At 41.2% G+C, this 52,544-nt stretch overlaps 2 protein-coding genes across 2 annotated transcripts; both read left to right on the forward strand.

The window, feature by feature from the left end:
- On the forward strand, positions 574 to 2,075 carry LOC102175359 (synaptojanin-2-binding protein-like). The gene is made up of 2 exons (XM_013975099.2): positions 574 to 1,069; positions 1,989 to 2,075. The coding sequence occupies exons 1-2, from the start codon at positions 746 to 748 to the stop codon at positions 2,073 to 2,075; spliced, it is 411 nt and encodes a 136-aa protein (XP_013830553.2). The 5' UTR covers positions 574 to 745.
- On the forward strand, positions 3,204 to 32,831 carry LOC102180722 (cytochrome P450 2C23). The gene is given in 9 exon segments (XM_013975181.2): positions 3,204 to 3,522; positions 5,466 to 5,628; positions 20,964 to 21,113; positions 21,937 to 22,097; positions 22,593 to 22,769; positions 25,626 to 25,767; positions 27,618 to 27,805; positions 30,016 to 30,157; positions 32,594 to 32,831. Coding segments are annotated over 9 exon segments (1,488 nt in total). The 5' UTR covers positions 3,204 to 3,339; the 3' UTR covers positions 32,776 to 32,831.

Genomic DNA, 52,544 nt, shown 5'->3' on the forward strand with positions numbered 1-52,544 from the left:
AAAGTTGAAACAATTTAATGAATTTTAGTGCTAACTTGGCTCCCACTTCTTTTCCTCAGGTTTTCCTACATCAGTGCAAAGGTGATACTTTCCTCTTCCACCTGCTTGTTGAGGGCAGATTGCATTTCCTAGAACGAACCACAACCATATCTTTCACCCCTCATTCTCTTCTGTAGTGTGTCCACCACCACTTCCCCATCAAGAAAGGAAACCTAATTCCTATCTGTTTGGACTGGGGTTGGCTTTTGGGAATTACTTGCAATAAATAAAATGGTTCTAATGTTTTCTATAATATATAGTAGGAAACAGTAGATTTCTTTAGATTTTGAAAAAGATTTATTATTACAAATTTGCCATAAAATAATGTCTAGATTCTGAGACATTGCTATTAATAGTAAGATTTATCTCAAAGAATAAATCAGCAAAGCATTAATTGTCTTAAATACAAATACAAATGAGAACAGTTATCAAATACCAACTAGGTAATCATTTTATTATGGTTAAATATACATAAAGTATATCATTTTAACATTTTAAAACGTACGGGTCAGTGGCATTAAGCACAATCACAACTTTGTACAACCATCACCATTATCCATTTCTGGAACTTTAAAAAAAATTCGCTATATTAACAAAAATTTTCTCACAAGGCCCTTTACTGGTTCGTGGGCTGATGAAACCAAAAGTGCGGTGTTGTGGCTCCTGCCAGGAGTGATTCTAGCCTTCACCTGTGCCAGTCCTCGCTATGAACAGAAGAGCAGATTACTTGGTTACTGAGGAAGAGATCAGTCTTACTAGAGGACCATCAGGCCTGGGCTTCAACATCATCGGTAGGACAGATCAGCAGTATGTCTCCAATGACAGTAGCATCTTCATCAGCCACATCAAAGAGAACAGGGCTGTGGCCCTGGATGGGTGGCTCCAGGAGGGTGATAAGATCTGCTCCGTCAATGGCCGCGACCTAAAGAATCTGCTGCACCAGGATGCCATAGACCTTTTCCGTAATGCAGGCTATGCTGTGTCCATGAGAGTGCAGCACAGGTTACAGGTGCAGAATGGGACCAGTTTAGTTCAGTCGCTCAGTCGTGTCCGACTCTTTGTGACCCCATGAATTGCAGCACGCCAGGCTTCCCTGTTCATCACCAACTCCCGGAGTTCACCCAGACTCATGTGCATCAAGTCAGTGGTGCCATCCAGCCATCTCATCCTCTGTCATCCCCTTCTCCTGCCCCCAATCCCTCCCAGCATCAGGGTCTTTTCCAGTGAGTCAACTCTTCACATGAGGTGGCCAAAGTACTGGAGTTTCAGCTTCAGCATTAATCCTTCCAAAGAACACCCAGGACTGATCTCCTTCAGAATGGACTGGTTGGATCTCCTTGCAGTCCAAGGGACTCTCAAGAGTCTTCTCCAACACCACAGTCCAAAAGCATCAATTCTTCAGCACTCAGCTTTCTTCACAGTCCAACTCACATCCATACGTGACCACTGGAAAAACCATAGCCTTGGCTAGACGGACCTTAGTTGGCAAAGTAATGTCTCTGCTTTTGAATATGCTATCTAGGTTGGTCATAACTTTCCTTCCAAGGAGTAAGCGTCTTTCAATTTCATGGCTGCAGTCACCATCTGCAGTGATCCTGGAGCCCCAAAAAATAAAGTCTGACACTGTTTTCACTGTTTCCCCATCTATTTCCCATGAAGTGATGAGACCAGATGCCATAATCTTTGTTTTCTGAATGTTGAGCTTTAAGCCAACTTTTTCACTCTCCTCTTTCACTTTCATCAAGAGGCTTTTTAGTTCCTCTTCACTTTCTGCCATAAGGGTAGCATCATCTGTATATCTGAGGTTACTGATATTTCTCCTGGCAATCTTGATTCCGGCTTGTGCTTCTTCCAGCCCAGCGTTTCTCATGATGTGCTCTTCATATAAGTTAAATAAGCAGGGTGACAATATACAGCCTTGACGTCCTCCTTTTCCTATTTGGAACCAGAATGGGCCCATAGGACCTCAAGGTGAAGGGGAGCCAAGTGGTATTACCATAACTGTGGTGCTGGTGCCTTTGCCCTCACCATGGTAGCAACCTGGGCCTTCACGAGATACCAGCAATATCTTTGAAAAACTTGCTTTCTTCCAGTGTTCCCAGAGAAGACACATTTCTCTCTTTCTCTCACCCTCCTCTCCTGCCAGTCTTCCATAACTTTCCCTCTACATAGCCAGCTCATGATTTAAAGAGACTGCTACCCAACGAGAATCTTCCTATTCAAAATCTCTGAATCCTCATATTCTTATGGGAGAGTAAAGGCATTGTTTGAAGGAAACCTGAAAGAAGGACTTGCCTAGAAAAGAGTTATATATTTTACTAGGACCGCCAATAAAAGTTCAGCTTTCAAAAATGGGAAAGGTCCAGTCTTCCCATCACCCTGCAGTATTCCTTTTTTTATTATCTGGTGTGCGTCAAACGCCAGCTGTAATAAGAGGAAAAAAGGATTTTTCTCTTAAATTTCCCACAAGGAAAGCACCAGATTGTTTCACTGTAGTATTTTATCAAACTTTTTAGGAAAAATAACATGAATCATTTAATTAAAACTTTAAAAACTCATTTATTGAAAAGAAAAACATGGAATATTTGCCAAATTACTTTATCTGGCTATCAAAAATCTGATGTTAAAACCAGACAAACACATTACAGAGAACAGAATTGCAAACCAATAGTCTACATGTACATAAGTACAGAAATCCATAACAAAGTAATGGCCGATCAAATTCAGAAAATAAAAATGTTTTACTATATCATGAGAAAGAAGAGCTGTCCATCCTAGGAATATAAGGTTAGTTTAACACTTTAAAAACAATCATTATAGATTGCAATTTAAAAATTTGGTTAGCTTTTTAAAAATTATTGAAGTATAGTTGCTATACAATGTTATACATTACAGGCATACAATATAGTGGTTTGCAAATTTCAAGGGTTATGCTTTTTATAGTTATAAAATATTGGCTATATTCTCCATGTTGTACCATACGTCTTTGTAGTTTATTTTATACCTAATAGTTTGTACCTCTAAATCCCCCAGCTTTATAGTTAATGTATCGTTAGTGCTGAAAGGAAATAGTACATGTAATGAAGAGGCTTTAAAAATCAAAAATTGCAGATTTTGTGAATGAGAGGTAGGAAAGATATGAATCCATCCCAATATCAAGCTTCAGGAAGGTAAATATGGCCAAAAGCAGTTCCAGGTTGTTTGTTTCCTAAGTCCAAGAACTCAGACCAGCCTTTGACTTATAAATCATAACCCGGGTATGTAAGCAACCCAAACAGTTACTAACACTGAGTAACCAAGATGGAACAACTGGAAATCACTACTCTTGCTCTTGTGATTTGTGTCACTTGCCTGGTTTTTCTTTTTGTGTGGAAGAAAAGTCACAAAGGTTTGGGAAAGCTCCCTCCTGGTCCAACTCCACTTCCCATCATTGGGAATCTGATGCAACTAAACCTCAAGGACATCCCTGCATCTCTTTCCAAGGTAAGGGGGTTTTATTAGGGGCTGGTCATCTCCAGATAAAGGGGAGTCAGCTTCAGATTATCTTTGCGTCATCTTTAACTTTTCTTATTAATAGTTGTACTCACTGCTAAGTCACCTTGGTGTATCTATTTGTGTATTACAAGACAGATGTTCTCCCCCACCCCCCTTATTTTTTTCTGAATTGGATCACTTCAGAGGTGATAGTCAAGTATGTTAACCTGACCTGAGAATTGAATTCCAGTGAATGGGAAAATTCTGAAGTCAGAACATATTTTAACCAAAAGTCTTCTAATCCTCTCTGCATATAACACAAACCAAAAGACAAGCAAATGTAAAAAAAAAAAAGTAAATAATGTCTTTGTATATTATTATTACTATTTCAGACTAATCTATGGGATAATTTGTGATCCTCCTTTTGAAGAGTGATCCTCATGTCTTGCTCTGACACAACTCAGCTCTGCTCCCTGACTGACATTCACTCCTTTGAGTTCACTGTGCAAGTATACGTTCTCCAAAAATTCCCTAATTACTGTCCTCTGACCAATGAATAAAGAAAGTACGATGTGCACGCGCACACACACACAGGAATATTATTTCCCCTTAATGAAGGAGGAAATCCTGTCACTGACAACAACATGGATGAACCTGGAGGATATCCTAAATTATAGAAGCCAGACACAGAAGGACAAATACTGTATGAACTCACTCACATGGGGACTCTAAAAGAGTCATAGAAGTAGGGAGTAGAATGGTGGTTGCCAGGGACTGGGGGAGGAAGAGAAATAGGGTGATGTTCAACATTGCTGTAAAAAAGGAAAGTCAAGTTGCCATAGCTAAAAGGGAATGGAATCCAGGGCATAAGCTGGAGAATTGGGCCTTTTTATATTAACAGAAAACTATGTGTATGGGTACAGATTCAAGTGAACAAGAAGCTATGGTAGAAGCACACGGACATTCTCTTCTATTACTTCTATTATCTCTGTGAAATAGGGAGCAACACCATCAGCTGAGGGTGAGGTTGGAAGAGAAGGGCCTGATATTTTGTGCCCCAGAATACAGAGAGACACTCCATCAGAGGAACCAAGAAAATAGTTTCATTTTCCTTGGACAGAGAAAATAAAGTGGCAAAATTCTCTACCATTTAAGTGTAAGTTTTTAAAAGTGTAGGAATGGCAGAAAGAAAAGAGGTGGCAATTTCAGTAAGTTTTGCCATTTAAGAATTTTACTTTAAAAAATGGAAGATTGTTATATGCATATGGATCTTTAAATGTAATTTTGTTTTCAACTATTTAGAACCTGAACACGTTTCCGTACCATCATACATCTTCACATAAGTACTTTCAAATGGCTACTTTAAATTCACATGCATGGAGGTAAAATACATTTGAAAACGAATCCCTAGCTGGCAGCTGTTTTAGTACTCTATTTTTCCCCTTGACACAATGTTATCATAAATATATAGATTTCATTCTTTTTAATACCTACTAAGTAAGCTCTCTTTCTCTTATCATGTCTGCTTCTTTCTCATCTTTAGTTTTATCTTAAACATCACCTCCTCATAGAATTTTCATCTATTTTATTGTTTTCCCATTATCATCTAGCATAAGTACATTCTTTACCACTTTCATAGAATCATGTGCAGCTTGTATTGCAAATGTAGCTTGTTTTATGCCTGTTACTTCCACTAGACTGTAAGTTCCATGAGGGTTCCCGGCACAATGTCTGACAGAATATAATTGCTTAGTGAATATTTATATTGCTCAATGGTTGCATGTATAGATGAAGGAAAGAATGAATCCATGACTGTAGCCCAGGTTAAATTATTGAAAGGAACTTAATGGAGCAAAGTCTAAGCTACGTGTGAATCATTAGTTAATTCTCACCAAAGCCTCCAATGGAGAGATTTCACAATAGCCCTTATAGTTGTTTGCATCTCTTTACAGTTGGCCAAACAATATGGCCCTGTTTACACTCTGTACCTTGGATCCCAGACCACGGTGGTCTTACATGGATATGAGGCGGTGAAGGAAGCTCTAATTGACCAAGGTGATGAATTCCTTGGCAGAGCACGTATTCCTATTATTGACGATACCCAGAGAGGATACGGTATGTTTCAAAATACAAGTTAATTCTTTTTAGCAAAAAAGTGTGATTAACCTAATGAGTATCTGTTTTGCAACAAGCGATAAATTAGATGCTGCAGTACTGCACTGAAATTCAGATACTAACTACTCGGAGTTAGTCCATACTCCATATGTTAAGTATGTGTGTGTCTCTGTGTGTGTGCGTGTGCACGCGCATACTAAGTCGCTTCAGTCATGTCCCGTTTTTTGTGACCCTATGGACTGTGGCCTGCTAGACTTCTCTGTTCAAGGAATTCCCCAGCCAAGAATACTGGAGTGGGTTGCCATGCCCTTCTCCAGGGGATCTTGCCGACACAGGAATCAAACCCAGGTCTCTTATGTCTCCTACAATGGCAGGCAGTTTCTCTACCACTAGTGACCACCTGGTAAGCCTTACGTTAAGGGCATCATTCTCCAAAAGGCTACCCTCGCTTCTGATGTCAGCCATAAGTCCAGGGGTCTCCAGATTACCCACACTTATAACCAGCTGGCTAAAAATGCAGGGTTTCCATGACCCGCTAGGTTCAATAATTCACTGGAATGACTCACAGAACTCAGGAAGATGCCATACGTACAACCACAATTCTGTTACATATGAAAGCTACAAATGGAGAGACAGGTTGGACAAGGTTTAGGAGTGCCCCAAATGCAGAGCTTCTATACTCTCTTGCAAGGAATCAGAATGCGTCACTCATTCAATGTGTTGGTATATTCACCAAGCCAGAATCTCATCAGAGCTTTGGTGTCTGGAGGTTTTCACTGGAACTTCATTACTTGAGCACAGTTGATTGATTGATTGGCCATCTGATAGAACTCAGTCTCTAGCTTCTTCCATTCCTTGAAAGCCCTAAGGTCTGGCCGATATCACTTGGGTGAAAGCTTCAGTTCTCTAAATACCAAGTTCATCTTTCTGGCATGGCCAACTCCATCTTGACACTGTTTAGGAATCTACCATGAGTCACGTCTTTATCATAAACTCAAGTGTGATCCCAGAGGCTCAGCATGAATAACAAACTTCTGTGTTAGAAGTGGGAAAATCCAAGGATTTAGAAGCTGTGTCCCATGAATGGGGACAAAAAACAGATTTTTTTTTTTTTGGTACAACAGATACTCTGATAATTCTATTGAGATAAACATCAAAAACAGACTCCAAGTTCCCTTTAAGGTAAATCTGCAAATATGATTGTGATTTTAAAAAAAGCAGTCTGGGAACATTTTGAAAATAACAGTTGTTACCCAAAGGTCTTAGGATTTAGAGAGCCATGCTTAGGGTGTCATTTCACAGGGTACAAAGATTGCAGTGGCATAGTGGCAGCAACAACAAACAGATGACTAGGTACAGAAATTACTGTGTTTTCAATGTCAGCTCCTGGTTTGGGGCTGGTGGAGGGGTAGAGAGGTGGGAGTGAGGGGATGGAGAGAGGGTGGTAAGATCAGAGCAGTAAGAGCTACAATGGTACTTAGTTAAGCTCAAGTTCTTCAGTGGGACAACAGGCTCACAGATAATTATTTTCTCACTATGTTTCAAAACTTAGACATATGAAGTATTACACAATAAAAAAAAAACCTAGGACAGCCTGAAAACCTCCTCTAATCCATTTTAAATTGTAAAATTGCAAGCCCCAAAGAAATAGAAACTTAATTCTTTGCAAAGCATATTTATGAATAATTAATTAAATATTATGCAGTGTACTAAGTGATGAAAAAGAAACAATTTTTAATCTCTCTTACGTTAGATATACATGCTTACCTAAAGAAACAACCAAACCTTCCCTCTATTTCTTCCCTTTTTTTAAAAAACAAGTTGATGACGTTGGCTGTGTGTGAGCTTTGGAATTAATTTTTTATTTATTTATATTTGTATCTGCAGAGTCTTCACTGCTGTACAGGCTTTTCCCTAGTTGCAGCAAGTGGGGCTACTCCTAGTTGTGGTGTGTGGGCTTCGCATAGCAGTGGCTTCTCTTATTGGGGAGCATGGGCTCTGGGGCACGCAGGCTTCTGTAGTTGCACCATGTGGGCTCAGTAGTTGCAGGTCCTGGTCTCTAGGGCACAGGCTCAATACTTGTGGTACATGGGATTTTTTGCTCTGTGGCATGTGGGATATATCCCAGCTAGGGATTGAACCCATGTCTTCAGCATTGGCAGGCAGACTCTTTACCACTACCACCAGGGAAACCCTGAAATTAATTTTTAACTGGAGCAGAAGATATTGGGCTGGATTGAGCTCAGTTCAGTTCAGTTCAGTTCATTTGCTCAGTCATGTCCAACTCTTTGGAGACCCCATGAACTGCAGCATGCCAGGCCTCCCTGTCCATCACCAACTCCCAAAGTTCACTCAAACTCATGTTCATTGAGTTGGTGATGCCATTCAGCCATCTCATCCTCTGTCGTCCCCTTCTCCTTCTGCCCCCAATCCCTCCCAGCATCAGAGTCTTTTCCAAAGAGATAACTCTTCGCATGAGGTGGCCAAAGTACTGGAGTTTCAGCTTCAGCATCAGTTCTCCCAATGAACATCCAGGACTGATCTCCTTTAGGATGGATTGGTTGGATCTCCTTGCAGTCCAAGGGACTCTCAAGAGTCTTCTCCAACACCACAGTTCAAAAGCATCAATTCTTCGGCGCTCAGCTTTCTTTAGAGTTCAACTCTCACACCCATACGTGACTACTGGAAAAACCATAGCCTTGACTGGACGGACCTTTGTTGACAAACTAATGTCTCTGCTTTTTAATATGCTGTCTAGACTTATCATAACTTTCCTTTCAAGGAGTAAGTGTCTTTTAATTTCATGGCTGCCATCACCATCTGCAGTGATTTTGGAGCCCAAAAAAATAAAGTCAGCCACTATTTCCACTGTTTCCCCATCTATTTGCCATGAAGTGATGGAACCGGGTGCCATGATCTTAGTTTTCTGAATGTTGAGCTTCAAGCCAACTTTTTCACTCTCCTCTTTCACTTTCATCAAGAGGCTTTTTAGTTCCTCTTCACTTTCTGCCATAAGGGTGGAGTCATCTGCATATCTGAGGTTATTGATATTTCTCCCGGCAATCTTGATTTCAGCTTGTGTTTCTTCCAGTCCAGTGTTTCTCATGATGTATATAAGCTTCCGCATATAAGTTAAAGAAGCAGGGTGACAATATACAGCCTTGACATACTCCTTTTCCTATTTGGAACCAGTCTGTTGTTCCATGTTCAGTTCTAACTGTTGCTTCCTGATCTGCATACAGGTTTCTCAAGAGGCAGGTCAGGTGGTCTGGTATTCCCATCTCTTTCAGAATTTTCCACAGTTTGTTGCGATACACACTGTCAAAAGCTTTGGCATAGTCAATAAAGCAGAAATAGATGTTTTTTGGAATTCTCTTGCTTTTTTGATGATCTGGCAATTTGATGTTGGCAATTTGATCTCTGGTTCCTGTGCCTTTTCTAAAACCAGCTTGAATATCTGGAAGTTCATGGCTCATGTATTGTTGAAGCCTGGCTTGGAGAATTTTGAGCATTACTTTCCTAGCATGTGAGATGAGTGCAGTTGTGTGACTGAGCTCAAGAGGGGGAAAAAATTGCTGTTTTCACAACTCTGAGAATATTGGTTTTTCAACCTTCCTATAAAATTATTGTTACAGGCTTCTCACTTGCCTGTAATGGGAACTGGTGATTGGTTGGTTTAGTCACTAACTTTTGTCCAACTCTTGTGACCCCATGTGCTGGGAGCCAGTGTGAGGAACTCCACCCGTGGCAAAGGTCATGAGGAAGGAGGCTTGGCATACGCAAAGGCGGGATCGAGCCTCAGGAGACCCCCTGTTCCCGAGCATCTACCCAGAGTCTGCCTACTTTACTGCTTCATGCTCTCACCTACACCTCTGACTTTACGAGGGGCTGTCCCCCACCACCTCTCTCTGAGAAGGAGTTAACTTAGAGCTCCAGTTAATAAATTCCTGGGCGTGACAAGAGTGTTTCAACTTACAAACTCCTCTGAAAGTTCTGTAGCTTGCCTGACAGGTTCGTCCAGCCACATGTGATTGTTCACAGCTCCCCAACCGTGAGAGGCACAAGATGCTTTAAACTTTCTAAATACAGACTCTTTTGAGAAGTTAGAAAATTATTAGTATAGTATTAGTGGTGAAGGATTTTCATTTGTTGGGCCAATATTTGCTGCCAAGTCTCCATATTCCCTGCCCTTATACACATAAATGAATATAACTAGCATATAGGAGAAATAGGTATTAACCTTTGATATTAATCATGTTAAACTTTAGGCTAACTAAATTCCTTTCTTAATTGTAACCCACTGCACCTTCACCCTATAGGAATGCAACTTTATCTGGTGCCTGGTATAAGAAAAATCACCCCTGGAAAATAGGTTTTCTGGTTGACTGACCGTTATCAGAAAGAAAGGGCCATAAAATGTAAGCAGGCCTCATGGCCATAAGATGATGTAAAGCCACCTAAGACCTTTTGTATACATTTATATGAAGCACCTAATTTTGATAAAGGTCAGGTCTACTGACCCCGTGTGACTTTGTATTCTATCTCTATGTATAACAAAAAGTATATAAGCAAACCTGGAAAATAAAGAAAACGGATCAGTTCCTGGAAAGACTGATTCCCCCGTGTTGTTCTTTCTTGTTCACCATTTTTCTGGCTGAATTCCCATCTGGAGCGTGGATGCCCACCAAGACTGCTAATTATGCCTGGTCTTCTAAGATCTGACCGGGGAGGCCTTAGTGTCTCCTCTCCTTCGGGAGAACAGAAAGATGCCTGTGGCCTACGTAGGTGGTGCAAACCTCTTGTCTCGAGGTTTTATTGGTATTCCACATAAACCAAGTTATTCAGCCCCTTGTCTCCACTGATTTTTCCCACTGAGCTATCCTTATTAAGTCTCTCTTTATATCTTTAATTAATACTTAATTAAGCTATTGTTTTCCTGATCGCCGACACCGTCTCCCCTTAGAATTCCCTGGATCCCCTGGGGCTGGACCCCAGCACCCATGGACTGTGGCTTGCCAGGCTCCTAGCCTATGGGATTCTCTAGGCAAGAATACTGGAGTGGGTTGCCATTAATTCAGCTTTTCTTTTCCTAAAACTTTCTATCCTGGAAAATAACAAAGAGAAAAACCATTCACTGGTATTTTAGTTTTCCTTCTGCATTAGTTTCCTGGGGCTGTCATAATAAAGTACTAAAAATTGGGTACAAACCGTAGGATGGCAGAATTTTATTGTCTTACAGTTTTGGAGCCTAGAAATCTGAGATCAAGACGTTGGTGAAGTTGGTTCCTTCTAAGAGCTGTGAGGAAGAAAAGGTTTCATGCTTCTCTCCTAGCTTCTGGTGCTTTTCTGGTAAACTTTTTTGTTCCTTGACTCATAGAGGTATCACCTTAATCTCTGATTCATGTTCACATGGTATTCTCTGTTGTTTGCATGTCTCTGTGTCCAAGTTTCCCCTTTCTAGAAGCGTACAGTCATGTTTGAACATTCTTTGGCATTGCCTTTCTTTGGGATTGGAATGAAAACTGACCTTTGCAAGTCCTGTGACCACTGCTGAGTTTCCAAGTTTGCTGGCATATTGAGTGCAGCACTGTAACAACATCATCTTTTAGGATCTGAAATAGCTCAACTGGAATTCCATCACCTCCGCTAGCTTTGTCTATAGAGATGCTTCCTGAGGCCCACTTGACTTCACATTCCAGGATGTCTGGCTCTAGATGAGTGATCACACCATTGTGGTTATCTGAGTCATGGAGATCTTTTTTGTATAGTTCTTCTGTGTATCCTTGCCACCTCTTCTTACTGTCTTCTGCTTCTGTTAGGTCCATACCATTTCTATCTTTTATTGTACCCATCTTTACATGAAATGTTCCCTTGGTATCTCTAGTTTTCTTGAAGAAATCTCTAGTCTTTCCCATCCTATTGTTTTCCTCTATTTCTTTGCATTGATCACCGAGGAAGGCTTTCTTATTCTCCCTGCTATTCTTTGGAACTCTAAATTCAAATGGGTATATCTTTCCTTTTCTCCTTTGCCTTTTGTGTCTTTTCTTTTCTCAGCTATTTGTCAGGCCTCCTCAGACAGCCATTTTGCCTTTTTGTGTTTTGGGGTGTTTTTTTTTTTTTTTTTTTTTTTGCCTTGGGGATGGTCTTGATCACTGCCTCCTGTACAATGTCATGAACCTTTGTCCATAGTTCTTCAGGCACTCTATCAGATCTAATCCCTTGAATCTATTTGTCACTTCCACTGTATAATCGTAAGGGATTTAATTTAGGTCATACCTGAATGGTCTAGTGGTTTTCCCTACTGTCTTCAACTTAAGTCTGAATTCGGCAATAAGGAGTTCATGATCTGAGCTACAGTCAGCTCCCAGTCTTGTTTTTGCTGTTTGTATAGAGCTTCTCCACCTTTGGCTGCAAAGAATATAATCAATCTGATTTGATATTGACCATCTGGTAATGTCCTTGTGTAGTCTTCTCTTGTGTTGTTAGAAGAGGGTGTTTGCTATGACCAGTGCTTTCTCTTGGTTTACTATGACCAGTAAGTGAACTGTGAACATTCAGATGTTCGAAATGGATTTAGAAAAGGCAGAGGAACCAGAGATCAAATTGCCAACATCCACTGCATCATCAAAAAAGCAAAAAAGAGAGTTCCAGAAAAAGATCTACTTCTGCTTCGTTGACGATGCCAAAGCCTTTGGCCGTGTGTATCGTAACAAACTGTGGAAAATTCTTAAAGAGATGGGAATACCAGACCACCTTACCTGCCCCCTGAGAAATCTGTATGAAGGTCAAGAAGCAATAGTTAGAACTGGACATGGAACAACAGACTGGTTCCAAATTGGGAAAGGAGTAAGTCAAGGCTGTATATTGTCACCCTGCTTATTTAACTTATATGCAGAGTACATAATGAGAAATGCTGGGCTGGTTGAAGCACAAACTAGAATCAAGACTGCTGGGAAAAATACCAATAACCTCAGATATGCAGATGACATCACCCTTACGGCAGAAAGTGAAGAGGAGCTGAAGAGCCTCTTGATGAAAGTGAAAGAGGAGAGTGAAAAAGTTGGCTTAAAGCTCAACATTCAGAAAACTAAGAGCATGGCATTTGGTTCCATCACTTCATGGCATAGATGGGGAAACAGTGGAAACAGTGACAGACTTTATTTTGGGGGGCTCCAAAATCACTGCAGATGGTGACTGCAGCCATGAAATTAAAAGACGCTTACTCCTTGGAAGGAAAGTTATGACCAACCTAGACAGCCTGTTAAAAAGCAGAGACATTACTTTGCCAACAAATGTCCGTCTAGTCAAAGCTGTGGTTTTTCCAGTAGTTGTGTATTGATGTGGGAGTTGGACCATAAAGAAAGCTGAGTGCTGTAGAATTGATGCTTTTGAACTGTGGTGTTGGAGAAGACTCTTGAGAGTGCCTTGGACAGCAAGGAGATCCAACCAGTCCATCCTAAAGGAGATCAGTCCTGGGTATTCATTGGAAGGACTGATGCTGAAGTTGAAACTCCAATACTTTGGCCACCTAATGTGAAGAACTGACTCATCTGAAAAGACCCTGATGCTGGAAAAGATTGAAGGCAGGAGGAGAAGGGGATGTCAGAGGATGAGAAGTTTGGATGGCATCACCCACTCTATGGATGTGAGTTTGAGCAAGCTCTGGGAGTTGGTGATGGACAGGGAAGCCTGGCGTGCTGCAGTCCATGGGTTGCAGAGTCAGACACAACTGAGCAACTGAACCTAATTGAACAGTCATATTGGATTGTACCCACCCTAATCTCATTTTGCTTCCCTCATAGCTCAGTTGATAAAGAATCTGGCTGCAATGCAGGAGACCCCAGTTCAATTCCTGATTTGGGAAGATCCGCTGGAGAACAAATAGGCTGCCCTCTCCAGTATTCTTGGGCTTCTCTTGTGGCTCAGCTGGTAAAGAATCTGCCTGCAATGCAGGAGACCTGGGTTTGATCCCTGTGTTGGGAAGATCCCCTGGAGAAGGGAAAGGCTACCCATTCCAGTATGCTGGCCTGGAGAATTCCATGGACTATATAGTCCATGGGGTCGCAAAGAGTCGGACACATAGACTGAGTGACTTTCACTTTCACTAATCTTGTTTTAACTTGATTATCCCTGCAAAGATCCTATTTCCAAATAAGGTCATTATATTGGCTGTAATGACCTTATTTAGAAATAAGGCTGTAATTCATAGATACCAGGACCAGGACATCAACAGTATTTTGAGGGGAAACAATTCAACCCATAACAGCTTTGTAAATGAAATATCTACTAAAATGATAGATAGCTTTCTGGCCTAGTGATCTTTGAACTCTGTAGTACAGCACTGCAGATTTTGTGTCTAACTAATCAAGTTGTTAAAATATTTCCTGTTAACCATCAACTTTCGGAAGGAATGATGCTAAAGCTGAAACTCCAGTACTTTGGCCACCTCATGTGAAGAGCTGACTCATTGGAAAAGAGACAGAGGATGACTCATCCTCACAGAGGATGAGATGGCTGGATGGCATAATTGACTCAATGGATGTGAATCTGAGCGAACTCCAGGAGTTGGTGATGGACAGGGAGGCCTGGTGTGCTGCGATTCATGGGGTCACAAAGAGTCAGACACGACTGAGCGACTGAACTGAACTGAACCATCAACTCACTATTTTACCCAGTATCTTAATCTTTAAACGTTTATCTCGTTGATGGATTGCAACAGCTCAAGTCCTTACTTTACCTTACTCATTGAATCTATACACCAGTTTTAGATGCCATTGTTCGCTCACTAAAATACAAAATTTAAAATAACTTAGTACTCTTAAAGGTATGGCTAAATAGCCATTCATTCTTTCCCTGCTGCTGCTGCTGCTGCTAAGTCGCTTCAGTTGTGTCTGACCCTGTGTGACCCCATAGACGGCAGCCCACCAGGCTCCCCCGTCCCTGGGATTTTCCAGGCAAGAACACTGGAGTGGGTTGCCATTTGCTTCTTCAATGCATGAAAGTGAAAAGTGAAAGTGAAGTCGCTCAGTCATGTCTGACTCTTAGCGACCTTGTGGACTGCAGCCTACCAGCCTTCTCTGCTCATGGGATTTTCCAGGCAAGAGTACTGGAGTGGGTTGCCATTGCCTTCTCCGCATTCTTTCCCTGGAGGAGTGCAGATGCTAGAACATTTTTGGAAAGTAATCTACTATATCTATGGACATATAAACTGTAGACACCTATTGAGGAACCTAGTTTACATAAATAGAAGTAAACAGCTATGTAATCATTCACTCATGTATATACTTGCCCCAAAACAGTGAGTGTGGAGAGGGTGTTGCTTCCTTGGAACACTACCCACTAGCAGGAATGCAGGTGTGATAAAGAAGTATATGTTTTAAAATATATTTACATTATAGGTATACATTCTGAACAAAGTGAGAAAAATAGGAAAGTATTCCAGTTATCCCTTGTGTAACAAACCACCCCAGATTTGGATGTAAAACAGTACCCTCCACCCCCCAGCCTTTTTAATGCTCAGGGACTCTGTGATCAGGAATTTGAATTAGGCATAGTGGAAGTGGCTCTTCTCTGATCCACAAGGCCTTGGGCCTTAGCAGATATCCTTTTGTTTTTCCCAAATAAAGCTGCTAAGGGTGATTCCATTCAAATAGCTGAGGGCTGAAATCACCTGGAGGCTTCTTCACTTACAAGTCTGGCTTTTGGGCAAGGATGACCCAAAAGTTGAGCTCAGCTGGGCCTGTCAACAGAGCATCTGCCAGTGGCCTGCCCACGTAGCTTGGGCTTCTCACTGGTACCTGGAGTCCAGGAGGGGGCATCCTGAGGATTTATGTGATCATTCCAAGCTGTGAAGCTTCTTCAGACCAAATCTCCGAACATAGAACCATTTTATTCATTGCAAATAATTCCCAAAAGTCAACCCTAATCCAAATGGACAGGAATTAGGTTTCCTTTCTTGATGGGGAAATGGTGGTGGGCACACTACAGAAGAGAAATGAAGGGTGAGAGATATGGTTGTGGTTCACTCTGGAAAAGCAGTCTGCCCTCAACAAACAGGTGGAAGAGGAAAGTGTCACCTTAACACTGATACAAGAAAACCTGACAAACAGAAGTCTAAGCGGGAGCCAAGTGTTCCTGCAGTGGAGGCTAGAATTAGAGAGACTTCAGCACTGAGTCACAGACAGTTCAGTTCAGTTCAGTTCAGTCACTCAGTCGTGTCCGACTCTTTGCGACCCCATGAATCGCAGCTCGTCAGGCCTCCCTGTCCATCACCAACTCCCAGAGTTCACTCAGACTCACATCCATCGAGTCCGTGATGCCATCCAGCCATCTCATCCTCGGTCGTCCCCTTCTCCTCCTGCCCCCAATCCCTCCCAGCATCAGAGTCTTTTCCAATGAGTCAACTCTTCGCATGAGGTGGCCAAAGTACTGGAGCTTCAGCTTTAGCATTATTCCTTCCAAAGAAATCTCAGGGCTGAGCTCCTTCAGAATGGACTGGTTGGATCTCCTTGCAGTCCAAGGGACTCTCAAGAGTCTTCTCCAACACCACAGTTCAAAAGCATCAATTCTTCGGTGCTCAGCCTTGTTCACAGTCCAACTCTCACATCCATTCATGACCACAGGAAAAACCATATCCTTGACTAGACGGACCTTAGTCGGCAAAGTAATGTCTCTGCTTTTGAATGTGCTATCTAGGTTGGTCATAACTTTTCTTCCAAGGAGTAAGCGTCTTTTAATTTCATGGCTGCAGTCACCATCTCCAGTGATTTTGGAGCCCCAAAGAATAAAGTCTGACACTGTTTCCACTGTTTCCCCATCTATTTCCCATGAAGTGATGGGACCGGATGCCATAATCTTCGTTTTCTGAATGTTGAGCTTTAAACCAACTTTTTCACTCTCCTCTTTCACTTTCATCAGGAGACTTTTGAGTTCCTCTTCACTTTCTGCCATAAGGGTGGTGTCATCTGCATATCTGAGGTTATTGATATTTCTCCCGGCAATCTTGATTCCAGCTTGGGTTTCTTCCAGCCCGGCGTTTCTCATGATGTACTCTGCATATAAGTTAAATAAGCAGGGTGACAATATTCAGCCTTGAGTCACAGACAACCCTGGACCAAAACTGAACTCCCTTCATAGAAAAGAAGAGACTGACTTCTGTGTGTGAGCTTCATATGTATAATCTCAGATCTCGACTCCACAAAAGCTTTTGAATTTGGAAATAGGGATATAGGTTCAGTCACTGATCAGAAAGATCCCCTGGAGAAGGAAATGGCATTTCCCAGGCAAGAATACTGGAGTGGGTTGCCATTTCACTGAGTTGGACACAACTTAATGATTATACAACAACAACAAGATGTCAGATTTCCCTCTGAAATAGATATTATCAAGAGCCTTGACCTTAAACTTTTAACTGACAGCATCAGTGAATCAAAGCAGCTTTCACATAGCTCACTTACTGTAATCAGTCCCTAGAAAATATTTTAGCACTCTCCCACCATCACCTTTACCTGGCATCTACTCCAGCCCTGAAAGAATTCAACCATCTTCTCTGTGTTTGTACTCAGAAGATAAACACAGCTAGAGAAATTCTCTCCATAATTACACTGACTTCCCTTTAAATTAATACCTTTAAACCTCAATTAGCCACTTACTACATGTTTCTCTGTCTGGCTCCTTTTTCTACTCTGTGAGACTCTTTATTCCTCGTATGCACACCCCCACTATGCATTTCCTCTCTTAGAACCATTGTATCATAACTCATTGTAACAACAGAAGCATCAGAAAGGAATTTTCTCAGTTTCTTAACATTTTTTATCTGTAGGTCTATCTGCCTCTGCACCCACAGTCTGCTTTTTTCCCTGTGTTACAATAGACAAAGTGTCCACATGTGCCCTAGATCCTATAGCATCTCACCTTCCCAAGGATCTTACTTCTTTGGTAATGCCTTCTCCATCCCAGATTATCCATCGCTCTCTTCTTGTCTTAAAAGCCACTTGCCTTTTTCCCTTATTTGCCCTGGTTCCCAGTGCTACAAATACTGCAGGCTGAAATTCCCACAGCTGGCTCTGGCTGAGATCAACCAAAGAGAGGAACTGGCAAGAGGCTGGGGAATGGAAGGAGAGCCGGAGGTCCCCTGTCTGTGCCTCAGATAACATCTCTTACAAGAGCTGCATGTCCCCCATAACTCCAGCTCCTTCAGAACAGGACCACTCTGGTTCCAATTCTGGCCAGGTAACCCCAGCCATTGAGCTCCTTTGTCCCTTCCATGGGAAGATGGCAGCAGTTTTCTTCTGTTGATAATTATCAGTTGTCTGGCTGTCCCTGGTTTAACCTCTCAGTGTTTCCATCACCCTAAAACAAATTCCCTGGATTAAATTTCCTTTGTTTTAAATACTTAGAGAGGCTTCTCTTTTCTTGGTTGGACTGTGACTGATAAACTCACTCTCCACTGGACCATTCCCAGGAGCATGTGAATATTCCATAGCACTCACCTCACAAGCCCCTTTAGTTACTGTCCCAGGTTTATTGCCCCTTAACAACCAAACTTCTCCAGAGAGACATTCACAATGATGGAGGAATTTGTTTGTAGAAACTATCTTGAGAGATAATACAAGATGTGGGAAAATATAAACATGAATATTCACAGTAGTAATATTTTTAGGATCTGCTATATGCATAGCAGGTGTCAACTAAACAAAAAGTGCACAACGTGAGAGCTGTGAGTTCACTTTTATTTGGGGACTTACTGAGGCCTAGAGCTCAGGAGACAGCCCCTCAGATAGCTCTGAAGAACTCTGAAGAACTAGACGCGGAGGTCAGTATATAAAAGGATTCGGTGAAGGGGGTACTTGCAATCAACACCCATCTCGGTAGAAGGCTGCTCCTAGTCACAAGGATCAGATGTCTCCTGAAGTGATTTTAGCGCTTTTCTAAGGATGAGAAAATGAATGAAATTGAGTTCATAAAATTTTCTCCTGAAAATATCTAACTATATGAAGGCCCATTCTGTCTGTTTCCCCAGAGCACAGGGTACCTCATCCCTGATCTCCACCCTGAATGCCTTTCAGTGACTGCAGTAGCTAATGATCTAACCCTTGTAGAGCGGGATGGTGAGCAAAATGCCTTTGTTGGCACAGGAGAGCAATGAAAATTTATTAAATAAAAGGAAGAATAAATGAAGCACAAAAGATATGGCAATATTCGAAAGTCTAATTAAGGATTAAACATATAATTTTGCCACATTTATGATTGCCTTTTGATTTAAAGATGATGTAAAATGCCTGAGATGAAAATATTCCTAAAGTTCAATAATAATGTTACTATCAATAATTATTATAAATGTTAGACATTATAATAATTGGATTACTATTGACTTGAATTATTATTGTAATAACTATAATTATATAATAGCTAATATTTATTAAATACTTCTTGTGTGCCAGATACCATGCTAGGGGTTTCACATGTATTACCAAATTCAGTTACCATGATGGCCCCATGAGGAGGATATTTTTTATTTCCATTCAACAGATGAAAAGTTGAGGCAACAGAAGTTAATTGCTCATCCAAATTAGAAACTTTTGGAGCAGACTTGAATTCAGTTTGCCTAACTCTAGAGCCCAGAACCAATAACCATAGTCTTAATACACTAATCTCTGTTTTAAATTTTTTTGGGGGGGGTTCAGAGTTAGAGCCAAGGGGGAGAATGATGGAAAGTTTTGAGGAGTTTAAAGGTATCATAATGGGACTGGGTGGGGAGGTAGGGGGTTGTTTTTGTTGTTCAGTCGCTAAGTCGTGTTCGACTCTGTGACCCTATGGACTGCAGCACACCAGGCTTCCCTGACCTTGATTATCTCCGAGTTTGCTCACTCTCATGCCCATTGAGTCAGTGATGCCATCCAACCATCTCATCCTCTGTCATCCCCTTCTCCTTTTGCCCTCAGTCTTTCCCAGCATTAGGGTCTTTCCAAATGAATCAGCTCTTTGCGTCAGGTGGCCAAAGTATTGGAGATTCAGCTTCAACATCAGTCTTCCCAATGAATATTCAGGACTGATTTCCTTTAAGATTGACTGGTTTGATTTCCTTGCTGTCCAAGGGACTCTCACGAGTCTTTTCCAACACCACAGTTCGAAAGCATCAATTCTCTGGCACTCAGCCTTCTTTATGGTGAGAGGTGGGTATAGGGAAATCCACTGAATGCTTTTTAGCACCAGAAAAATTGTCCTTGTGTTTGATTTTGAGGAACCTAGAAACTCTAAACCTAGGAAACTGGTTTGAAGATGATCATAACCTTAGAAGCGGAAGTGTGGTAGTGTAGTTTGAATTGACAAGAAGGGACAGATGAAAAAGACATTTTGAAGGTGGCATCGACAGAATTTACCAAATGCAGCTGTATAGGGCAAGAGGGATGTGAAAATGCCCTGAGGTTTGGGTTTGAGGTACTAGGAAACTGGTAGTACACTGAGAGAGATAGGAAATTCAGGACATATACAGAGGAAGAAATGAAAAAGCAATGGGTGTGAACATACTGAGTTCCTTTGTTCCTGAGTTCCTTCTAGTTCAGATTAGCTAACACCTGTAGTAAATTTGGAGGTGAATAGAATTGCATATTCCCTATTGCTCTGCTTTGCAGTTGCTTGTCCTCTAATAGGGGCTTCCTTAGTGGCTCAGACCTTAAAGAATCCGCCTGCAATGCAGGAGACCTAGGTTCATTACCCCAAGTTAGAAAGATCCCCTTGAGAAGGGAATGGCTACCCACTCTAGTAGCTCAGCTGGTAAAGAATCTGCCTGTAATGCTGGAGACCTGGATTCGATCCCTAGGTTGGGAAGATCCCCTGGAGAAGGAAACAGCTACCCACTCCAGTATTCTTGCCTGGAGAATTCCATGGACAGAGAAGCCTGGTGGGTTACAGTCCATGGGGTCACAAATCCTCTAGTAGAGGAAGTAATGGATAGAACTAAACCACAAGTCAGAGGGATATTAAGTGCAAAAACAGACACTCAGGAGAGGGGTTTGTGAGAACACATGCCAGTATTTACCATCTTTAACAAAACCAGACAGATGGCCCTTCCCACACTTGGGAATGTTCTCTAAGTGCCAATGATCCTGTCTCCGTCACCTCTGTCCTCTGTTGACCAGAACTTGGGTTTTATTTGCTTTGTGACAAATATTTTACCCAAACCAAAGAATACGTTGTGCTCTTCAAAGGCCAGTTGCTAAATTCCTGATAAGGGGCAGTGGGCACAGCGCAGGGTGGACACAAGAGATCAGCTTCTGGGGACATCTGATTCTATGATGCAAAACCACTTTTCTGCTCTTTGCTTCTTCTCCTAGGACTCTTTTTCAGCAATGGGGACGCGTGGAAGCAAATGCGGCCCTTCTCCCTTATGACCCTAAGGGACTTTGGGATGGGGAAGAGGAGCCTCGAGGAGAGGATCCAGGAGGAGGCCCAGTTTCTGGTGGAGGAGCTCAGGAAATCAGAGGGTGTGTTCCATGGACCATCTTTTGGGCCAAGGGGCTACTGCGCACACAGCCCTTCCCACCAAAGCTCCTCCTTCAGGAGATGCTCAGCAGTCCACAATCTGCTCTATTAACCAGGGCGTTGGCAAGGAAAAGCGGGGCAGGAGAAAAATGACTCAAAGCGGTTACTTAGGATCCTTGAATCCCTTTGCCTGGATTCATCTCCCAACTTCAGCACTTACTGGATGTGTAAATTTGGGCAAGTTATTTAATTTCTCTAAGGTGCAGTTTCCTCATCTGAAAAATGCGGCTAAAAATCAAACCTCAGATTGAGGGTTGGATAATACAGTTTGCAAAACATTTATACAGTATCCAGCATGTGGTAAATATTCTATAATATTACTTACTCCTCTTATGACTATTACCATATTCACTGAATAATATACACCCTGGCAGTTCGGATGTTAAAGCGTCTGCCTGCAATGTGGGAGACCCGGGTTCAATCCCTGGGTTGGGAAGATCCCCTGGAGAAGGAAATGGCAACCCACTCCAGTATTCTGGCCTGGAGAATTCCATGGAGGGAGGAGCCTGGTGGGCTACAGTCCATGGGGTTACAAAGAGTAGGACACGACTGAGTGACTTCTGAGAGAGAGAGAGTAGTAGCATAGTATAATACTATAGAGCATATAGTATTAATATTAGTAGAAGATGCTTACATCCTAATTTGAAGAAGTTTAGAGAAAATAAAATATAAGTATCATCTGAGGAGGAGGGAAGCCATCTTCTTGAAACCCTAATGCAGGCTGATGAAGATTCTAAAGTTAGAGTTGTTTTTTCTTCACGCCAGCTCAGCCCTTTAACCCTGCTCTCACCCTGTCCTGTGCTACCTGCAACGTGATCTGCTCCATCCTCTTCAATGAACGTTTCCACTACAACGATAAGACCCTTCACTCCCTGCTGGATTTGTTAAATAAAAATTTTAATTGAGGAAGCTCTCTCTGGAACCAGGTAAGGCCAGGTCCCCATTTACTCTGGCACTTGACCTCTTGGGCATACTGGGAGCCCACAAGCAGGATAAAGAGCTGCAAGCTGCCCACCTTGTCCCATGAGCATGCACCAAGGCAAGCAATGTCCCCATCCTTCCATGTGTGTCTTATGTCAAGTGGATTAGTACAGTGTCACTTAGACCAGCACCTATGAAGGCTGCCTTCTGCTCGCTTCTGTGAGGTGATTCCCTCAAAAGAAGACGTCATGTTCCCAGTTCCCTGCATTTCTTTTAAGGCTCCTGTGCACATTCTCCCCTTCTCTTACTCTGAGGTTGGCTGAGGATGGTTGAGCAGGAGATGAGAAGGGGCGACTCTCATGTATGTGATGGTCATCTTACCTTCTCTTTAGCTTGGAAGCTCCTTGGCCAGACCCTGCAGAGAGTTCGGTGCTCCACTCAGAAACCCTGGTGTCTCTTCACAAACTGAATTGCTTGTGTGTTTTTTGTTCTCATTTTAGCTTTACAATCTATGGCCAAAACTCATAAAGCCTCTCCCTGGAGAGCACAGAGCATTTTCAAAAAGGCTTAAGGGTGTTCACTACTTTGTCCTGAAAAAAGTGAAGAAGCATCAAAAGTCCCTGAATCATAATAACCCTCGAGACTACATTGACTGTTTCCTCAGCAGGATGGAGCAGGTATTGTACATGACATCTTTCCCTGATACTACATTTTATCAGTCCATGGGAATGCAGGAAAGCATAATCACACCATGTAGGTAATTCTTGATATTTTGATATCTTGTGGCAGTGAGGTATGCTATTAACAATAGTAGAAATTTTTCATAGTGCAGAAATTTTAAAAGAGGAAAAGCCCTCTTTTTCCTTTGTATTGCTTTTATTTTCTTTTTAAAATTTATTTATTTTAAATGAAACAAAGATATATATTTTAACAATAAAGGGTACAATTCAAAAAGAAGATAGACATCATAAACCTTTAGACAACAACAAAGAAACAAAAATACATAAAGCAAAAATCAGAAGAGACATAAGGGAAAAGAAAAAATATACAATCATAGTGAGAAATATTAACATTTCTCTGAGAATATTTTATCAAGTGCAGAAAAAAATCAGAATAGAAGCATCTTGAATGATGTCTTTAATAATATAAATGTAATAAATTTGTATTTAATTAATTTATATTAATCATATCCTATACAAATGTACTTAAAATTTTGTATTTCATGTGTTGTTATTAGATGTCCATAGGACATTTAGAAAAATTGGCAACAAGATAAACTTTACTAAATTTCAAAAAGTAGAATTCTTTTTTTGTGTGTGTGATTCAGTTATACATATACACATATATTATTTTTGAAGTTATTTCCCATTATAGGTTATTTCAAGATATTGACTATAGTTCCCTGTGCTATACATAAACCTTTGTGGCTTGTTGCATACCTATTTTTCTAAATTAGAAATCTAGTATTTTATTCATACTAAGTCAAACAAGTGGAATCAAAATGTCATAAATTTTTTAGTTGGGCAAAAACTCATAAGTTTTCTAAAAATATATATATTATACATATTATTTCCTTTTATTTCTATTTATTTCCTGTACTTGGACACTAGCATTTAATGAAATCTTCTCAGTATATATTTATGATGAGCTACATATATGTATATATATGCATGTTTCTGAGCATATATTTATCTTAATGTGGCTAAAAGACACACACATCTTCTTTACATACCCATAGTCTCCCATTGTTTGCCACAATGTTTCCCAGGGACTATGTCATACATTATAAAAACTGGATTGTGTTTTCCCATGGAACAATTTCATTATTTAAAACTAACGATGGATAAAAGATTCTAAAAAAACACATTATAATTAACCATCGGTGGTCTTAAACATATTGAATAGCAAGTATCACACAGCCACCAGCTCTTAGACCATTGCTGGCTAAGATACCAGCATCAGTGTCCATGAGAACATCAGCAGGAAAATAGTCAAAACTGTGACAAACAATAGACTGCAAAAGGATATTCAGTGCTCACTTTGGCAGCACATACACTGAAATTGGAATGATACAGAGAAGATTAGCATGGCCCCTGTGCAAGGATGACACACAAATTTGTGAAGTGTTCCATATTTTTGTTGTGTGCACAAAACTTTTAACCAATATAATTTCAATTTTTGTATTTCTGAAAAAAAGGATATTTCAATATATATACATATGTAACAACTTAAAATCTGAAAATAATTCTTTGAGCCCTGTAAAATTAACCTTGTTTATGCCAAAGTTCAGCTTCCCGAGTAAAGCATTATTTCAGATGGTAAAGAATCTGCCTGCAAAGCAGGCAAACCCAGGTTTGATCTCTGGGCTGGGAAGATCCCCTGGAGGAGGGAACAGCTGCTCACTCCAGTATTCTTGCCTGAAGAATTTCATGGACAGAGAAACATGGCAGGCTACAGTCCATAGGATTGCAAAGAGCTGGACACAACTGAGCAACTAATACTTTGACTTTCATGCCAAAATTCCCCAAATATACATAAATAAGCAAAAGAAAAACACTGTGCAATTGTATCATAAGTGTGCAAGTTATAGCAAACGGTTGATTACTAATAACCTGTTTAGTCTTCTTAATCTCTGGGGGGGCTGATTTAGAAAGCTTGACTTCCTTAGAAAACATGCTGAAGGAAGGCATGACGATGCTCTCTTTTCTTCTCAGAAATTTCCCTGGAGTTAGTAGAGACATTCAAGTTCACTCCACTTATCAACAATGTGCATTGAAATATCCTCTTCATTCTGATGGAAAAGTTTGTTGTTGGCCCTCAGAGGACTAGATGTTTGTCTGGGAAAGAGAAAACAAAAATAGCTAGGTTTTTAATTCAGTCATTTAAAAATTTTCCTTCATACCAACTCTCTATCAGTCCATGGTGGTTGGGAAAAGGAATACTACCCTGAAATTTCCTTTCATAGCACTCATCATAGTTTAACAAAATATTTAATTGACCTCTGTATTCTTCACTACAATACTCTAAAGGGCTAGGGTAGTATCAATTTCCCATGCTTTGTATCACTGGTCTGAAGGAAACAGACCAGTTCCAAACCAGTGATTTCTCTATACTGTGTTCACACTGAATTTATCATTTAGTCTTTTTCATTAAATATAATAAAAGAAGATTCATTAACTGAGTGTTTGTATATAAAAAGAATTGTTCCAAGGCCTTCCACTCAGTATCTCGTTTCATCTTTACAATAACCCTATGAGGTATATTCTGTTCTATATCCATTTCACAAATGATGAAGTTGAGTAAAGAGGTAAGGTAACTTGTCAAGGGCATATATCTGATAATTGACTAACCTGGGATTTGAAGCAGAAGTCTCAATTCCATGACTGATTTTTAAAAATCTACTACCCTACCATGCAGAAAATAAAGCCTATTACTAGTGATCATGGAGCTCTGATAAACCGTTGCCGCCTTTTTTTTTTTTTTTAATTTTACTTTATTTAACTCTGTCATCTTTTTAACTCTGCCATCTACAGGAGAAACAGAACCCAGAGTCTGAATTTCACTTGGAAACCTTAGCAACCTGTGGATCAAATCTGTTTTCAGCAGGAGTAGAGACAACCACTGCCACCCTGAGTTACGGGTTCCTGCTCCTAATGAAATACCCTGAGGTTCAAGGTACAGCAAACATCCTGAGTATTTATTTAGGATAAAATAGGAGCTCCTGGCACTCATGAAGGTGGGAAGGTACTACTGTCTGTGACAACTTACCTTTCTCTGGACAGCCTTGGCGAGCATCATGCCTAGGGCCACCCATGCGGTTTGGTTTTACAGATCAAAATTATATCAAATGATGGTGATAAGGAAGAGAGACCATTACGAATCAAAGACTTTACGTTTAAAAGCAGAGGAGCTTCTGACTCCCAGCTCTTCCATATATGATATAATGTTGACGAGTCAGCCCAATTTAGATGACGGATGCCTGGGTTCCCAATTTGCATTCTCATTCTCAGCCGCCAATACCTGACTGTGTGACCTCAAACAAGTGATTTCACTTCACAGGCCTTTGTTTTTCCATCTTGAAAATGGATCCATCTCCCCAAAGGGGATTTTTAGCTCCAATATAATTTAAAATTCAAAAATGAAATTATACTAGCTTGATTTTCTCAATCATGTTCTCAGAGCACAGATCTTAGAAACCCAGTGTTTATTTTGTTCAACAAAATGGTGTTTGCTGTTCCCACAAAATGTTAGGAGGCTGGATGATACTGATAGAGGAGATGCTCCCACTAGAGTTAGGATTGAACATTTCCCCTCTGCAGCTGCTTTACCAGGAATCTGGGATAAACCTTAATCCCTGCACAGAGGTCATCTCCTCACCTGTACAGGAGGACAAACTAGTTCAGGCAGGAGGCTGCATACTTAATGCAGCTTTTATGTTTCCTGAAGCGAAATCTCTGGTTTTTGCAGCATTATAAAAAATAGAAGTTCTAATAGAAGCTTCTGTCAGAAAGTCTACAAACAATAAATGCTGAGAGGATGCAGAGAAAAGGGAAACCTCTTACACTGTTGGTAGGAATGCAAACTTGTACAGCCACTACAGAGAACAGTGTGGAGATTCCTTAAAAACTGGAAATAGAACTGCCATATGACCCAGCAACCCAATGCTGGGCATACGCACTGAGGAAACCAGAATTGAAAGAGACACGTGTACCCCAATGTTCATCACAGCACTGTTTATAATAGCCAGAACATGGAAGCAACCTAGATGTCTATCAGCAGATGAATGGATAAGAAAGCTGTGGTACATATACACAATGGAGTATTACTCAGCCACTAAAAAGAACGCATTTGAATCAGTTCTAATGAGGTGGATGAAACTGGAGTCTATTATACAGAGTGAAGTAAGCCAGAAAGAAAAACACCAATACAGTATATTAATGCATATATATGGAATTTAGAAAGATGATACAATGACCCTATGTGCGAGATAGCAAAAGAGACACAGATGTACAGAACAGTCTTTTGGACTCTGTGGGAGAAGGCGAGGGTTGGATGATTTGAGAGAATAGCATTGAAATATATATATTACCATATGTGAAACAGATCACCAGTCCAGGTTTGATGCATGAAACAGGGTACTCAGGGCTGGTGCACTGGGATGACCCTGAGGGATGGGATTGGGAGGGAGGTGGGAGGGGGGTTCGGGATGGGGAACACATGTACACCCATGGCTGATTCATGTCAATGTATGGCAAAAACCACTACAATATTGTAAAGTAATTAGCCTCCAATTAAAATAAATTAATTAATTAAAAAAGAATATTCTGAGAATAAAGATTTTATACTAAAATTAAAAAAAAAAGAAAAAATAGAAATTCTGTGAAGAACAGAGCTGTGGGTTGTTTAGCAACATGTCTTTGACCTTGGGAGCCTTTTCCAGGCCATTTTCTTTACATATTGTAAGCATTTCCAAGTATCCAGGGAACACATCTCTTAAGTAGGATTCATGATTCATGTCTCTGCAGCCAAAGTTCATGAAGAAATTGACCGTGTGATTGGACTCACCCGAAGTCCCTGCATGAAGGACAAGATGAAGCTGCCCTATACAGAGGCTGTGTTGCATGAGATACAGAGATACATCACCCTCATTCCTTCTAACTTACCCCATACTGTGGTCCGGGACACGAAATTCAGACAATATGTCATCCCCAAGGTTAGAGGTGGCTGGGAAAGCTGGCTGAGATAGAAGGTGCACCATGGTACCACTCCACCCCAGGGTAGATGGGGCCTGTTAGAGGCATCGTAGCTGTTTCAGGAAGAGAGGCAGTTGAGAGACATGGGAAGAACACGAGGCCTGAGTTACATGGCCTGGGTTTAAAATCTGTCACTGCTATGCAGTGTACTCTCAGGCCATTGTTCACCTCTGTGGTTCTGCCTCTGCCTTCCTGGAATGGGGAAGCTAATCCAGGGCTTCCGAGGCTCCTCACACTCTCAGGTATGATAGGATATATTAAGGGAGAAGTGATTGGCATTAGTATGAATCTTGAGGGAACGGAAATCTGATTTTCCATGATAGATTTTAAAAAGGGGGGAGAGATGGACAGTGTATCTGCAGCTCTAAAGTAATCAAGTGTCAACTTTCTTTAACCCAAATTCTCTCCTCCCAAGATCTCATGTATCAGGACATTTGGGACATTGCTGCCCATAATAGTTAACAATGATCAAAACATTCACATGCACATTGGGGATGTAGTCAGCCTTCTGTAGTGATTAAGGGTTTGGGTTTTACATTTGAGAGTGTAGAAGAGGAAGAAAGGGTGTCAAACCTGACCAGACTACTGTAAAACTGAAACAGCCCCCAATCTTACTGCCAAATCCCAGTGCAAAAGTCTATTAACACATAAGTCTAGTATCACATTAAAAATGCTATACCACCAGCAAGTGAAGGTAATCAGGAACGCAGGAAGGTCTAACACCAGAAAATTTGGTTTAATAAAATTCAACATAGAAATAGAATTTAAAGAAAAACCACATTGTAATCTCATTTGTACAGAAAGTGCTTTTGATAATATTAAAGAGTTTCTGCTGTTAGTTGCTCAGTCATGTCCGACTCTTTGTGACTTCACCAGGCTCCTATGTCCACAGAATTTTCTAGGCAAGAATACTGGAGTAGGTTGCCATTTCCTTTACTAGGGGATCTTCCAGACCCAGGGATTGAACCTGGGTTTCCTGTACTGCAGGCAGATTCTTTATCATCTGAACCACCAGGGAAGCCCCACCTATAATAAAATAGGAATAAATTTCTGATAGCAGTGATTACATTAAGAAGGAAACCAAGGAACTTGAGTATAGGAAAAAGAAACTTATTTTCAATTTGACTTTTTTAAAAATACCATGTACATGTATTATCTACTCCAAAAATTGTGAAATAATGTTTCAGGAAATAAAAAATGAAGTAAAAATGGAAAGAGGAGGCTTTCACTTAAATAGGAGTGCTTTATGATCAGATAGAAGTTGGGTCAAATTCTAATCATGCCACTTGCAAATAACCACTTGCAAATTGTTTCTTTCTGAATCTCAATTTCTACATTCATACAATGAGCCAAAAAAACAAGATCCTAGTGAATACGGTTGAAGTGAGGATTAAATGACATTTATAAACAATTAAACACAGTGTCAGGTAAATGTGAAGCATCCTGTATCAATGGTCATTATCATTTTGTCATTTAAACCTCACAAGTTCTAATGCGGCAAAGAGGAAAGCGTATGGTGGCTCAGACAGTAAAGAATCTGCCTGCAATGCAGGAGACCCAGGTTTGATCCCTTGGTTGGGAAGATCCCCTGGAGAAAGGAATGGCCACCCCCTCCAGTATTCTTGCCTGAAAAATTCAATGGACAGAGGAACCAGGCTGGCTACAGTTCAGTTCATGGGGTCACAAAGAGCTGGACATGACTAAGCAACAAACATACACATATGCACACCATTTAGAAGTGAGGAGGTGGGCTTTGAGCCAATAGATTTTGTAGATTACAAGGTACTATATCTTATTTTCTTACATTCACACCTGAATTCAGAAAGAAAAAAATTGCGAAAAGTGAATTCTTCCCATTTGAGTGGCGGTTCCAGTAAAGTACACGTCTGAACAATATGAGCTGCCAATCTTAGGTTTTGAACAATCGTTTATCGCACATTGACTGTTAACAGTTGCTCTTCTCCCAGAGAACCATCTTATTATTCAATAAAAGGTATTGTATGATAGTGGGTGTGAAAAAACTCTCACAAAAGACAGTGAGAAAGCTCTCACACAAGCTTTAAGAGTGCTCGGTCCTGTTTAATCCACTATAATTAAAAGTGTTAGGCTTTTTATGAACCAAAGATAAGTATGATAACATGCCATTCTATTCTCTCTTTCTTGGTTCCAGGGTACTACTGTATTGCCGTTACTGTCTTCCATCTTGTACGACTGCACGGAGTTTCCTAACCCAGAGAAGTTTGACCCAGGCCATTGTTTGGATAAAAATGGCAACTTCAGGAAAACAAAACACTCTGTGGCTTTTTCCATTGATAAATATAGATACACACCATCCAAACCATACACATGAGCCTTTTGAACAACTTTTAGCTTTACTGAATGTACGTAAGTAATCCACTAATGATCACAAAGTTAATCAAATCAATCTGCTATAACCCTCTAAATCAAGATGGAGCCATTTAAGTCTGTATACCAATCGGATCAGATAAGTCTTTCAAGGACTATTTTGTTATCTGGTGACTAAGTACAATGCCAGTTTTTAAAGAAATCAAGGCAAATCGATTCGATTCAGATGTCATATATTATCAGATAACAAAGGGACCTCCTTTTGTAGACTCTTACCTATTGATCTCCCTTTTGTAATATGCAACTTTTCTAAAACAGAATGTTCAGGTTTCTTTCTTCTTTTAAAATGATTAAACATTATTGTATAATTTTCTGATTCTTAGAGCTAGAGCCCATCAGAGGGACTTTGGTCATTTCATTCTCTTCCTTCCCTTCTGAAATCCAGAGCCCCACATACCCTTGCCTCTTTGCAAGAGCTGATTGGCTCCCAGTTGCTATTTCTCATAAGGTCATAAAGACAACTTAAGATCACTCAGCACATATTTTATTTCTTTGTTATCCTAGTCAATTATTTGATTAGTATTTTCAAAAATAGCAGTTAATATGTTTTTAAAAGACAGCCTGTGGTATTAAACAATCTTCCATACAAACATGTTTAGGTGGCATTACCTGATAGTTGCACAATGCCTTGTTTAAGTAATCTAATATAGGTGTGTGTCTAGTTTTCATCTAACTCATCAGTGTCATAAACAAAAATGCAAGTGACATCCTCATTGGTGAATCTCTAGTTCCTACAGATAAATCCCCAGGAGAACTATTGAATTAGGAGCATAAATCTCTTTAGAGAAAATTTGGTTTGTTAGAGGAACTGTACAAGTTGATCAGCAAATTTGGAAAACTCAGCAGTGGCAACAGGACTGGGAAAGGTCAGTTTTCATTCCAATCCCAAAGAAAGGCAATGCCAAAGAATGCTCAAACTACCGCACAGTTGCACTCATCTCACACGCTAGTAAAGTAATGCTCAAAATTCTCCAAGCCAGGCTTCAGCAATACATGAACCGTGAACTTCCAGATGTTCAAGCTGGTTTTAGAAAAGGCACAAGAACCAGAGATCAAATTGCCAATATCTGCTGGGTCATCAAGAAAGCAAGAGAGTTGCAGAAAAACATCTATTTCTGCTTTATTGACTAAGCCAAAGCATTTGACTATGTGGATCACAGTAAACTGGAAAATTCTGAAGGCGATGGGAATACCAGACCACCTAACCTGCCTCTTGAGAAACCTGTATACAGGTCAGGAAGCAACAGTTAGAACTGGACATGGAACAACAGACTGGTTCCAAAAAGGAAAAGGAGTACATCAAGGCTGTATACTGTCACCCTGCTTATTTAACATATATGCAGAGTACATTATGAGAAACGCTGGGCTGGAAGAAGCACAAGCTGGAATCAAGATTGCCGGGAGAAATATCAATAACCTCAGATATGCAGATGATACCACCCTTATGGCGAAAAGTGAAGAAGAACTAAGAAGCCTCTTGATGAAAGTGAAAGAGGAGAGTGAAAAAGCTGGTTTAAAGCTCAACGTTGAGAAAACTAGGATCATGGCATCTGGTCCCATCACTTCATGGCAAATAGATGGGGAAACAGTGGAAATAGTGGCTGACTTTATTTTTGGGGGCTCCAAAACCACTGCAGAAGGTGATTACATCCATGAAATTAAAAGACTCTTACTCCTTGGAAGAAAAGTTATGACCAACCTAGACAGCATGTTAAAAAGCAGAGACATTACTTTGTCAACAAAGGTCCGTCTAGTCAAGGTTATATCATGTACGGATGTGAGAGTTGGTCTGTGAAGAAAGCTGAGCGCCGAAGAATTGATGCTTTTGAACTGTGGTGTTGGAGAAGACTCTTGAGAGTCCCTTGGACTGCAAGGAGATCCAACCAGTCCATTCCGAAGGAGATCTGTCCTGAGTGTTCATTGGAAGGACTGATGTTGAAGCTGAAACTCCAGTACTTTGGCTACCTGATGTGGAGTGTTTACTCATTCGAAAAGACCCTGATGCTGGGAAAGATTGAAGGCAGGAGGAGAAGGGGATGACAGAGGATGAGATGGTTGGATGGCATCACTGACTCAATGGACATGGGTTTGGGTAGACTCCGGCAGTTGGTGATGGACAGGGAGGCCTGGCGTGCTGCGATTCATGGGGCCGCAAAGAGTCGGACACGACTGAGCAACTGAACCAAACTGAACTGAACCAGTTGATCGTCATCTAGCGGTTTCTGAGCTGTCCCTGTTCTGAACAGTGTTTTCAGTGGCTGTCAGGAGTATGTAGTATTTGAATATGAGCTATTGTAATATGTAATTTGGAACAAGCTAATGGAACTGTCTCTTCCTTTCAGGGAAATGGGCCTGTGTTGGAGAGGGCCTGGCCCACATGGAGCTGTTCCTGTTCTTCACCACCATTCTGCAAAATTTTGTCCTGAAATCCCTGGGGGAGACAAAGGACATAGAGACCAAACCCATTGTTACCGGATTCATCAATATGCCACCACCCTTCAAGCTATGCCTTATCCCCAGATAAAATAAGAGCTTTTCTCTTTTAACAATTTAAATAAAAGTAATAGCTTTTTCTTCTCACTACTTCTCCCACCCCAATAGTCTCTTTTCATTTTAAATTCTGCCTAGGACAGAAACATGGGCTTCCCTCATAGCTCAGTTGGTAAAGAATCTACCTGTACTGCAGGACAGAAACACTACTCACTAAAAGCTTGATGGACATTTGTTTAAATCGATAAATTCCTTGAAAAAGGAGCTGGCCTGGCGTGCTGCAACTCATGGGGTCGCAAAGAGTCGGACATGACTGAGCGGCTGAACTGAACTGAACTGAAGCAGATGAAATGGTAACCCCCATCACAAATCTCTCCCTGCCCCACCTCATCTATTTGCAGCCATTGCTTTACATGGAGGCCCAAGAAGCCACCTTGGATAAAAGTCAAACCATGTGCATAGGTAGGATTCAGACATGCATAGCTGCATCTTCTCCAGAAAATGAGGGGCAGGACTGGGGTTTGGAGAGCAAGAGGGTAAATTGCAAGAAAAGACTGTTATTGCCAAGAGAATAGTGACGCAGAAGAGAATAGCTAGAACAACTGCCCCGTGGGGGCCCAGTGGAGTGCTGTGAGCAGCCGCTGCCGCAGAAGGATGGTTCAAATGTCATGAGGCAGCCCAGGCTCCAGGACACTGGGAGGGAAAGAAGCTTTAAAAGTAGAGCTGAGTTTCTGTGCATATACTCAAAAGAATTGATTCTTTTGAATTCTCCAACAGATATTTGCACATCCATGTCCCTAGTAGCATTATTCACAATAGCCAAAAATGGTGGAAACTACCCAAATGTCCATTGGCAGAAGAGTAGATAAACAAAAAGTGATTCTATACACACAATAGAGTATTATTCATCCTTAAAAAAGAAGGACTTATAGTCTAACTGAATTCCAGCTGAGCTATTTCAAATCCTAAACAATGATGCTGTTAAAGTGCTGCGCTTGAATATGAATGCCAGCAAATTTGGAAAACTCAGCAGTGGCCACAGGACTGGAAAAGGTCAGTTTTCACTCCAATCCCAAAGAAAGGCCAAAGAATGTTCAAACTACCACACAATTGCACTCATCTCACACGCTAGCAACCCACTCCAGTGTTCTTGCCTGGAGAATCCCAGGGACGGGGGAGCCTGGTGGGCTGCCATCTATGGGGTCGCACAGAGTCGGACACGACTGAAGCAACGCAGCAGCAGCAGCAGCACACGCTAGCAAAGTATTGCTCAAAATTCTCCAAGCCAGGCTTCAACAGTACATGAACCAAGAGCTTCCATATTCCAGCTGGATTTAGGAAAGGCAGAGGAACCAGAGATCAAATTGCCAACATCCACTGGATCATAGAAAAAGCAAGAGAATTCCAGAAAAGCATCTACTTCTGCTTCATTGACTACACTAAAGGCTTTGACTGTGTGGATCACAACAAACTGGAAAATCCTGAAAGAGATGGGAATACCAGACCACCTACCTGCCTCCTGAGAAATTTCTAGGCAGGTCAGGAAGCAACAGCTAACTGTTAACATAAAACTGTTAACATAAAACAACGAACTGGTTCAAAATTGGGAAAAGAGTATGGCAAGGCTGTATGTTGTCACCCTGCTTGTTTAACTTATGTGCAGAGTACATCATGTGAAATGCCGGGCTTGGATGATGCACAAGTTGGAATCAAGACTACTGGGAGAAACATCTATAACCTCAGAAATGCAGATGACACCACCCTTATGGCAGAAAGTGAAGAGGAACTGAAGAGCCTCTTGATGAAAGTGAAAGAGGAGAATGAAAAAGCTGGCTTAAAACTCAACATTCGAAAAATGAAGATCATGGCATCCAGTCCCACCACTTCATGGCAAATAGATGGGGAGACAATGGAAACAGGACAGACTTTATTTTCTTGGGCTCCAAAATCACTGGAGATGGTGACTGCAGCCATGAAACTAAAAGACACTTGCTCCTCAGAAGAAAAGCTGTGACCAACCTAGAGAGCATATTGAAGAGCAAAGACATAACTTTACTGACCAAGTCCCGTCTAGTCAAAGCTATGGTTTTTCCAATAGTCATTTATGGATATAAAGTTGTACCATAAAGAAAGCTGAGCACCAAAGAACCGATGTTTTTGAACTGTGGTGTTGGAGAAGACTCTTGAGAGTCCCTTGGACTGCAAGGAGATCCAACCAGTCAATCCTAAAGAAAATCAGTCCTGAATATTCATTGGAAGGACTGATGCTGAAGCTGAAACTCCAATACTTTGGCCACCTGATGTGAAGAACTGACTCACTGGAAAAGACCCTGATGCTGGGAAAGATTGAGGGCAGGAGGAGAAGGGCACGACGGAGGATGAGATGATTGGAAGGCATCAGTCACTCAATGGATATGAGTTTGAGTGAGCTCCAGGAGTTCATGATGGACAGGGAAGCCTGGCATGCTGCAGTCCATGGGGTTGTAAAGAGTCAAACATGACTAAGCGACTGAACTGAACTGAATTGAACTGAGGTCTGAGATATGCTGGGGAAATCTGAGAGACAATGGCTGCAGCTAATTGGGAATGGCATATGCTTCTCAGAATTGCTAAGGTCAAAGGATGTGTGGCTGTTTGCCACAGGTGAAATGTTAACCTAGGAGAAAGATCTTAAAGGGGTTCCACCCAAGAGAACAGCAGGTAGTTTTGGGTTGTGGGCATGATTGACACATCATATGTTAACAAAGTTAGGTCATAAAGATCTCATTCAAGTCAGCAATAAAAAGACTACCCAATTTAAAAAGGAGCAAAAGATTTGAATAAACACTTCTCCAAAGAGGTTATACTAATGGCCAATAAACACATGAAAAGATTCTCGATATCATTAGTCACCAGAGAAATGCAAATCAAAACCAGATTGACATACCATTTCACACCTACTAGCAAGGTGAAATTAAAAAGATAAGTATTTTCAAGAACATGGAGAAGTTGGAATCTTCATATATTTCTGATGTGAATGTAAAATGGTGCAGCCATGTTGGAAAATTATTTGGCAGTTCCTCGAAATATTAAGCATAATGCTACCATATGAACTAGTACTTTCAGCTAAGTATCTATCCAAGAGAAATGAAAATATATATAAATGCAAAAAGTTTCACAAGAATGTTCATAGAATTATTCATAATAATTGAGAAGTGGAAACAACCCAAATGCCCATCAACTGATGAATGGATAAACAAAAGGTGTTATATCCATACAAAGGAATATTTTCGGGCCATAAAAAAGGAATGAAGTACACAACTATGGCATGGATGAACTTTGAAAGCAGCCAGACACAAAAGACTACGTACTGTATGATTCCACTTATGTGAATTGTCCGGAATAGGCAAATCCACAGAGACAGAAAGCAGAAAGTGGTTGCTTCGAGCTGAAAAATGACTGCAAATGGGCATGGAGTTTCATTGGAAGCTGATGAAAATATTCTGAAGTTAGATTGCAGTGATGGTTGCAAAAACTCTGTAATTTCTAAAAGCCACTGAACTGTATACTTAAATGGGTGAATTTTACAGTGTGTAAATTTATCTCAATAAAACTGAGGAGGATGTTGCTGCTTTTTGTTTTTGACTGTGCTGCTCAGCTTGTGGGATCTTAGTTCCCCTCAGTTCAGTTCAGTTGCTCAGTCATGTCCAATTCTTTGCAACCCCCTGGACTGCAGCATGCCAGGTCTCCTGTCCATCACCAACTCCCGGAGTTCACTCAGACTTGTGTCCATTGAGTCGGTGATGCCATCCAACCATCTCATCCTCTGTCACCCCTTTCTCTCGCCTTCAACCTTTCCCACCATCAGAGTCTTTTCAAATGAGTCAGCTCTTTGCATGCATCAGGTGGCCAAAATACTGGAGTTTCAGCTTCAACGTCAGTCCTTCCAATGAACATCCAGGACTGATCTCCTTTAGGATGGACTGGTTGGATCTCCTTGCAGTCCCTACTTCCCCTACTAGGGATCAAACCCAGGGCTGTATCAGTGAAAGTGTCAAGACCCAACCACTGGACCACCAGGGAATTCCCATTAAGCTTCTTTAAAAAAAAAAAAAGAATATATACATGAGCACAAAAACATCAATAATTAGCATAAATTTTCCTGATAAAGACATGATGACTAGTTAGTACTTTATGGTGCTGGTGGTCCTCATGGTGCAGGTGGCAAAGAATCTCCCTGCAATATACGGACCCTGGTTTGATCCCTGGGTTGGGAAGATCCGAGGAGAAGGAAATGGCAACGCGCTCCAGTATTCTTGCCTGGAGAATTCCATGGAGGTTGGAAAGAGTTGGAAATGACTGGGTGACTAACACTTTCACTTTCACTTCTTTATGGTGCATAAATGTCTTCTATAACCTACCTCAGGACATGCAACAGTCAAAACTCAGGTTCAAGGCAATATTCTGGGTCGAGGCAAGCTAGGACATAAGTATAGAATCAGAACAGGCTAGTAAGGGGAAAGGGAACATCCTAGTATCAGGCACAACCAGAAGTGGAGGCTACGGGGCCACTTATGGGGAGTCAACAATCCAGTTAGAGTTTTCAAGGGAGCTTGATAAACTCAAGCTAGATTGAGACTGATGTTGTAGGAAGAAGAGACGGGAGAGATGGATTCAAGTTCATGCATAGGGTGCTGTTTTATTGGTATTTCTACAAATTTAAAATCACAGCAGGAAAGATTTAGGAGGACAAAATGCCTTTAGCCTTAGTGATAGCAAATTTTAAGTCTCAAAGGCTTTTATGTAATTGGCACAAAAAGTTATCATATATTGGGTGGTCAGTTCTAACTAGCTCTGAACTTTCAGTGAAGCTGAACTTAACTTCATATTTATGGTTATTCAGGATGAAATAACCTCATGAATTTCCATTCTCAGGGACCTTATAAACCAAACCCAAGAAGTCTGCTCAAGACTCTCTTTCTTATTTATCTTCTCCACTAGTTTCAAACACATAATGAGTATGTTTCCTCAATGATAATGCAATCACTCAAATGAAAAAAATTTCTTTTTAATTTTTATTTATTATTTTTGACTGCTCTAGGTCTTCATTACTGTATACAGGTTTTCTCGAGTTACGGTGATACTGTTTTATTGCAGTGCCTGGACTTTTCATTGTGGTGACTTCTCCTGTTGCGGAGCACGGGCTTTAGGCACGTGGGCTCCAGTTACAGCACTTGGGTTCTAGAGCATGAGTTCGGTAGTTGTGGTGCACAGGCTTAGTTGCTGCAAGGCATGCGGGATCTTCCGGGACCAGGGATCAAACTCGTGTCCCCTGCATTGACAGGTGGACTCTTAATAACTGGACCATCAGTGAAGTCCAAAACAATTTTTTTGGTCTTAGGTAACAATTATTTTATCTTTAGGGTCAGTTCTTGATTCAGGAGGGAACATAGGATGAAATTAAGGTAATAGGATTTGAAATCTGAACATATCTTACATTTTCTAGCTGTTTGACCTTGGGCAGGTCCAGACTTCATCTGATCTTTATCTAAAAAACAGAACTAACAACACCTACTTTCCAGGTTAGGAGGGTAAGGATTAATTGCAATGTATGTATTTTCCCTGGCAATTAGGAAGGGCTCATAAATGATGGTTTTTATTACCAAGTCATTGAAAATTCTCCTACAGTCAATGCAAATTCAAGTTTTTAGCGGTTCATTGCTTTCCCCCCAACTGTTTCCTGTTTTAATGTGTGATATTCCAGGCTCAGTTATTATTAAACCAATTAATAATGGTTATTGTATTTCTCTGGTATAATAGTGACATGGGTTTCTCTTACACTTATTATAATATTGGATTTCTCTGAATCTTAGATGCCATGTGTTTTAAGATACTTTTCAGTTTCAGAGACATTAAAATGTGAAATCAGGGGCACTTTAGAATCGATGAAATATAGTTGTCCTCTACTACATTTGGACCCATAGACTGTTACTGGTCCAGTTAACAGGCTGCTCAAAGTCTAATGTGTATTAGTCCCTTCATCCCACATGACCAGATCACTTAGAGTCAGGCTCCTATTGTCCAGTTAACCTAATACCCTGATACCCTCATACCTAATATGATGTCATATCAGTAAACATACGTTACATTTTTTTTTCAAACTCAAAGAGAACCTCTTTACTACCAGTAAGGATTACACAGGTACAGCCTATTGACAAATTAAGCAACACCGGTACACAGAATGGATTCAGAGTCCATGCCATGTATGCTTTCCATCGGCTGGAGGGCAATCTGAATCAACATGTCACTAACCAACGATTGCCCTGTTGGAAGCAGGGTTAGTAGGGACAAGCAGAGTTAGTGGGGACAAGCAGAGTTTGTGGGGACAAGCAGAGTTTGTGGGGACAAGCAGGGTTAGTGGGGGCATGTGGAAGAGCCTGGGTTTCTGGAATTTCAGTTAGTCATTTTCTGTCCTGTTGTCAACAAAATGTAAATACAGAGAGGATAGTTCATTTTTTCTCATTGCTCTTCAATATTTGTTTAATCCCTGTTACATACCAAGGGTATAGGCTAAGGACTGGGAATCCAGAAACAAGATATTGTCCTTGGTCTTAAGGGCCTTATGTTTTAATCGTAGAAGACAAATCCAAAATGACAGCATCATGCTATGTTTGTAGAGAAGTATGCAGAGCTTTCTAAGGAAACAGAAGAAAGAACAACGGAAATCAGACCAGGGGTACGTGATAGGAAAGTCTTATAGAAAATGATGCCTGCACTTGGTTTTGAAACATAAACAGGAGTCAGTCACTTTCCAAACTGAGGGAGAAGAGTTGTTTAAACACTCTTTTATGTTGGTGGATTTTAGCATAATTTTTAAAAATTGGTAGGGAAAAATGCAGTCTTTTGAAAGACTGCTGTTTATTTGGCAAAGCCAGCAGGAAAGAAGAGTGTTGGGGAAGAGAGGTGGGACAGACAGTGATAGCCAGGTCCTGGAGGGCCTTGTTTCCGGAACAGATGTTTGGAATTAACCGACGAGAATAGAAAACCAATAAGGGGTCTGAAGATAGAACTAAGGGGCGAGCCGGAGACGCGAAGTGGCTGCACTGAAGGAGGAGCACACGTGCTCCGGTGTGAAGTGGGCGGCTGGCGAGGGAGAGCTCCAGGCTGCAAGGCTGGTCCAGGCAGGGATGCAGGAACGCAGAACCCCCGCGGCAGTGTGAGAAGCAGGAAGCGCGGCGAGGATCGGCAGGAAAGAGAACTGAGAGGGCTTCGAGGGTGAGTAAGCGCAGGAGGTGAGTGAGAAGGAAGAATTTAGACCGGCTCCCATGTTTTCAACTTGGGCAACAGGTGGTGCCATTTCCCAAGAAGCACTGCTCTGAAAGAAAACAGGCGGCATTCAGATTCAAGGGGCTGCACCTGAGGGCCCAGAGAAGGGGCAAAGGGGGAGGGCGTCCTAGTCAAGGCAATAGGAGAAATAACTGGCCTGTGCGCAACACTGTACAGATGACACAAAACTGTTATGGACAAGTGAGGTGTGACTGGAGCAGACAGTGTGTTGGGGGGCAGGGTTCTGAGGGAAGTTTATCTGGTTGGGAGGAACAGCCTGTTTATAGAGAGTAGTGAAGATCCAACCCTGGAGGTCCCACTAGATCCAAAAATTCGAAGAAACCCCAGAGGGGTTGCACTTAGAGGCAAGAATATTTCTTCCTCAACCGGAAAATTTTCAGTTGAAGATCGTGGGGGAAAGGGCATTCTGAATTCACTTCCAACTCTTGAAACCAACCAAAAGCAAAATAAAAGAAAGAAAAGTAAAAAAGAAATTTCCACCTTCAATTAACAAGGAAAAAATTATAAAACAACACTGTGAAGAGTAGGTGCCTAATATTTTGACCTAAAATATATGAGAATGCAGAGCCAATACATCCCTACATAGACTGAGAGAGAAATTGATTTCTGGAGGTGTCGCATTCCTGAGAAGTACATGCAGTGACTCTCTACAGGCAGATGGACAAAGTCTAAGGTCTGACTAAGGGTGGGTCAGTGATGGTCAGTGTTCTGCAATAGGTGTCCTATTTTTATTGTAAGAGAACCTCTGACTTCTTTAAATTGATGTATAATTGATTTACAATTGTATGTTAGTTTCTTGTGTATAGCAAAGTGATTCAGTTTTATATGTATATTCTTTTTCAGATTATTTTTCTGTTATAGGTTATTACAACATGGTGAATATAGTTCCCTGTGCTATACCAGGACCTCTGAATTTTAGCTGAGCACACGGCTGGCTGGCTGGGATAAAGACTACATTTGTCAGCTTCCCTTGCAAATGGGCATGACCACGTGACTGCCTATGAGCTGTAAGTGGGAGCCATGTAAGACTATGGGAGGTTTGCTTTTGTTTTCATTTTTTAAGGAGCTTTTTTGAGATATAAAGCACATGCCACATATAAATGGAATCATACAATATGTGGGGTTTTTTGGTGATTGATTTCTCTCATTTAACATAATGTTTTCAAGGTTCGTCTATGTCTCAGCATGGATTAGTACTCTACTTCTTTTTACTGCCGAATATGTATCTGGCACATCCCATTTACTCACTCCCACCAGCGGGGTGGCTGGAATGTGAATGTGAACATGGGGCTGGAAGATCTGCCTGGACAATAAGTTACGTGTGTGTTGAGACAGATGGAGCAACAGGCTAGAAGGAGCCTGGACCATTTGATGGACACAGCACTGGTCTTGTCACTGCTTCTCTCCCTTGGAATGACGGACTGTCTCATCATAGAAAGGATTTGAAACAGACTGGTTACACCCTAGTTACGCTCAAGCAGACAGATCTTTTATTAAACAGACAGAGGATTGTACACTCCCGAGATATGGGAGTGGGCCAGCCCCAAAGGAGTGGCAGTGATACAGCTTGGCTTCCCTTTTTATACTCCCCTGTATCCTTCTCTTGGTTCTGCCCTGTGCAAAATAGGGCTTGTACCTGCCACCAATCAGGAAAGGGGATGCAAATAGGTGAACCATCAAGGCCAATTGACAGTTGCACATTATATGACAACAGGCTGTATTGTGCATGTCTTTCCATAATTCAGTCTGTTATAATCAGATGGATGTATGTATAGAATATTTCTGAACCCTTAATGGGCTCTTACAGTAGTAAAGAACCCGCCTGCCAATGCAGGAGGTGTAAGAGACATGGGTTCGAAGCCTGGGCCTGGAAGATCCTCTGCAGAGGGAACAGCAACCCACTCCAGTACTCTTGCCTGAAGAATCCCATGGAGAGAGGAGCCTGGTGGGCTATAGTCCATAGGGTTGCAGAGTCGGACACAATGGTAGCAATTTAGCACACACACACAAAGGGTGCCTACCTGCCTAAGGTTACTTGAGGACACAGCTGTGCAACAGGGCATATGTGCCAGAGTTGGAGAAACCCATGTGCCTAGGTAGGATGCATGTGCAGGAGTTGGAAAAGTCTTTGTGGTTATTTTTGTGGCATATCTGTGAGCTCTTTTGGGTGTGTCTGGGATAGGGTTTAGAGATTAGGTTGCATCCTTTTCAGCCAGGCCAGCCATCACTGCTCATGCCTTGTTCAGTTCAGTTCAGTCGCTCAGTCGTGTCTGACTCTTTGTGACCCCATGAATCGCAGCACGCCAGGCCTCCCTGTCCATCACCAACTCCTGGAGTTTACTCAAACTCATGCCCATCGAGTCAGTGATGCCATCCAGCTATCTCATCCTCTGTCATCCCCTTCTCCTCCTGCTTTCAATCTTTCCTAGCATCACAGTCTTTTCAAATGAGTCAGCTCTTCACATCAAGTGGCCAAAGTATTGGAGTTTCAGCTTCAGCATCAGTCCTTCCAATGAATATTCAGGACTGATTTCCTTTAGCATGGACTGGTTGGGTCTCCTTGCAGTCCAAGGGACTCTCAAGAGTCTTCTCCAACACCACATTTCAGAAGCATTGATTCTTTGGCGCTCAGCTTTCTTTAGAGTCCAACTCTCACATCCATACATGACTACTGGAAAAATGGTAGCCTTGACTAGATGGACCTTTGTTGGCAAAGTAATGTCTCTGCTTTTTAATATGCTGCCTAGGTTGGTCATAACTTTTCTTCCAAGGAGCTCATGCCTAACTTCCTACCTAACACTTCCAAACTCCATTTATGTAAGAAAGAGGTAAAGCTCCAACCATTTGGCATTTTCTACCTAATCCTAAAGGATATAAGGTGTTGGGGGCAGGAAACGCACATGAAAATCAGAGAATTTAAAGAAAACCACACAGGAAGGCAGAATAGTAGGAAACTGCCCAAAGGAAGTGTTCAGAAATAAAAAAGAAAAAAAAAAAGGAAAAGCATTACAAAAATAGCCTCGAAACACCAAGAGTGCATGGCTCTTTATAAGCAACACTGACAGCTTTGGTTTGGTGGCAGGTTTTGACAAGTAAACAAAACTTACTGCAAAGGCCAGATAAATGCTGTCTGAAAAGGTATCAACCTAATATCTTGAAAAAATAAATTTCATTTAAGTTTCAGTTATATTTCTGTTAAGCTCTTTATCCTTCTCTACAAATGTGGTTGAAAAAGCATAGCAGCATAATCACCATCCCTTAATGGTTTCTATGTTTTTCCCCCCTCTAGAGCCATTAAAGTTGACAGCTAGCATGGATATTGCATCTTATGAAGAAACATTTTTCTAAAGATGACGTGATTCCTTCAGTTTTATTTCAACTTCTTTTTCTTCCTTTAAATACGTGTTGTGTAGTAATTTTTATTTTTAAAAGCATAAAGACTATGATCTCTTTTTTTGTAAATTATTTGTCTGTCCCCCATCTGCAAATTCATTCTTTACAAACATTTAGTGAGCACCTAGTAAGTGTTAAACATTATGTTAAGTACTGAGGGCAAGGTAGTGAAAAGAAGAGGAAAAAAAAAAGAAGGCCAGACAGAGGAAAAAGCAAGAGAAGACAGCAATCTTTGGCTTCATGCAACTTACATTTTAGTGGTGAATACAATTCCCCCCTGCCCCGCAAAAGGAACAAATAATTATATAGTTTGCCTTTAGATAGTGATAAATATTGTGAAGAATAATCAAGTAAAGAAATAGAGAATGATAAGGGGTAGCAGCCAGGGACTAGTTCAGGTAGGAAAGTCAGAGCCAGCCACTCTAAGGCTGTGGTATTTGAGTATGGACTTAAGTGATGTAAAGGGAAAACATTTAAGATAAGAGTATTCCAGTCAGAAAAAATAGCAAGTGTAAAGGCCCTGTACTAGCTATAAAGTTGGTATGTTTAAGAAAGTAGAAGGGTTTGGGGACTGTTGCTTACTGGGCCTTAATACCATTGTAAGAATTTATATTTTAAGCATGGAAATCACTGAAATGTTTTGACTCTGAAAGTAATATATGTTTTAAAACACTTTAGCTACTTTGTAGGGAATAAAACTAGTAGGGCCAAATGGAAATGGGGAATATTTGAGGAGGCTTTTGTCATTGTCCAAACAAGAAACTTATGATGGGGCAATCATTACCATCTAAGCAAGAAATATATGGTCCTTTGGACTAAGATGACAGGGATCAAGGTGAGAAATAGTTTCCAGACATATTTTCAAAGCAGTCTGTATAACTTGGTGATATGGGGAATGAGACAAAGAGAGGACTTGTGGATGAGTCCTAGGTTTTGGTGTCAGGAATTGGGTTAATCATGGTAATATTTGCCAATTTGGGGAAACTAAAAAGGGAAGAAGGAACAGATTTTAAGAGTCATCACAATAAGATTGATTGTCACCAATTGATTACAGTGGCTATTCCTAACTGATGGAGTATGGGGGTCGTGTCTTATTTTTATCTTTATATTTTTCTGTTTTCATAACAAAAATATCTCATGTTTACATGATCATATAAAGTTCTGTTTTGAAAGAATGATTTTTCAGTTACCCTTAAGAACAGGCCAGATTAGAGGCAGTTTTTGTGATGTAACCAGGCCAAAGTGGTGGAGGCATTCCAGTGTCATGGAAGGCACCCAGCTTTAGAGTCAGACAGCTAATTTAATCCCCAGATTGTCTAACTATATGTTATGTGAGCTGGGAAAAATCACCTTAAATTTTAGAGATCTTCATATATATAAGTGGGATATAATGGTCTCAAGAAAGATTGAGGTGAAGGTTAAATGGGATTATATGGGTAAAAGCATGTAATCATTCAATCATTCACTGACTCCACAAGTATTCAGTGAGAACTTACAACATGTCAGGCCCCAGTCTAGTTGCTAGAGACACATCAGAAAACAACAGAGATCTGTTCTTGACCACACGGAGCTTATATCCTTATAGGGAGAGAAGAGAATAAACAGACAGATATATAAAGTATCAGATAGTAACAAGTACTTTGAAGAAATATTAAACAGGGCAAGATGATAACGAAGTCCTGGGGACGAGATTGTTTTCCCCTCATCCAGTTGGCCCGTCATCAGTTGGTGCCATTTGTAGACATATTTTAGCTTCCCTGGTGGCTCAGCAGTAAAGAATTAGCCTGCCAAGGCAGGAGATGAAGTTTCAACCCCTGGGTTGGAAAGATCCCCTGGAGAGGGAAATTGCAATCCACTCCAGTGTTCTTGCCTGGGAAATCCCATGGACAGAGGAGCCTGGCGGGCTACAGTTCTTGGAATCACAAAGAGTCAGACATGACTTAGTGACTAAACAATAACAACTTCTATCTGTAAGGCTCTGTTCTGGCTCCAGGAACTGGAAGCGGGTAAGTGGCCTTAGGCATGGGTACCTATTAGAAATCCTCATGGAGGTGTGAGGTAGGGAGTTGGAAATGCAGTTTTGGAGCTCAGAGAAATAAAAGAAGATATAAATTTGAGAGTAATCAGCTTACAGTGGGATTTGCGCGTGAGATCATCTGAAATTAAGTGCCGATAAGGAAAAGAAATTCAAGGTCGGACCCTAGCCGATTTCCACAAGGTCAGTGTGATGAGGAGGAATCAATAAGGCTCACCCCTCTCAAAATTCCCCCCAAACACACACTCCTCTTCTGTTTTTAATCTGGTTAACATCTACACATTCAGATTTCAGTCCATATGTCACTTTCTTCATTTTAAAATTTATCCTGCACATTGTACTGGGATTTAGTGATGAATGGTAAGTAAGATAAATTAGTTTTGACCTTTGCTGAGTTTATCTTCTACTGGGAGAGAAAGCCAGGAGACAATAAAGAAGTAAATGAGGTGATTACAGACTAAGTCACATATTCTGATTAAAATAAACAGGAGATAAGACAGAGCATAACCAGGGGAGGCCTCTTTAAGTGACATAGAAGGGTGAAGTCTCCACGTGTAGCTTGTTGTTGTTCAGTCGCTAAGTCGTGTCTGACTCTTTGCGACCCCGTGGACTGTAGCCCGCCAGGCTCCACTGTCCATGGGATTCCCCAGGCAAGAATACTGGAGTGGGTTGTCATTTCCTTCTCTAGGTTATCTTCCTGACCCAGGGATCAAACTCACATCTCCTGCATTGGCAGGCAGATTCTTTACCGCTGAACCACCAGGGAAACGCACATGTTGTTCACCGTTGTGCTGATATCAGAAGTATAAGATGAGCTTAGAGAAGAACATTCTAGGCAAAGAATTAGAAGAATCTGTCCTGAGCACCAGCTTTCCTTACTCTCCATGCTTGGCCAGGTTCCTTTCTGCTTTATACTCTCCTAACCCATAAAACTCAAATAACTCTGAGTCATTGTTAACTTGAATTGAGCTGGACTCTTGATTCATTTATAAGTCTAGTCAACTGATAATTTATTAAGCAGGCTTAAATTACATTGCGAGTGCTCTGCAGAAGCTCAGAGTTACTGCTAGAGGATAGAAAGAAATTTTAAAACTAAAATAACCAAAGGTGTGGCTTGGAAAGTTTGATTCATTTGCCTAAACAAGGCTCTGCAGGGCTGATTTCCCAAGATTTGAGTCAAGATGCTGGGAGGATGTCAGGAGAGGTTTCTGCTGCAGCCTTCCCCAACCCCCAAGAGCTCCAGCTCTGTCTAAGACTTAAGGTATTAGGGGATGTATTCCTTTCCTATTGTGGGTAGAAATTTACCACAAACATAAACAGATGATGCCCTTTCTCTAGAAGAGGAATGTTCCTTCCCTGCCTGTATGAACTTTGGGTTGTTGTAAACAGGGAACACCCTCTGTATTTCACGGCTGAGACTGGCACTCCTTCCCTGAAATTTCACAGAGAGTACCAGAGCATATGCCCTGAAGCCAGAGGGCACACAATGCCTCTTAAAGCAGTTTCAGAAGTAGGAGCTTGAGTATCTGAGAGATAGGGTATTAAAAAAAATTTTTTTCCAGCTTCACTGACGTGTAATTTTCATACAACATTGTGTACTTTAAAGGTATACAACATGATGAGTTAATACATTTATACATTGCAAAATGATTACTATGTTAGGGTTAGTTAACATCTCTGTTACCTCATATACTTGTGTATGGCTGATGGGAACACTTAAGATCTACTCTCTTAGCAACTTTCAAATATATAATACAGTCCCATTAACTATAGTCACCATGCTGTACATTAGATCCCAGAACTTACTCATCTTGCAGCTTGAAGTTTGTATCCTTTGATCAACATCTCATTTTCCCTACCCATCTGCTCCAGACAACTACCATTTTACTCTGTTTCTTATGAGTATGGCTTTTTTAGAATCCACATGAGTGAGATAATACAATATTTGTCTTCTTCTCTCTGGCTTATTTCACTTAGCATATGCTGCTGCTGCTGCTGCTAAGTCACTTCAGTCATGTCCAACTCTGTGTGACCCACCAGGCTCATAGACGTCAGCCCACCAGGCTCCCCCATCCCTGGGGTTCTCCAGGCAAGAACACTGGAGTGGGTTACCATTTCCTTCTCCAGTGCATGAAAGTGAAAAGTGAAAGTGAAGTTGCTCAGTCGTGTCCGACTCTTAGCGACCCCATGGACCGTAGTCTACCAGGCTCCTCCATCCATGGGATTTTCCAGGCAAGAGTACTGGAGTGGGGTGCCATTGCCTTCTCTTTAGTATATGCAGAGACAGAAAATTTTAGTCTTGACAAGATCAAATCCCTCTTAGGCCATTTGACCGTGGGCAAAATAATGAACTTCTATAACCTCAGTGACCATCTGTATAGGATGGAGGGAAAATAGCTCCTTCCTCCTATTTGAGTTGTGTGAATCAGGCAAGATAATGTATGTGAGTCCTTTTGCACAGTCAGTTCAGTTCAGTCACTCAGTCATGTTTGACTCTTTGCGACCCCATGGACTCCAGCACACCGGGCTTCCCTGTCCATCACCAACTCCCGAGCTTGCTCAAACTCATGTCCATTGAGTCAGTGATGCCATCCAACTATCTCATCCTCTGTCATCCCCTTCTCCTCCTGCCTTCAATCTTTCCCAGCATCAGAGTCTTTTCAAATAAGTCAGCTCTTCGCATTAGGTAGCCAAAGTATTGGAGTTTCAGCTTCTGCATCAGTCCTTCCAATGATTATTCAGGACCGATCTCCTTTAGGATGGACTGGTTGGATCTCCTTGCAGTCCAAGGGACTCTCAATAGTCTTCTCCAACACCACAGTCCAAAAGCATTGATTCTTTGGCACTCAGCTTTCATTAGAGTCCAACTCTCACATCCATACATGACTACTACCTGCCACATAGTAAGGGATTAATAAATATTATTAGCAGTATTAATAGTAGCAGCAGCAGCAGCATTAATCATCTATCTACTCTGTTCTAGAGACCAGGCTAGGTGATGGGAATACAGTTCTTTCACTCAACATATATATTGAACATATATGTTGAATGATATATTGTATCATTTTTCATATAGAATAAAACAAAGATTCTTGACCATGTGGTGCTTACATTCTAGTGAAGAGACAGATAGTCAAGAGTGATAAAGGCAGTTACTGTTCTCAAAGATACAGACTAGTGAGCAAGCACAACACTAGGGGAAGAGTGATGGACATAACCACATGGGCCATCGAGCAGGGTCACCTAACCTAGTTTTGGAGGATCAGGGATGGCTTGCTGGAGGATATGTAGATGTTGGATCAGATCAGAGTCCTGTATCCTCCTGTGATAGGTGTAATAACGGCCCCCAAATGGATCCACATCCTAATCCCAGGAACCTGTGAATGTGTTATGTTATGTGGCAAGGGAGAATTAAGTTTGTGGATAGAATTAAGTTTGCTAATCAGCTGATCTTGAGATGGAGGGATTATCCAGGTGGGCCCAGTGTAATCCCAAGTGTTCTGAGGAAGGCAAGAGGGTCAGAGTCAGAGTGATGAGATGGGAGAAAGACTCAGTGGGCCATTCCTGGCTTTGAAGATGGAAGAAAAAGCCATAAGCCAAGGAATGCAAGCAGCCTCTAAAAACTACAAAAGCCTAGAAAGCACATTCTCTCCTGGAGCCTCTAGAAAAGAACACAGCCCTGCTGACCCTTGCTTATATTTCAACAAGACCCATTTGTTTAGCATGGATGAGATCACCTTAAGAACTGTAGACACATTTACCAGAGAAATGGAAATTCTTCTGCAGAGGAACAATTTAGGGTTATCTAGGGAGCACTGCGGAGAAGGCAATGGCACCCCACTCTAGTACTTTTGCCTGGAAAATCCCATGGACGGAGGAGCCTGGTGGGCTGCAGTCCATGGGGTCGCTACACTTTCACTTTTCACTTTCCTGCATTGGAGAAGGAAATGGCAACTCACTCCAGTGTTATTTCCTGGAGAATCCCGGGACGGGGGAGCCTGGTGGGCTGCCGTCTATGGGGTCACACAGAATCGGACACGACTGAAGCGACTTAGCAGCAGCAGCAGCAGGGAGCACTGAGTCAAGCCTTCAGTAGCGACAGGTACTGTCCTGTTGACAAATTTGATTGACTATCAAGTTAAGGGTGAGGGAAGGGGGGATTTTATTCAAATGTAACCCAGGAAGCAGATTCTTAGAGAGCTCTGAGAACTGTTTCACCTGTTAGAAGTAGAAGGCACAGTCTTATACAATTTCAAGACAAAGGCTCATACATCAAAATGACATACTGATATTTTACATAAAATTCACCAAGGACACACGGTCCAGATAGACACAAGCAAAGTAAGCATCAGCAAATCATCATGACCCCCTACAGAGCTGGGAAAGAACTGTTCTTTTAAGAAGCTGTGTTGCTAGCTGTCAGAAGAAAGAAAGAAAAAAAAACAACAATCTGTACTGTAGAGCAGGCCCACCTTTGAGGAGCTCTGGTTAATGTATAACGCGGATGCACACTGCACCTGACGAGGGAGGGAGAGGCCCAAACAAACACAGAGAATTTGATGTTCAATTTTTTCTTGTCCTGCCTTAAACTGTAAATTTTATTTCATCAGTCCTCGATCAGGGGCTTAATGCGTAACAGCGTCAGCAACATGCTTTCATCCTTCTCTCTTGATGCCTGCTCTCACTACCTGTGGTGTCAGGATCGCATCAGAATATTATGGGGTTTTAACAGTGGATGCAAAATCCTGTGGGTTTTTTTACTCTGTAGTACTGCTGACTTGGTCCTTATCTTGAACCAACTCTCTAGACTGTCTGTGGGCCAGATTGGCCTGGCTTAGTTTATTCAACCAATACGTCCAAGGGTTAATAGCTAGCTTTATGGACAGGTTATAAAAGCATAGAATTTCCTGAAGAAAGTTTGCTGAGGGCAGAACAGCAGAATGCAAGAGGAAAAGTCAGCAGTGGGTCTGATCATTCATCACCAAGTGTGCACCTGCGCCAGGCTGGTTGCTTGAGGCTGATGCTCATCCCAGGGGGTGGGGGGTGGGGCCCTCTGTCCTAACACCTAGCCTGGTGGATAAGTGCACAACAGGCAGAGTTGTAAGACTGGAGTAAAAAGACTGATGGTAACAGTAACTGCAAGGGGAAGTGAAGAAGACCCAGGGTTTGGAGCTGAGTTAAGTTACCTGGGGAAACAACGTAAGCAAAAGCAGGAAGTCAAGTGATGAGGACATGATCAGAAGACAGCAGGCAGGGTGGTGGAGCTGCTCTGGGGTGAGGTCACAGTTGGGATGGGTTGAAAACCTGGCAGAAGCATTTGGATTTTACACTCGGGTGCATGGAGATTCATTGAGACTTTGCTTTTTTAAAAAACAAAAACCACAACTTTATCAAAGTATAGTTTACATACCATAAAATTCACCCATTTTAAGTGTGCAATTCAATGATTTCTAGTAAATTTACCAAATTATGCAACCATCATCCAGTTTTAGAATATCCTCATTCCTCCAACAAGGTCCTTCATGCCAACTTACAGTGAATCTCTGTTCCCACTCCCAGCCCTGGCAGTCACTATTTTACTTTTCCTCTGTAGGTTTACTTTTGCAGAGCATTTCATGTAAATGGAATCATAACAATAAGTGGGTTTTCGGTGTTGGCTGCTTTCAGTTAGCATAATGTTTTTGAAGTCCATCCATGTTGTAGCATGTATATTAATATTTTATTTTTATTGCTGAATGATGTATAATTGTATCGATGTACCTACCACATTCTATTTATCAACCAGTTGATGGACCTTTGAGTAGTTTCCACTTTCATGGTCCTTATGAATAAGGCTGCTAAGACTATTCTTGTGTACGAATCTTTGTTGTATTGAGTAGGTACCCAGGAGTGGAATTGTTGTATTGTATGGTAAATTTATAGTTAACTTTTGGGTAGCTGTACTTAATTACTTTCTTTCTTTTTTAAAAGCAGCTTTATTGAGACACAATTTGTATATCATAAAATTCATCTACTTCCTGTTTACAATTCTGTGCATTTTAGTGTATTTACAGAGCTGTACATTCCCCACAATCTAATTTGAGAACACTTCTATCTCCAGGAGAAACCTTGTGCCCATTTATAGTCACTCTGCATTTTCACTCCTAGCCCTAGCCAACTTCTAGTTTACTTTCAGTCTCTCTAAGTCTTTTCTAAACATCTCATATGAATTGAATCATATAATATGTGATCTTTTGTGTCTTCTTTCACCAAACATAATATTTTTAAGGTTCATCCATCTTGTACAATGTATCAGTACTTCATTCCTTTTCATTGTCAAATGATACTCCGTTGTATGGATATGCCATATTTTGTTTGTTCATTCATTAGTTAATGGATATTTGGATTGTTTCTACTTTTCTATCATGAATAATACTCCTTTGAACATTCACATACTAGTTTTTGTGTAGATATATGTTTTTATTTCTTTTGAGTAGATAATCTAGGAGGAGAATTGCTGGGTTGTATCAGTTCAGTTCAGGTCAGTTGCTCAGTCGTGTCTGACTCTTTGCGACCCCATGAATCGCAGCACGCCAGGCCTCCCTGTCCATCACCAACTCCCGGAGTTCACTCAAACTCACGTCTATCAAGTCGCTGATGCCATCCAGCCATCTCATCCTCTGTTGTCCCCTTCTCCTCCTACCCCAATCCCTCCCAGCATCAAAGTCTTTTCCAGTGAGTCAGTCAACTCTTCGCATGAGGTGGCCAAAGTATTGGAGTCTCAGCTTTAGCATCAGTCCTTTCAAAGAACACCCAGGACTGATCTCCTTTAGAATGGACTGGTTGGATCTCCTTGCAGTCCAAGGGACTCTCAAGAGTCTTCTCCAACACCACAGTTCAAAAGCATCAATTCTTCAGCGCTCAGCTTTCTTCACAGTCCAACTCTCACATTCATACATGACTACTGGAAAAACCATAGCCTTGACTAGACGGACCTTTGTTGGCAAAGTAATGTCTCTGCTTTTGAATATGCTATCTAGGTTGGTATAGTAAGTATATATTTAAACCTT

The sequence above is a fragment of the Capra hircus genome, chromosome 26 (genome assembly GCF_001704415.2).
Source record: "Capra hircus breed San Clemente chromosome 26, ASM170441v1, whole genome shotgun sequence".
In the NCBI taxonomy this organism is placed as follows: domain Eukaryota; kingdom Metazoa; phylum Chordata; class Mammalia; order Artiodactyla; family Bovidae; genus Capra; species Capra hircus.

Excerpts from the sequence above, each read along its gene's own strand:
- LOC102175359 (XM_013975099.2), top strand. The coding sequence starts at position 746 with ATGAACAGAAGAGCAGATTACTTGGTTACTGAGGAAGAGATCAGTCTT. Across the intron at positions 1,070-1,988 it reads TGCAGAATGGGACCAGTTTA|AATGGGCCCATAGGACCTCA; the intron begins GTTCAGTCGCTC and ends ATTTGGAACCAG.